This window comes from Typopeltis vanoorti, chromosome 11, assembly GCF_054136105.1.
Source record: "Typopeltis vanoorti isolate ZY-2024b chromosome 11, IOZ_Tvanoo_1.0, whole genome shotgun sequence".
NCBI classification, from domain to species: Eukaryota; Metazoa; Arthropoda; class Arachnida; order Uropygi; family Thelyphonidae; genus Typopeltis; species Typopeltis vanoorti.
The window spans coordinates 134,823,975-134,896,063 of NC_143559.1; the positions used below are offsets into that span (position 1 = coordinate 134,823,975).

The 72,089-nt window shown below is 35.7% G+C and overlaps 1 protein-coding gene across 1 annotated transcript; it reads right to left on the minus strand.

Moving 5' to 3' along the window:
• Positions 1-7,096: 7,096 nt before the first annotated feature.
• On the minus strand, positions 7,097-40,010 carry LOC150102077 (uncharacterized protein CG3556-like). Its single transcript, XM_090399965.1, has 7 exons — positions 39,706-40,010; positions 36,267-36,505; positions 32,652-32,917; positions 31,653-31,845; positions 18,125-18,305; positions 7,215-7,348; positions 7,097-7,131 (listed from the first exon to the last, which is right to left on the minus strand). The coding sequence occupies exons 1-7, from the start codon at positions 40,008-40,010 to the stop codon at positions 7,097-7,099; spliced, it is 1,353 nt and encodes a 450-aa protein (XP_090256091.1).
• Between the last annotated feature and the right edge of the window lie 32,079 nt (positions 40,011-72,089).

The following is a 72,089-nucleotide window of genomic DNA, read 5'->3' on the forward strand; positions in this document are numbered from 1 at the left end:
ACATATCACCATATGCCTAGCCATCTGGAAGTCCCAATCTGAAGCCGTTGGACTTATTGTCGTCAAAGCTTGAGAGAATAACCTGTGAAAAATGACATCCCAGTATCATCAGCCTGAAGGTGGTTTTGGAGCAAGCAGTTGCGTTTCCAATGGATGTTGTGCTTGCTACCATTGATATGTGGCCTCACAGGCTTCCGATGTTTATGATGGAGCAAAGGGTGAGGTGGGGGGCATTTCGAATATTGAGTGCTGCTATATGAATGCTATTCATGTCGATTGCATGTGATGAAAGCTGTAAATGATTTACTGATTAATTAACGGCTTATGTGCCATTCATGTTGTAACAGTATTTATGGGTAGACTAGGTGCTGTACATCTAACATTCAAAACAGTGATCCTTCAATTAACCAACCGTTGCATGCTATCCAACTTCTGGTACAGCACCATGTAATTGTACTTCAATTATCCAACCTTTCAGTTATCAGAATGGCAAATTGCCTCCCAGTGTGGTCAAATAAATGATAGATTACTGTAATTAGTTTATTCGAGTTGGCAGCAACAGTGCAGAATGTGATTTTTTCCTGTTATAACTTTCCATTGAATTTGATGAACTTACAATTCTATCCCAGTGGAGGAAAGTGATCTACAAAGTTAAATAAATGTTCGGTGATAATTAGGATGTGAGTTTTTTGTGTTTTGAATTGTTGGGGAATTAATAGTTCAAGAAATTATTTGAGCAAACATTTCAAGAAAACGTAAATTTCTTAAAAAGCATTTTGATTGATCTCCAAAGGAAGAGAAAGATGGAATGGGTATAAAAGTGGATGCGCACGTGTGTGTATATGCTTGATGTTATTCAGACTGTTAACCAGTCTAAGAGGATAAAGCAAAGTCTTCATTGACATTTATTTACTGTAGTGTTAGGAAATTTCGTACTGTGAAATTATAAATGAATCCTCGATGAATTTCTTTTTTTTTTCAGTAGATGGTAGCATTATGCTATATTTTAATGACATTTCTTTGTGTTCATGCTTGAAGAACAAATCATGCAGTTTTTGTTTTATTCCAGAATGCTACATCATGATATTTATCAGTAGAGGATATGTGCAGAGAAATTTATTGTGCTGGATGACAAATTCTGTGTGGTGCAGGAAGTTCAAACATGGATGGGTTGATGACCACATTGTTGAAAGGTCTGCACAGCTAAACTTCAATGCAGAGTGTCTCATGAATGCTATTCAAAACAGCCACATGAAAACTTTGGGCTTTGCTAGTGATCTTCACATTTTATAAAGAAGCTTTTGATAACATCAGAATTACAAGAAGATGGTAGCATGGTGAGTCATTTTCACAGCAGCCAGTCTTCTGAATATAAATCCACTAAATGCATCCCTTTAAGCTTTTCATCCATTCCCCAAATGGAGCACTTGAGGCCTTTTGCCACAGCCATTTAAGGAAACAAATGCTCATGGAAGGATGGGACAAATGTCTCAAGCTTTGGAGATACTTATAAAATAACATTATAGAATTTATTAAAGATAAATTATTCATAAAGAATATCTCTTTCATTTGTAGGTAGGTCCTAATATTCCTGATGATGTTAAAATAAAAATGTTGACACTTTTTGATTTGTCCTTGTTGATAACTAAATTTACCAAAGTCAACAATACCTACTGGATTTTATCTTAAACTCCAGTGCGTGTTGATAGTCATGATACTAGCAGTTAGTGTAACATAGTCATGATGTAATACTAGTTTGAATGTACATATGATTGGCTTTGTGTGGTGGTTATTAATCCCAATTCCATACAATTATTCCCAATGTGTAAACAACATGAAGAGAAGGGGGAAAAAAGGAAAGAAATATATAATTAATTTATATTGACCGTACTAATATTTTGCTGGTTTTCTATTCTGCATCATCAGAACACAAATTACAACTGTGAAAAACAGCACTCTCCTGAATAGTTGTAGAAAAAATTTAGATTAACTGTTAAAACACTAATAAGGCACCATCAATTGATAACCAAGAAATTAATTTGGAGACATCAGGCTATATTTTGTCTTAGAATGATTGTCTCCCAGATTTCAGCAAATTAATGTAGCCATATTAATGGTAATTGGACAATGCTTAATAGCCAAGGCTTACTCTAAAACTAGTCTTTCAGACCAGTAGCAATTCTGTGTAGCACAGATATCTTTTCCCATTTAATCCTGTGTGAGAATGGTCTGTCAGTCCCAACTTGCCATATAGATGATTGCAGATGCTATTTTTGCCTTCTTCAAAGCAGATCTACCAGTTCAAAGTAGGCACAGCTGCAGGCAAGAGGATGAAATTGATCTTTAGACGAACGGGTGAAGGTAGCCAGCTCAATGAGTGCTTTAAAAGTGGCAAGGATTAATTATATTATATTTGTGGATAACTTCAGCCATATTTTCTGATGTATCTGAATATAATGGGAATGGTTTTGTTGTGAACCTGTGTTTCGGTTGCAGGAAAAATGGTGGGCTTATGCAGTGTTTTAGTTATTTTATAAGGATTGTAGCTATTGGCTAAAAAATGTTTTAAAGGTACATAACTCAGTTTCAAGAGTTGTGTCATTTGAACAAATAGATCTGGCTCTGTGTGTGTAAGTGTTTTGAGGATGTCATGGTAATGTTGTGATGGGTTTGTGATCTAATTTCTTATGTAAAAACTATTTTCATATGGGTGAGTTTTCTATAATGAAAAGGATGATGAATTATCAGGTTGTGGTATCACCAGCCTGCCTAGAAAGGGAAGACAGTTGGTACTTTCGGTTTTCAATTGTGAAGTGTATTTTGGATGTAATTTAGATGTACCAAAAATGTACTAAAGGTGTCTGGGCCATGAGACTAAATAGCAAACACATGATCTGCATAGTGTAGCCAAACTATCAATTTATGTGTGTTGAATTTTCGTGGTTTTCAAAATGTTCCACATTGACTAGTGTGTTGGGGAAAGGAACCCACTGTAGTATATCCAACTGTTTATATATTTTCCTTTCCATGATATGGTGATAGTTGTCTTTCATATATTCCTCCCCAGATATCAATTAAAAGCACTGATATTCTTGGACCAGCTTTCTCTGATTGGCTAAAGGTGGGGATTGTCTGCCCACTATTTTTAATACATAGTACGTGTCCTCGTCGAGACTGTGGAAGAGGCGAGGCTATGTGGCCTTGCTTATTCCCTTTGGGGAGTAAAAGGCGTTAGCAAATTTATTTATGTGTCCAATACTAGTCTCCTATAAGGGGGCTTTGAAATGCTAATATAAGCTCAATTAAGACTGGATTTCTATTTTAATGCTTTTAGTATTTTCAAAACGTTTTTTGATATGCGCAAGGAATTCATATTAGAAAAAGATGAAGGTACAGTGCTGTGTATACCATGATAGCAATACATAATTAAGATAACATTCTGAGACTGGCTAATGAAAAAAGTATTTCGTGGACTTGATAGCTCAGAATGTTTAAAGCAGGCAGACCAATCTTTCGCGTTCCATGCGCCAATTTTTCACGTACGAGTTCAGATGCGCCATACAACTCTTGTATCCTTAAAACGTCCCTGTAAAAATGGTAATATAGACATATTATTATTAAGAGAGACCTCCAGGCAATCGGGGACTCGTCAAGGAAGGCCACATACTACACACGCCAGCTATCATACTTATTCTCGAATTCATTCACTTGCTTGCAATCACAATCCATTCCAATCATGCACCACCCAATGAGAAAAAATTCTAGCCCTCAACCTCTTCTTAGCAGAATTCATTCTCAGCTTCCAAGGATGCCCTCTTCTCTTCTCCTTTTTCATTCTGATGTGTTTTACAGTGTCTCTTAAGATCGCGTCTATTATTATGTGGGGATGTGTTTTCACAAGCAGGGAACAACGGTTTCCCTGACGTATTCGCTATCACTCATTTTCCCACCTTTCATTGAACTCATGCTTTCTATCACCTGTTTTTCTTTTGCATTCTGAATGGGTAACTGAATGTAAAAACAATGCTTAATTTTGAAAAAACGTACAAAGCTGCAAATGTTCACAAAGGATGAAATAAGCTCCGTAGCTCACGAGTATCACTTGTAAACTGGTTAATGCTTTTTGCATAAATAGGCTTACTTTTTATTATTATCAGTGGGATGCAATGTACCACTTTTAGCGCATGCGCCATAGGTTGATCACCCATAGTTTAAAGCATTAATAAAAATATGAACAAAACTTCAAATATTTTGAAATATTTGAAGTATTTTTTAGGTATATTTTGAAAGTACTTTTCGGACAAAAAAAATAATAAGCCAACGCCTTTCATTTCCTTAATGGGAGTAGGTGAGGTCTTTTAACCCTATCTAGCTTTTAGAGACCGAGTGGACAGTTCAATTTCCACCGGTAGCTCATCAGAGATTGCTGGTCCATGACTATCACTAATTATTGGCGGCCGCAGATGAAGAGACAGCTAACAAGTGCTGCAATCTTTCGGTACCTAGCCCTAACACGATATGTTACTGTCTGAAATGATGTAGGTTCTACGGTAGATTTTCTCGAGTTTATAGGGCGAAACACCCAAGTTTGAGGAAGAACAAACCCGTACCAGAGATCGACTAACTTGGGAACCGGTCGAAGGAAGGCTTTGAAAAGGTTTCTCCAGTCGGTGACTAGACTTGAACTATTAGTCTGTCAGCCTAGCGCAGAGGATACAAGCCCACTTCCACTGATCTACACAGGCCTTAGTACTTTTCGAGTATTTTTAAAATATTTGAAATATTTTGCCCACCTTCGAAAGCAGTCAATGTTTCAATCAGCGTGTATGTATTCAAAAATGAACCACATTCGTCAACACTTCATTTAAGTTGTTTATTAAAAATTATTTCTTCAAAATTCAAGGATTTTATTTCTTAATACTTCGAATTACACCACCAGTAATTTCATGACAGTCCGTTCAAATCCAAACAAACAGAATGAATTAAAGTGCTGCATTCCTGTACCACATTACGATTTGCTCATCGCTTTCCTGGATTCTCAACTCACGAGCTCCTGCAGTAAAGAGGAAATATTATAAAATTAGAGAATCCAACTGATTTATTTACTCGATTTATGTTATTGATAAGAATAAGTTAATAAGTTCTATTCAGGAGTAAGTTTTTTGTGACAAGCGAAATTTTGAAAGAAAGCATGTATTTATGGCAACAGAAAATAAGAGTTTGCAATGAATTTTAATGTTAATATTTCTTTCTTTTTCCAGCATCGATTCCTAGTACGCTGCTCTCAGTGGAGTAGCCATGGTCAAGCTGATCGTCAAGTCAACTGATTCGGCAAGGTGAAATACTTTGCTCATGTAATAAATGCAGTGGAAGCAATTGTAGGAAAAAAATTAACAAACACTTGCAAATAATTTCGGATTTATCCGCACATTGCGAGACAATATAGCATCCTTAAATCTATCTTTTATTCTAAGACGGGGAAACTTATTTTCCACGATACCAATATTCGATGAGAAAATGTATAGACAAGCGATAAATTAACAAAATGATTATAACGCTTTTTAAAACATTTTCGTACAGATAGCACGTAAATGCGTTTGACAGCACGCTTTTCCTTTGGTTTTGATTCTAGTACGATTTTCACCCTAAACGACCAGAGGGAGAAGAGAGGGGGGATGTAAAGAAATGGTTGCTTGACCACAACCAAGCGCGCATTTCTTTCTTTGTATACGTAACAGGTTTGGGACAAGAATTAGAATGATTTGGTCTCACATCTGCCGTATTCGCAACTATTTCTTACACGTTTTATGCCCAGCATTGAAATGCAACTCAAAGAATGAAATTTGCATGCATGCATGTATACGACGGTGGATGAAATACATCCTTAGCAGAATTTTGTTAGGGACACTTTCAACGATATCAAAGTAGAACAGCACCTGTCGAATAATTGGCATTATTTCTTGACACAACTTGCAAAGATCTGACCAAATTTGCGAGTAAGCTGTTCTCAAGCTAAAGTATATTTCTCCTCATCCCCATTTCTCTCAAAATCGAGGGAGAAAGGGTGGAGCAGTAAGTTCTACTGAAAACTTGATAAGCCCACCGCAGAAATCTTTGTACAAGCATTCGGAAAATAACAGCTCTGAGTGCAATACCATTCAAGATATTTGAATGATATTGCACTTTAAGAAAGACGATGACAGTGCTGATCGCCTTCTCTGACTTGGGCCATCCTGTGTATTGGGAATTTTCACAAGCATTTCCAAACAGTTCTATCCAGAGATGCAGCGAGCCATGGAAGAACGGCTGCGTGCGGTCAGGAAGGGAGGAGATCATAACTCAGCAGGTTGGTTTCCTATAAAATTCTTTCCTAGATATTTTTATCAAGAATTACTCAGTAGCCAGCCTGGTTAGCTAAGTGGATAGCGTATCCACTTTCCAGCGAGAGGCTGAGGTTCCATCCCACCATTGTCATGTTTCTGGATTTATCCTAGCATCGTATACTAGTTCTGTGTGGAAAGGGAAGGGAAGCTGTGACTCAACCACTACTTTTAGCAAAGATTTACTCCCAAAACTCTGAGGTATGGGAGTGACCAAACGGTATTCAGTAAAAGAAGTAATGTGTGAAATCTAACTCGCATAACGAAAACAAAGTCACTTGGCTTTATTTCAGCTCAGATAATAAAATCAAGTTATGAAAGTAATTTAAATGCAATTTCTGCAGTTATTTTTCAAGAGGCTTGGACATCTTCGTCCCAAGTATGTGAAGCCTTAGTTTAAATTTTATGGCTACAACAGCAACAACTGTACATATTTTATCTGGAACAGTAAACCGGTTATAGATGGGATTAATTGTAGTTATCTACTTATTAGGAATTCGAAATCTTTTTCTGTTGTTTATTCATCGATGAAGACTATATCAACAAGAGAATTAGCATATGCGATGGACTGCATTTATTTATATAGAAGATTCCACCATTTCTGCCTAATATGCTTAAATAGTAGAATTTCCCCGCATTTCTTGAGAACGGAGAATTTAAAAAAAAATGAACAAATATTAAAAACTAAAGTATCGTAGTTTGCAAAGGATTCGAAATTATTTTCTTCGAGTCACCAACTTTGGACAGAAACCTAGCAAGGAAAAGTGTTATAAATTACGTGCAACATGAATTAAATCGTGAAAGAAAGAACAAAAAAGGCGAAGAACGTCTTACCTCCTTTGTATAATTTTAAATTTCCACATTTTTGCTTTCGATAGAGGAGCCATGCCATGTTATGTTCGGGGTCATTAGATTTCCCTGAGACGGAGTAGATGTAAGGTTCTGATCCCTTATCCACATATTTGAAACTGAAAATAAGAAAAATAAACAAAATAAACATGTATTATTGCATGTCTGCAGTAGTGTTTAATTTATCCAATGTTAGTCCCTCCCTCACACACACACACACACACACACACACACACACACACGTACTAAACAGTGCATAAAATATTTTCTGACAGCTTTACGTTCTTCAAAGAAAACATTCAGCAATCATTTAGTAGTAACTACTTGTGAACTTCGATAGGCTGTCCAGTCTCTGTCTTTCACTAATGTTACAGTTGAATGCATATTTCTGATACAGGATAACCTCGCTTAAAGCGATTTTTAATCCATCAGTTAATGCGCGCTAAGCGAAATAGCGGTAAACGAATACAATAAGCAACAGGAATAATTATAATTCATCCATCGGTTAGCGTAAATTTGAAAAATAATTACAGTATAAGCTATATTAGATGATAAAATCATCAAAGTTAATAAAAATCAATTGCTTAATTTTTTTTTAATGTCTTAACATTTGATTGAGCTACTTTTTTGCAAAATAAATCAAGCAAAGATGTTTGAATCGTGCTCGTCCTTTTCATCTTGTCTTGCAATTTGCGATGGCTGGCGATCGCTTTATCAAGATTTCGGCAGACTTCGAACATTTGTTCCATATTAGGATCAGCATCAAACAAAATTTCCTGTGCTAAGAAAATTTTGTTTGATTGTTCGCACTTCTTATCTTCCTCTTCATATGCACGTTGTTCTAGATGAAGGAGATCATTCTCGCTTAATTGTTCTGAATGGGAATCGAGCAAGTTTCTCGCATCTTCATTTCCCAGTTCTTTAAATCTAAGTTCTTTTCCGATTGTGCTGATTTCTTCAATTTTGTTAGATCTTAGATTTTGCGCACAATAAACTAACATAGGCTTGAGTTTAAAGCTTATGCATTGTATCCTACCGGCTAGGACGTCTATAGACGTCCAACTAAATCTGGATAAGATTCAGCCCACCTGTTTAAAGAACCTGGATAAGAAGTGCAATTTGACTGCCATGTCCATTAGAAGGTGTGATAAACCCTCACGCTGAAGAGAAAGGTTAATCGGATTATCTCCCGTTCGTAGCTGCCTCTCAGTTGCCTGTAACAAGAAACGGACTTTCTTGTTCCATGCTGGTGAACTGGATTTTAGTTATATATGATAGACTAAAAATAGAGAAATTATTTATATTTTTGTTTTCTCTTTTTATTGTACAATACAATTTTAATTTCTGGACAAAATAAAGGTCTTGCATAATTTCTTCACTTAACCAATTTAATTTTTTATTTTTTTGAGCTAATTTTTTTCTAATCGCTACTAGACAAAAGATTTTTCTTTGTTCTCGAAGAAATTAATTCACGATAATTATTTGGAATATTCCTTTAAAAACGAAAAGAAAACCGGCTCCAGGTTATATTAATTTTATTTTTGTACAAAACCATCGAAATCGAATAATACTTAACAGATTTCCTTTGTGACACGCTTGAGCAACTTTGTTTTATAGAGAATAACATGAAATTCTTTAATCATATTACTAAATTTTTTCTTCATGTTGTATAGTAATCTGTACTTTCACTTTCTTGGTTTTCTTGTATAATTGGTCATTACAAAATGAAATTAACAGTTATGATTTAAATTTATATTTTCTGCATAATTCAGATATTTTATTCTCCAATTTTTAAAGTAAGCGATACATTTGCTTACTTTTATCATTCAAAATATGTATATCAAATGTGAAAGTTTATTTCCATATTTTTACAATAGAATTGAACTTTATTTCGCCTCTGATAGTTTAACCCCCCTCCCCGTTGCATTACTATCACACACCCGAAAACTGTTATGAAACATAGGTACAGTTTTTATTTAATTCGTTATTTTTCTCTAGTAATTGTTCCGCAACTTTAATTTTTCGATACTGAAACTATGTGGTGATTATTATAAATTAGCAAATTATTAATCAGACAATATACATATTTCGTGATTATTATGAATCAGGAAATTATGTGATATTCGGATACAGGTGAAATTAATATTTAAAATCACTGTCATCCTTCAAATGCAATATCAGAATAAAGAAAGTGAAAAACCCGAAGTTTCGAAATACATTTCGAAAGCCCGCTCTCGAAATGCATTGGTCTACAGACTGGATTCTGAACCCGCCAATGTTTCGTGATGTTATGACTGAAAAACAATTCAGTCTCATCATGAAGTATTTGCATTTTCAGAGTAATGAAGAATACGATCAGGCAACACATCCTTGCCCAGTCCTCAACAAAATTTATGATTTTCTGATGAAAATCCGTCAAAAATGTAGATCACTCTACATTCCTGAGAGAGACTTGAGTATCGATGAAAGCCTTATGCCATTCAAAGGTGGACTGAAATGTAAGCAGTATATTCCCAAAAGAAAGCGAAGTATGGAGTAAAATTTTTTATGCTTTGCGAATCGAAAAGTGGATATCCTTGGGATTTCAAACCTTATACGGGAAAGCAAACTGTAATCGAGCACGATAAATATTCGGATCTCCCCTTGTCGATGCGTGCAGTAATGCAGTTACTAGACCCTTTACTGGGGTCTAGTAACTACATTACTAGACCCTTTACTGCATTATAATGGATAATTACTATATATGTGTCCTGAACTCGCTGATTTGCTTTTACAGCATCTTACAGATAGTTATGGTACTGTAAATGCAAAAAGGCGAGATATGCCTCCAGATCTGGCTTCAGGAAAGCTATCGAAGGGGGAAATCCGAACTTATCAGCGAGGTAAAGTCTTTGCACTAGGTTGGAAAGACAAAAAAGATGTTTTTCTGCTATCTTCCCTGCACAATCCATCAGCGGAATCCGTGGAGAAGCATGGTTTGAAGAAAGAAAAACCCATTGCTGTGTGTGCATACAACGACACTATGGGTTGAGTCGACAGGTGCGATCAGCAGCTATCATTCTACTCTGTAATGAGGAAACAGCATAAAAAATATTACAAAAAAGTGTTTGGACATGTTATTTGAATTTTGAAGTGTTTGGATTTTGTTATTTGGAACAGTTTCCTCCTGTATAAGAAAAAATGTTTGTCTACCATAACATATCTAGAATACAGAATAGAAATTGCGAAAGCATTGCTGCATGCACATGCACCTTCTTCAGCAAGCAGAAAAACAGGAAATCCTGTCAGACATCCGAGGTTGAACGCTGCTAACTCCAACCATTATCCCGAAAATCTACCACCAACGGCTAATAAAAAAAAAACCTGCACGCAAATATTATGTATGTAATAAAAAAGATATCAGAAAGGAAACAAAAATCTGGTGCCCTGAGTGTAAAATTGTTTTGTGTGTTTACCCTTGCTTCATGGTGTTCCACGCTGTTCAAGAATTTTAAATTCTGAACAGTATGAAATAAAAAATGTTTGTTTTCAAGGCCATCAAACACAGTCCTTTTCAGGACTACAAATATTGATAGAGGGATACCCGAATGCACTGTTTCTTTTTCATCTTGAAGGCTAATTTTTCAGTTCTTTTTTGACACAGAGAAACTGGAAAGAGTATTCCAGGTAAAGTATTTCATCAAAAAAATAATGAAATAAAATCTACCCTATATATATATAAAATGATAAGCTTTTTTATGTCATGTTTATCGAAACGTTTTGAAACTCAGGGGCTACCCTGAGTGTCGAGTCTTCAAAATTCGAGTCATCAGAATTCAGTGGCTGAACCCCCTTTCGAGTTATCACAATTGAAGGAGAACTGGTTTACCATACCGGAACACGGGGGGTTGGGCATAGCCCCCTAGTTAATAAATGAAATATATAAATAATAACGGGAACATTTTCACCTTGCCAACACTGAACATTGATGTGATATGGGTTCCAAATTTCTTGTTTCGGAGATATATATATATATATTACAAAGTTTTGTAATAAAAATTTCTGCTACAATGAAGTTTGGCAGAATCAACAATATTATTACCACCTTATTTCTGTTTCTCGTGTGGGAGAAAAACGGTAAAATGTCACTCTTATAATTATATTATATGAGATGTTATAATGGCAAAAATAGTAAGAAAAAAGTCATTTGCAGTTTCTCTTCAAAACACAAAGAAAGAACATTGTAAATTCAGCCAGTGGAAAAGAAAATACTGCATATTTTTCTCCTGTTATCTGATTTTTTTTCTTATAGTTCAAAGAAGAAATCACTGCATATAACATGAAGTCTGCAGGAGGGAAAAAAATCTGGAAATTGGTTACATTATTACGAATAGAGAAATCATGTCAGAAAAATTATTCACGTATGATTCTAATCTCAGCAGACATAACATTTTCTTCTAGATTAGATATCTAAAGTAACTGAACCTTTGCTACTGTTTTACACTAAAATGAATGGGTATGTTCCCCAAGTGATTTACGTTTGTAACAGCTGTCTTGCGAACGATTTATGAAATAAATTATCTGAAATATCCGCAGATTGCTTAGGTCTATATCCCCCCCCCCAAAAAAAGAAGATTATGAAACGCATATGCACCTTTTCTTTGATAATAATTCAAATCCTCTTTTTCAAGATAATTGTATGATTTAATTTCTAACTTTTGATAATAAAAGTGAAACTGATCATTATAAATTAAGCAATTATTTTGGCATAAATAATGTATAAGCATGTAAACGAAATATCAGTATTTCTGTTAGAATATAGGTAATCAACAATCGAAAAGGAAACAAGACATTCTTGACATATTCTGCACTACAGCCTGGGGCACTTTAGTGTTCTCCCCTTTCTTCTCAATAGCACTGAGAGTAATAAGCCTTCAACGTTTCCTCCAGCTAAGAGGATATTACCAAGTACTTAGAAGACGTAGATTATTTCAGAAATAGCTTCCAGCAGCAGAAGTAATATTTAGATTTTTTTAAAGAAAAACAAACAAAAATAATACTACTGAACTTTCTTTTGTGTGGTATGCATATAAACAATTTTGCATGGTGAAAATATAGCATATTATTTCTAAAATTTCACATAATTTCAGCGGGCAGTAGAACAGCTGGTTTTAGGTTGCAAATAAATAGAACAGAATTAGAAGTTTCACAATACAATCTGATTGCCGTATATCTTTTGTAAAAATGGTAAAATTAAGTAATTGATTTTGAATGCTGTCTAGAAAAGCTTTCAAACCTGTGAGTTCTAGGAGAGGATAAGGAGTGGGGGAAGCATTAGAAAATCTTCAAAATGAAAAAGAATTTTGAATCATTCCGTATATGATATTTTTCCCATTATATTTTCAACATATCTATGAGGATGTGCACTAGATATTATCGTAATATGCATAATACAAATAAATAAATGACGAAGGCGAAGAATCACTGCTAAAATATCATTGGATATAAATTTTTGATACCAAAAAGACACAATCGGAAACCGAGTAATGCAATGTAGCATTTTAACATTTTTTTTTATTTTGTCTTTATGAATAACAAAAAATCGTTTCTAAAACTGAAATGTGATGATCCATATAATGCTATTTCGCTAGAAACGAAAGAAAAAGGACATATTTATTTCAATAAATATTGTTTAAAAATATAAATATTTGACATAATATTTTCAAAGCAAACATTTGAAAATTCTGAAATTCGAAAAAAAATTATTCAATTATTATACGTAAAGTGAAAGATCAATCAGTGCAACTCTTCCGGTGCACTGATTTGTAGAATTACCAGTATTTATAAGACGTAGATTATTTCAGAAATAGCTTCCAGCAGCAGAAGAAGTAATATTTAGATTTTTTTTAAAGAAAAACAAACACAAATAATATTAACAGAACTTTGAACTTTCTTTTGTGTGGTATGCATATAAACAATTTTGCATGGTGAAAATATAGCATATTATTTCTAAAATTTCACATAATTTCAGCGGGCAGTAGAACAGGTGGTTTTAGATTGCAAATAAATAGAACAGATTCAGAAGCTTCACGATACAATCTGATTGCCGTATATCTTTTGTCAAAATGGTAAAATTAAGTAATTGATTTTGAATGCTGCCTAGAAAAGCTTTCAAACCTGTATAGAAATTTAGAGTAGTTATGCAATTCAGTTCCAGGAGAGAATAAGGAGGGGGGGGGGAAGCATTAGAAAATCTTCAAAATGAGCAAAAATGTTGAATCATTCCGTATATGATATTTTTCACATTATATTTTCAACATATCTACGAGGTTATGCACTAGATATTATCGTAATATGCATAATACAAATAAATAAATAAATGACGAAGGGGAAGAATCACTGCTAAAATATCATTGGATATAAATTTTTGATACCAAAAAGACACAATCGGAAACCGAGTAAGGCAATTTAGCATTTTAACATTTTTTTTTTAATTTTGTCTTATGAATAACAAAAAATCGTTTCTAAATCTGAAATGTGATGATCCATATAATGCTATTTCGCTAGAAACGAAAGAAAAATGACATATTTATTTCAATAAATATTATTTAAAAATATAAATATTTGACATCATATTTTCAAAGCAAACATTTGAAAATTTTAAAATTCGAAAAAAAATTATTTAATTATTATACGTAAAGTGAAAGAACAATCAGTGCATCTCTTCCGGTGCACTGATTTGTAGAATAAAATACACCAAATTCACTATCACTAAATAGATTCATTGCAAAAGCTGATCAGTGGGCATTTCAGGATTGATTTTTTTTTCGCATATGTGAAATTGGTTTCAATTTTTGGGAAGAGACACAATAAATCATTTTAGAGGCAAGAAAGGTCAAATAACTTAGGACAGTAAATGAAATTCTAAGCAACACAATAGACGTAAAGACAGGAGGAGGGGACACAAAGGTCACTCAGCAACAGTTAATCCACTAATGCTATAGAATAGCCGTAACGAGATTAACGGCGGAGGAAGGTAATGGCATGATAAAAGGTAGAATGCCGACGAAGTTTTGATCCATGAAAAAAGCTAGGTAGTGTTGGATATTTCATCCACACTGGCCGGTTGGGAGGTTAAAAGCGTAAAAATAAAAATAAAAGACGATCTTTAAATACTTTGTATCCTGGTTGAGATGCTTCAGTTTTAGCGAGGAAAGTTTTTGTTGGCGCTGCCAAAAGAGGCCAATTTCGTCGACGTTGAATATTTGCCGATCGTCATAATCACCCTCCTGAATTATCCTTTGCAATTCTTAAGGAAACTTGGCGCAGAATCTTTATCTGAACCAGCAGATTCCCCAGTTGTTCTTACGTTATGCAGTCCAGCACGATTTTTAAAACGGTCAAACCATCCTAAACTCGCAGTAAAGCCTTCTCATTCCTCTTGAAATTTGGTCTTTTTCAATGAGATAAAAATATTCAGAGCTTTTGCCTGAATATTTCTTGTACTAAGAGGTATTCTTTTTTGTTTATAATCCTCAATCCAGAGTGATAGAAGACGTTCCATCTCGATCATTAATTACTTCTATTTCGGGTGATCTGAATGCTTAATGAACCAGTAGCAACTTCCCTTGTTCTTTGTATTATTTGCTCTTATTTAATATAGTCGGAACTGGAGACTCGCTGTATCCCAGGTCCTGCACAATCATTGTATTACTAACGCTACTTTCATGTCTCTTAATGACTTCCAGCTTTTCCGCTCGCTACAGATTAGCGACAAAAAATTTCGCGTTACGTAAAAAAATCGCGTTAACTGATTATTCACTCGCTTAAATTGGGAAACAGTATAATCTCACTCAATCACGCTAAGTGATTATCATGCATATCGAATTCGCTTTAAGTGAGGTTTCATGTATTGTGCTGAGTGCTGTTGAAAGAATACTACATATTTATTATCCTGCAGTTACTCTTCAAGTGATAAAATAGACATTGATAGTTTAAAGTAAAATACTTGGAAATAAAGAACAAGAAATGGAACTGGTGAATGGATCTTTTTTAGTATGTATATATATATAAAGGGAAGCGAATGTGGTCGAAATCGAAAGGACATTTGATAACAGTCCCAAGAAATCAGTGCCACGTGCTGCTGCTGCTGAGTTAAATGCACCAAAAACCACAGTGCACAGAACAGAATTCTAACCAGACCTCCATAAACATGCTTACAAAATTACGACTGTTGACATGCTATAAGAAGAGGATTATCATTCCAGGTTGGATTTCTGTCAACTGATGACGATACAAATGGAAAATGACACAGATGTTAGTGACATGTTTGAATTTTTCAGACGAAGAAACATTCCACACAAGTCGTAAAGTTAACCGTCACAATTGTCGCATTTCAAGAACAGAGAAGCCTCAGAAAATGCGGCAACACGACAGAGATTCACCAAACGTTAATGTGTGGTGCGGAGTTAGGAAGTGTTGCATTATTGGGCCATTCTTTTTCGATTAGCCCACTGGGTGAATCTTATTTAGCACTGCTTCAGAATTTTCTTACTCCCAAATTAAAGAGATTAAATCTTGTGAATAAAACAAATTTCTAACAGGATGGGGCGCCCTGTCAGTATGCGACAACACAGGTATGAAAGGTTCCGGATGGCACTTTCGCAGACAGGTGGATCGGTAGAGGAAGTGCTTTTGCGTGGTCACCTCGGTCACCTGACTTGACTCCGTTGGGCTTTTTCTTATGGGGTCACATCAAAACAGTCGTGTATGCTTCAAAACCTGCTTCTCTCAATGACATTAGGTCTAAAATTACAAACGGATCAATGCAGTCAGTGCTCAGCAACTACTAAACGTTTTCCGGAACAACAAAAATCGTCCAGTTATCTGCATCGCACAAGATGGCGGTCATGTTGAGCATTAACAAGAAACAAATCATTGTAGATAATTTGTAATTTGTAGATGATTTGTAAATTATTTGTCAAATCATTTTAGATGATTTGTAAATGATTTGAAATACTGAACATAGCAATTAGATAGCAATGTTACTTTAATAGGGAATAATTATAGAACAATATGGTTTCTTATTGTCTTTCTTGTCCGATAACTGTTTCATGTCTGTTCATGGGACTGATTTCTTTGTTTCCGGGAGGAATAGCCAAGCCTACGCAGATTCCATTATTATTATTGTTACTAGTAGTAATATGCGACTTCAATACAGTAATTATTATGGGATGAATTTTACTCAGATTTGCTATTTGAAACTTTTACAAGAAAATGTTCGAACCATTCCAGTTTTCATTGTATTCATTGTAGATGATATATATATATATATATATATATATATCTTGGTATGGAGGGGAAATAGATTCCAGTTTAGGACTTCCAGGGTAGTGGATAGCAATGCCGTAGCCAATGAAGTTTTAACTGAGGAAGTTTTAACTCGGCTATTGCCGCTACCCAGCCATGACTAGAGCTTTTAGCTCAATAACACTCCATCCACACAGATTCACTTCATTCAGATGACGGGATAAAGAGTCAAGGACTCAGTCCATCGCCCAGTTCTTTTAAGAACTTTAAGAAACCTTGGTATATATTTAGGGTCTAGCTACTCGCTGAGGAGACCTCAAAAAAAGGTTGAAACCGGTCTGGATAGTGACCCCCACCCATAATACATTGCAGTATGCATACTCTAGTGAGATGTGCTTTACATTATGGGAAAATACTAATAATAGTGATCAGAGTTTTACCCACCTTTACAATGAGTTGCCCTGGTGTTGTACCATCTTTGGACTTGAACTTTGTTTCAGGCGCAAACTTAATTGTTTGCATACTTGGGATTAGGAGTTAAAATAACCAAGTTTATAAAATTACTTGCTTATCCTAATATACAATATCCCCAAGTTAAAAAATTTATACATATATATATATATATATATATATATATTCATATTTATATATACTAACTATAACCGAGACTAGAATAACAATTAAATTTATTTCAAAACTCAGTTATAGTCAGTATATATAAGTATGAACATATCCCAGCGAGTTGTCGGTACTACCGACAACTTCTACTAGTTCCACTACGAAAACTGAACCGTGTTGTCAGCACGGTCCTGTTGTTGTTCGAAATGAATCACTTTTATAATAACATTTTCGAAAAAAAGTTTCGAAATGGTATTACCAATTCTGGCGGTGTGGCTGGATCAATTTAATGAAATTTTAGTTAAAAGTTTCGGTGAATTGTTTTTTCGATGAATTGCATTTTCAATGAATTGTTCATTCAATGAGTTGCCTTTTCGATGAAATGTCTTTCGATTAACTGTTTTTCGAGGCACTGTAATTACTACTATGGTCAAACAAAAATAAATTCACTACTTCTGAAGTCCTTTGTTGATAAAGGACGCATAGTGAGCTTTTCGATTGGTAAAGTCCTTAGTTCGAGTCTCATCAACATGAGAGGAATCTTTGCATGGGCATTTTCAATCGAAGACAAATTAACCTATGTTATATGGATTTTTCATCTCGCAGAAGATCAATTAACAGACAGAAATATTATTAGTGGATGGTAGATGGCGTAGTCTATAAATGGTGAATGGTGTAGTGTGTCGGTGGCATGGTGTGGTGTGGATTATATAAGGGTGAAAGTGGTAGAGTGACTTCCTGCAATGAGTCATCCTGGGGAGATGTCACGCAATAATGATAACTAAAACGAGTTTTAGGTTCAGCAACAGAAGATCAATCTTAGCTTCATTTTTAAGATGTTATTATTTCCCAAAACGAATTATATTGCAAATCTGACTCGAAATTTATTTTTACGTTTTTGCTATACGAGAGATAGGAAAAACTTCCGCTTTCCCCCACCGGTTGTTGGAAATGAAGAAATTATGCATGATCAGAAGTGAAATTCTTACCTGAATCGGGAATCCATTTCAGCAGCGGCCTTCATGATTTCGAAAAATGAAGTGTTGACAGGAAGACGGAATATTATGCTGAAAGCGAAATCCGCTTTATCGCCAATTTTTAGGACGTACTGCAAGTCGGTTTTGTTTCCCAACTTTCTCTCGAGAATTTCTAACGAATCGCCTTCTTCTCCTAAAAAAAAAAAAAAAAAAAATTGTCGAGAAACTAATTTGAATGTCACTAATTCTACTGCCATACTTAATTTTATAATCGAAAGTTTACGTTTTTAGTAAAACTAAACAAAAAGTTATGTTTAAAAAGAAATCCTCTTCTTATTCTTTATGGAATAAAAATTTCAAAGCCTTCTGTGAAAATGTCACAGCCTGCTATCTAAAAATATAAAATCCCTTTTGATGTTTGCGTTACATACATGCAATACGTTACGTATAAGCAAAAAATCTTTGATGTTGTACTGCTGGCAATTGCTTTTTTTTTTAAACTTTCCCCCTTAATAATGATGTAAAAATTAAATTAGTCTTCACCTTTTTTGTTATTATTCTCATGCTAGACACACACAGCGAGTATTAATGATTGTGTAATATTATGAAGTCCTTGACTTCATGATATATAACATGTAGTCCCTCCCACTAAATACCACCCTCACCTTCTCGTGGTAGAACCTGTTATCACAAACGATACTCTGGTGACCGGGTATCGGCGGTATAACTGAAACATCTCCACGAGAGTAAATGCTTGTGTATAAAATGCCTCTCTGGATACTGTGGTAGCAGCCAGAATAGGAACTCTGGGCTAAGCAAATCTCCGAAAATTTAAATACTGTTTTTAAGTCGGATAAATGCAGAAGTCGGACAATCTTCTTGGTATCGACTAAAGTTTGGGAAATTAGGACACAAATTGGCCAAAGGAATATTAAAAATTATTGTTAAACTGGAAAACTAGCACAACTAAGAAAAGGAGATGGAAAAAAATAAAGTTGAATTATTGGGCGTTAGCGAAGTAAGATGGAATGGTACTAATAGAATAAATGTTTCCAGTGGGAATGTGTTTCGTTATTCAGGGATGCCTAATATAATTGATTAGATCAATATGGAGTTGAAATCCTCATGAGCAAAAGATTTAGTCAAGCAATGATTGGGTGGGAACCACTTTAAGAATGAATAATAACAGTAAATCTTAAAACTAAATTTGGAAAACTAACAGTTGTTCAGTGCTATGCCCCAACTGAAAATGCATCCATTGAAGAAGAAGAAAGGATTTACAATCTGCTTGATAAAACCTTCATGATGACACATGGTAACGAGAGCATACTTCTCATGGGTGACTGCAACGCTAAAGTTGGTACAAATGAGGGGCTAAAGAATATAATGGGCAAGCATGCTTTGGGAGAGAGAAATGTAAATGGTGAACTGTTGGTGGAACTGCGTAGCAAATACAACTTAGTAATAGATAGTACAATCTTCCACCATAAGAGAATACATAAAGTAACCTGGGAGTCACCAGATGGTAAAACACAGAACCAAATCGATCATATTGCCATCAGCCAAAGGTGCAGGAAAATGTTATTAGATGTACGAAATAAAAGAAGTGCTGATTTCGGCTCAGATGTTACAAGATAAATAAAGATTGATTTCGACTGATATTAACAATTCTCACCGACAGGATGAAATTTGGTTTTTTAGGATTTCAATTGAAATTTATTGAGCACTTTACTTTCATATAAAAACTTTTAATGAGGAATTAGGCAATCATAATTCTGACTATAATACCCTCCATTTAATGATTTTTGCAGTTATTTCCTGATTTGTTTTGCGGGGATTATTTCAAATGTTCTTCACACTGTACTGCAGTTGATATTCAAGCTACCTTATCACCTGCTGTCCAACGGCTGGCTGAGTGCTGTGTTATTGTTTTTTTTTTTTTTTTGGTAATTCGGTTTACATTATCTGCAACTCCGGCAGTGGTTTCAATACGAAAATAAGTTCCAATTTGAGTAAAACCAACTTGTAATATATGATTATCAAAGAAAATGGCATAAGCTACGTGAGTAGTATGGGTGACGGCTATGAACAAGATTAAGATCAAGATAAGATAAGGAATCGTGACGTCATTGGTTGATAAGAAGATGACGACATTTTGGGCGTGACGTCATGAGATTGGAATGTTTGGAATTTCCCTGGTGGCATATGTGTGTGTTATGTAACGATGTTTGTTTTGTTCGCGTATGGAATTATGGGTGATTATTAGAGATAAGGAATCGTGTCGTGATTGGTGACGCACTTCTGACAAGATCAAGATAAGATAAGGAATCGTGACGTGTTAGTGTTTTGTTATGAGATGTAGATAAATGACGTCATTTGTTAGTTGTAAATAAGTAACATTATTGTTATAAATGGAAAGGAACATATACTAGTGGATAAGGAATCGTGTCGTGATTGGTGGGACACTTCTAACAAGATCAAGATCAAGATAAGATAAGGAATCGTGACTTGATTGGTTGATTATTTGATGACGTCATTGTGGGCATGACGCCATGAGATTGTAGTGTTCGGAATTTCCCTGGGACATATGTGTCAGTGATATGAGTTCTTGTATTTTGGTTCACGTATGGAATTATGGGTGATGGTAAAGATAAGGATGCGTGTTGTGATTCGTGGTGCACTTCTCACAAGATCAAGATAAGATAAGGAATCGTGACATGGGTGTGTGTTGTTATGAGATGTAGATAAGTGACGTCATTTGTTAGTTGTACATAAGTGACGTTATTGTTTTGAATGGAAAGGAAGATAATAATTCGTGTCATGATTAGTGGTACACTTCTGACAAGATTAACATAAGAAAAGGAATCGTGTCGTGAATGTTTGTTGTTATCAGATGGAGATAAGTGACGTCATTTGTTAGATGTAAATAAGCGACGTTATTGTTTTGAATGGAAAAGGGAGATATATTAGTGGATAAGGAATTGTCACGGGAATGTTTGAATTTAATTATATGTTGATGTCACTCAAACATGAAGTTTTTTTTCTTCTATAGATGGCTGTACTAATTTTCCAATACATTTTGGGGTATTTCTTTCCTGTTAAAGAGTGGTAATTCTTAGAGAAATTCGTGATGGCGGCAGTATTTCAACCTTTTTAAAGCTCAAAACACTGCCGAAAACTTTTTTCCGAATAATTTAATCAACACGAAAACTTTTTTCTCAATAATTTAATTAATACTGGTATCCCTTAAACACACACTTTTTTTTCATAGTTCATCCGTATTTTCATCATCTATATTCATATTCTAATTCAAGTTCATATTTTATTCATAATTCATCCGAATATTTCGATTTCTCTAAATTAAGAATTTAAAGTTCAATAAATAAATAAATAAACAAATCTTGTGTGAATTCACGGTGATTTCAAAAGTGATCTTACTTAAACATACATATCACATAAACGACACTGTTTGTTCTTTTAAGTTTACATGGCGACATTATTTCCAGCTTTTCTGAATAAATTAATTATATCATAATGTCTATATGGCATTCTAAAATAAATAAATTAAAATAAACGGACAGTTAAAAGGATTACAAACCTTTTCTATGTATTCTAGAAATTCTAGTGATAATTTAAAATTACTTACAGCTTTCCAGAATGGCTCTTCTAAATACGAATATTCCAAAAAAATATTCCAAAATAGTTGAAATTTATATCCACACCATAACACAAACACAAAAACCACAAAGAACAAATTTTCTCTAAATACTGTAACCTGAAATATTTGTGTACTTCTTCCTTTAGATTTCAGCCCAAAGGATCATGCTATGTTATCATCATGAGAAATATCCCGCCAGCGAGCAGTTACTACATATCGCGGTTTTCTTCAAAGGGTCTTTCATGCACATGACATGAGTCATATCCATAAATTGCGGTATTGTTCAAAAGGTTTCATTTTCCCAAGTTTGGATGTTTCTCAAGTACTTACATATGACTAAGTGATTAGCATTCACATGATTGTGATGATAGATATCCTAAAATTATTCATTCTTCGTTCCCGTGGGAAATTATTGCTGTAGTAAATTAATGCTGACATTTATTTTTTTTAAAACCCATATTGACTATTAATTTTACCTTTTGCTCTTAACCTATTTCTGTAACTGAAATTTATTTAGTTTATTTTTTTTTCTTCACCATTAGTAATTTTAAGTTTTTGACGTCACTGACACATATGCCCCCAGGGAAATTCCTAACATTCCAATCTCATTGCGGCATGCCCACAATGACGTCATCAAATAAACAACCAATCACATCACGATTCCTTATCTTATCTTGATCTTGTTAGAAGTGACCAGACTACTACTTACGTGAATCTGCAAATGTAGTATTGCTGCACAGTCGCAGTAGTTGTTTCAACTTAGGAAACCAATCGAAGTCTGCAGGAGTCATGTTACAATTATACAGCATTAAGGGGACGATCTTACCTTTGGATTATATCTTTCTTTTATGAGTAAGGGTCTGAAAGCTCACAGAGTTATCAGATAGCTCTGTTCACAACAAATGAGCTATTGGCTGTATAATATGAACGGGATATATTTCTGTTAATGTTTGTGAGTTTATGACGAATATCACTAGTTGTTGCAGTACAAAATTTGTAAACGTTATTACAGGTAGCATGGCGTGTATACTTGAAATTCATATACAGAAATAATCTGTAGTTCTGTGTATTATTTCTTCTGCCATGTTTGTAAATAATCGCAGTTTAAACTACTACTACTAATAATAATAATAATAAAGTGAGGAAAAATGGAATTTAAAGGATTCAATGACACTTTAAAAAAAGCTGGATTTCCAAAAAAACAATGTACAACAGAACAGATACATTGCATCAAAAGAATCATAGAAGGTTCACGTGATAAAAACCTACCACTCATTTTAACCTTCATAGACTTCAAAAAAGCCTTTGACTCCATTAATAGAGAAGCAATGTTTAAAATACTCAGCTTCTATGGTCTACCCTCAAAACTCATACAAGCAATCTCAACACCTTATAAGGATTACAATACTACAGTAATATTTAAAACAGAAACAACTGAATCATTTCCAGTGACAACAGGAGTCCTGCAAGGTGATGTACTTGCACCTTATTTGTTTTTACTATGCTTGGACTTCATCTTCCAGACCATCAACACAAAAGATCTTGGTTTTAACATTAAAACATCCACTCCCACCATGCAAATAAGTGATCTTAGCTGTTCTGACGACGTTGTATTTATTGGTACAGAACCAGCAAATGTACAAACACACCTCAGTCTATTAGCGGCACAGGCTAAACTTATTGGTCTGCAGATCAACATTCAAAAGTCCAAAGTATTCTCAGTAGGTTGTGAAAACTTTATACTTCATATCAACAATAAACCCTTAGAAAGAGTAAATGACTTTCAATACCTTGAGTCGTACATCATCGTACATAAAGAAAAAATTAAGACTATACCATGCAACCAGTAAATCCATCTTCTTGTATGGTTCTCAAACCTGGACAACAAGCACCAAAAACACTACAGATCTAATTAACTCCTTTGGAACTACATGTCTCAGACTGATACTTGGATACACCTGCATGGACCACATCACTGACTCTGCTGTGCTAAATCTGGAAGAACCACTTCTCAGTATAGTCAAAAAACTACAACTCCCTCATCCTGTACAAACCAGAAGATGGCAAAAGCAGTAGAGGAGGACCATGCAAATGATTTTGGCAATACATATGTGAAACCATCAGTAGACTGAACTGCAAAATTCCATCTGACATCTACCAGTTAGCTCAAGATAGAGAGACTTGGAACACCATAATTTGCGATATTTAATTTTTAATATAAATTTCTTTTTCCTTTTCACATCGTGTCATATTGTGAATAAACTATAACTCATGAGTTAAACTATAACTTTTTAACTCATGTTTTTAATTTAAAAGTGCTGCTACTTAATTGTACTAGTCACACTGAAGACAGGCACGTTTAAATCACCAACATCCGATAAGTAATATTCAAATTTTCAGTGGTGTCGAAAGGCATAAGGTGAACTGCAGTCACCAACCAACAAAGAACAAAGGACGTCGCCATTTTAAAAGTCACACTACAGTCGCTAACGGGAAGAAAGTCTAAATGTCACCGAGACAGCGACGGTCAAGCACAATGAGTTGTAACAAGTGCAATAAGCCATTAAGCGACGAAGGAAACGGGCCGCATTGTTTCGGATGTAACAAAAGACACCACTTCCACTCTTCGGGGATCGCAGAAAGCACGTGGAAAACAAAAGGATCCGCGAAACGGACCGAATGGTGCTGTGTGCAATGCCGTGAGAAAATGAAGAACAAAGAACAGACACCAAAGAAAAGTAACCAATCACATCAAGGTAAGCTTCCTGTTCCTAAAAGTACAGATAACTCTGATTCATTTAAACTCATGGTTAAAGAATTGCTAAATACACACATGGAACAAATAAACAAAAAATTTGAGGAGTATGAACATTACATACAGATCAATAACGAGACCTCTGACGAAATGTTAGGAACTGTGCGAGAAATAAAGACAAAATTAACGGTAGCGATAGAAACACAAGAAACACTCAAGAGCGAAAATAAAGAACTGCGGAAAGAGATAAGCACACTCAAGTGTCAAATCGAACATATGCTACAAAAAGAAAGAAAAACAAACTTCGAATTGAGGGAATAACAAAAGAAAATACCGAAGACTTAAGCAACATAATGCAACTGATCGGCAGCAAAATTGGCATTCAAATCGCAACCACAGACATCACCTCTATTAACCGACGCACACGAAAAAACAAATAGAGACTGCTAGTAGAAGTCTGAGAGACTCCATTCTTGCAGCAAGCAAGAGAACAAGGCCACCAACAGCGATCCTAAATGACAAGAAACTCCCAACACCAATCTATATAACAGAACACTGGACTCTATACTTCAAAAATCATTTATACCAAGCAAGGAAGACAAACACAGATAGAAACTACAAGTTCCTGTGGACTAAGGATTCGCAGATATTTATGAGAAAGAATGAAAACACTCGAATATACATAATTACAAGTGAATCCGACTTACACAGCCTACTAATATAATACACTAACTCTTCGCATCTTTAAGAACAAGATTAGAAATCACTTAAAAACTATATAATGGAGATCTCAAACATAGGCGAACATATCCAGTCAGACAATATAAACTTCAAGGTCTTTGACTCTTTGAAGAAATGGTCGGACAACATTTCCACCAATACCAACTTCACTATCATACACACAAACATAAGAAGTATAAAAAAACACTGGCTTACATTGATAACACAGCTCAACTACACCATGATAAACATAGATGCGCTAATACTGACCGAAGTTGCAATAAATGACAGAAATTTAACGCATACAACATAAAAAATTACCAAACCTACAACTTATGCGGACCAAACAAAAGAGGAGGTGGCATTGTGGCATTTATCAAAGAAAAATACAATGTGACAGAAAAACAAACTCACTTCGAATATGCGGAAAGACTAATTTTGGAAATCACAAATAGCCACAACAGTATCAAACACACAATAAACACAATATACATATCCCCAGATAATAATCCACTCAGCTTTCTTCATGAGTTAGAAGCATGGATAAGCGGCATCCAATCCCGTACAACACACAGGCTCATCCTAATAGCAGACATTAACATAAATACTCTTGACCTCGGTTCTTCAACCACTAACACATACGTTGATATACTAAGTCAGTACAACAAAAACCCTACCATTACCTCACAACAGGAGAAGAAATACTCACTAACACAATCATGCATTGAGAATATCAACATACAGGCTCCCATTCATACATATACTTCTTCAGTAATTAACGTCAAAATTGACGATCACTACTTTGTCTCAACTTCGTTTTATTACGATACCCCTCCTCCCCTCCACCACCACCACAAGTCTACAAAACTCGATCATACTAAAGAACATTGTCGATATCCATGTAAAAAATGCAGTCTGGAATTGCCTACTTAAAACAAATGATCCTGTAACTTTATATGAGAATTTTCAACTAAAGTACATAGAAATATATAAAAAAGCAACAAAGCCTACATAAACGGGGCGACAAACAGACAACAATCCATGGATAAATGACGACATACTAAATAGTATTACTGTAAAAGAAAATCTATGGAAAAAAATCAGAAAGTCACCCAGTAACACACATTTACAACCTTATACAAAAACACAAGAAATCAAATAACAACAATTATTCGTAGGGCAAAAAAGACGCTACTACTTCCAAAAATTCATGGAATGTGACGACAACATGAAGCAAACATGGGCTACACTCAAGGAATTACTAACTCGAAAAAAAGGAAACTTCAGCACAAGATTTTATTGCAAAAATGCTTCGATCAGGACACAAACCAAGTGGAACCAGCAATCTCATTCAACCATGCCTTCACAAACAATATAACACAACTCAAGAAAGACAAACTACCAACGATCAACAAAAAACTACCGACACAAAGTCAACAACAAACGATGTATTTTCCACCCATAACAAAACAGGAACTGAAAGAAGCACTCCTAAAACTAAAACCAAAGGCCACTCCAAGAATAGACAAACTAATACTCGCAGACATTATAGCAGACTTTAAACAAATACATCCAATATTTTGAGACTCATCAACATAATATTCGACACAGACATTATTCCGCAACAACTAAAAACTGCAATAATTAAGCCAATATACAAACACGGTAAAAGAAACGATATTCAAAACTTCAGACCAATAGCTACCCTACCAGTCATCTAAAAAATTCTAGGAAAAAAACGCACACCAGTCTACAGAACTATTTACTGAAGTACAACATCACCTGACAAAACCAATACGGCTTTCAGAAAACAAAAAGCACCATCACTTTATTAGAAGACATCACCGACACAATAAACAAAGCTCTCGACAAAAAAAAAGTACGCCATCCTTATACTGCTTGACTTAACCAAAGCGTTTGATACACTTGAACATGACATAGTACTCACCAAACTATACTCAATAGGTATAAGAGGAACACTGCATCCATGGTTTAGGAACTACATCTCAAACAGAACACAAGTAACAAAAATAGGTACATGTCGCAGTCAGAGTATACAAATAAAACACGGTGTACCTCAATGCGCCATATTATCACCCACTCTATTCAACATATTCATTAACGATGTTCATAACATGGCCATAAGAAGTCAAATATTTCAGTAAGCAGATGATACCGCACTACTAGCAATCCACACAGACATTACCATGGCTCTCTGCAAAGCACAACAAGACCTAAATGAAATCACAACATACTTCTACCAAAACGCAATTCTAATCAACGGCACCAAAACACAGATATTAATAATACACAACCCAAGAATCATGCGTTCAGCACCACTATAGATACACTGTGACACATACCGCTGCATCAACAACAAAAATGCTTGCAAATGTTCCGAAATGAAACCTGCAATACATGAAGAATACCTTAGTCTCTACATAGATTGCCTACATACCGAACTCCGTATCATCGCAGCAAAACTCTTTCAAGTAAAAGACATTATTCCATCCAACATAAAAAACTCCTATATCACGATATCTGCGAATCCCTACTCAGATACGGTATAACAGTCTATACAAACACATCAAACAGCCATCTAACAAAATTAGAAACATTATACAGGAAAACTGTATCAACAGTGATTTGGACACCTTACACGCAACAACCAATATCCGACCGTACATGGCGACACACAGAATCCTGAACATTAAAAACCTGAAATACTACATGACAATAACAAGGAATTACTTCAACATCAACTATCGAAACAACAGAGACACATATCGTATAACAGGAGCTACAACAACTCTCTACATCCCTATACCCTTCAACAACTCATATAGTTCTTTTGTGAGATCACATCAGATACCTACGCAACTCAACAACCTACCAAGAAATATAAAACACATAGATAACTACAGAACATTAAAAAACGAACTCTGGAAAATATACCAACAAAGTTAATATACCATTAACACTATTATACATATCACAAATCACCAGCATCCAATGCCAACATCCCACACATAAACAGTAACAACAACATAAATAGTGAAGGCTAAATCCCACTCTCTTCATAAAAGCTAACCAAAGCTTCGAAGTAAATGGGATTAAAACGCCCTACTCATCCACACGTAATCCTCATAATCAAAGAATTCAGATTATGTAGCAAAACAGTGGGTAAAGCATATAAAAATAAAGAAGATACTGATTATTATGTGATAATATCAGTAATATTACTATGTAACATGGAAAAAATAATGTAATAAATTATTCTTATTATTAAAAAATAATAATTATTAGAGAGACCTTCAGGGACTCATCGATAGAGGTCACATACTACCAGTACCAGGTGTCACTTATTTTTCAATCACATTGCTTGACACACGAAATTCAATGGCAATCCATTTCAATCAATAATCACTTTATGAGAAAAAAAAATCTAGACCTGACCCCATTTTGACTGTATTCATCCTCAACTTCTAAGGATACCCTCGCGTCCTTTTCATACCCTCCATAAATTGAAAAATTCAGTAAACTGCAATTCTGTATAACTCTTTAGCTTCATAAATCTCAATCATGCCATGCCTTTATCTCCTGTTTTTAGTGTCTACAGCTAACGATTCTCAGCCTTTCTTCATAATCAGTATTCCACAATCCTGATATCATTTTTAACACTTTCCGTTGTATTCTCTACAATATATCAGAATCACAACTGAAACCAGGAGACCAGACCAGCGCACATTTTCCAAGTAAGGTTTTATCTAGACCGTGTAAAGAGGGAAAATGACATTCTTATCTTTACAAGTAAGAGTTCATTACTTGTAACTCTGAATTATCTTTACACGTAAGAGTTAATTTCAGCATTGCAATTATCATCTGAATTGTATTTCCAATATTTTGAATGTAGCTTTGAAAACTTCAACTTCCTATCTACTCGATTCCAAGATCCCTAGCCTGATCAGTTTCTTCTATCATAATCCCATCAATATAATATGCTATTGGAGATCTCATCACAACAGATTACTCAACTTTAAATTTATAACATTGAACTGACATCCATTTTTCCATGCCTGAATGCTGCTGGATATCACCAGCATTCCTGATTATCCTACCCTACCTATCTTTGCATGATCAGCAAATAGCTGTATGTCGCTTGTTAAATTCATCCTAATATCATTAATGTACAGATTGAATAAAAATGGACCAAGCACTGATCCTTGTGGTACGCCACGGGTTACCTTAAATCTTGCTGACTGACAGATATCAAAATGTTACCACTTTTTGATATCTGTCAGGCAGCCATCCTCTTCACAAAGCTAATATTTTATAATCGAAACTCATATTTGTCAATTTATACAACAGACTCTCATGCTATATTCTATTAAAAGCCTTAGCAAAATCCAAAAGTATCGTGTTGTATCCATTCCCCTTATCTTGCTCAATGGTAAAATTGTTATAGAATGTGAGTTCTATAACAATGCCGTTCATTGCAAAGTAGAGATTCACTGTAAATCTATTTCTGAATATGAGCCCTAGCTAATTTTTCCGAAATCTTCATCACCACTCCTGAGATACTGATTGCTCGATAGTAGTTGGACACATCACTCTTTGATAAATCTTGTGCAATGGGATTACCATGCATTCTCTGCGGAATTTTCCCTCTTTTGAGACTCAAAACAAATAGCGTGGTCAAAGGAACAGCCATCTCAGCTGAACACTCTTTTGGCATACATGTTGACGTCCCATTGATGAATTCCTATTCAGTTTGTACAACAGCTTTAATACCTCCTCCTCCTCATACACCTGCGTTTCTTCATCCAGTGAAGAGGTAGCAGTGAGCTCAATGTCTCATACACCAGACTGATAGCTTTTAGCAAAATGAGCACGCATTACTTGAACAATTTCCTCTACATCTGCCACTCTCACGCCATTTGCATTCAGAAGAGTTATTCTTTCATGTTCATTCTTTCTTTTACTTGCAGCATATCTATAGAATTCTCGTGGGGTGTCTTTAGCATGCAGAGCCAGTTTCTTTTCATATTCAGACTTTGCTTTCCGTAAAACAGTTGTGACTACTCTAGTCTGTTGCTTATAACTTTCATAACGGACGTTATGAAATCCTTGTTCTTCTTGTGGATCTCTTGCTTAATAAAGTTGCACATCGATTTCATTCTAGTGTTCGAAGAAAATGTGTCCCTATTGTTCGAAGAAAAACATAGGTTTTCAACCTATGTTTTTCTTCGAACACTAGGGACACATTCAGATACCGCCTCATTTAAGTACTTTTTCAAAGATTCCCATGCATTGCTGACATTTTTCCATTCAATAACTGATAATATGGGATGATACCATCATCATATACTTACGATTTATACTTTCTCACTCCTCACTGTCGCTTTTATCAACTCTTTGATATCCTCTCTCATACTGAACTTATTTAGTTAAATTTATTTAATTATTTAAATCGATGAATTTGAATTAACTCAAATTCGAAATTACTTCATCCAATAGTAGCGGGCAAAATAAGTTCCAGTTTCAGCAAACTACATCTTGAATCCGACAGGGCTGTTTGAGCAAAAGTTTGACTTCAAAGAGACCGTCGTCAGTTTAAATTGAAACAACAGCGAAGTCTGATAATTTTGGTTACTTATTGGAAATGAAACTTCTAAACTTAATCGAATTTTTACAATTAAGAATCACTTCAAATCACACAGAGCTCAACTGAGTAATTTTCTCATTGACTTCAGTACAGTAGTTAGTACGTAACTAATTTAACTAGCAAGTATCAAATTTTTCCAGTAAGGTACTGAATTACTGATCAGTTAGCGAGATGCAGTCTCGATAGTCACGTGACTTTCTGCATTTAGATCCAGTACTCTCCCATAACTCACCTCGGGGACGTTCTGTTGAGCCGCGTTCATAAATTTCAAATCATAATGGGTGTTTTAATTACTGGATCTAACTTAATGTAAAGTAAAAATGTACAATCATGACAGTTTCTGGGACGTAAGTTTCATGGAGCTCCTATTTTAACATCAAAGTGCCATAGTGGAAATGGAGAGATGTGTAGAGATGCCAACCTCGTTGCATTGGAGGATATTTATATTTAAATTTAGATATTTAAATATAAAATAAAAATAAAAAAATCCTGAATATTGTTGAAAGGAAAGATTTATCATTCTGTAAAAACTTCAAAAATTAGTTACGTGAAGGATTTTTTTTATCGAGATATCTATGAACGGGTGAATTTTTATACATCAGAAACACAAACTGTCTAGAATCTAATATAATAAAATTTTAAAATTTGATTTCAAGATGAATATTAAAATACGCAAAAACAGATTAAGAAGAAAACATGACGAATGCATGAAAAAAATACTCTTGGCTTAAATGCCATTTACCTTTTTTAATTTGACGGTCTGAACAGTTAACGTCAGCTAAGTCCAGGAGACACATTTCGTTAAGAACAGGAAGTGCGAAATAAGTGGCCAAGAAAGATCCAAAGGAACCGTCTCTTTCTTGGAAAGACCGAAGATAATTTGCGGCTCCGTCAACGTCCCATTCGTATCCAATTTCTCCTGCAGCGAACAGGGTCTGCAAAAATATGCAACGTTCTTTAAAAAAAAAAAGTTATTTTTTAATGAATTAACTTTTATAATGACTGATTTAAGATTTCCAAGGAAATGGTAATCAGTTGTAGTTTTAATTATCAAATAGTTAGGTAGCTTTGGATTTATTTTTATTTTATTTTATTTTATTTTATTTTATTTTATTTTTAATATTCCAATCGTACTGTAAACGTGAGCGTTTACAATACGAAATTTGAGAGATTTCCTTCAAAAATACTTTTAAACCAAGATATTTACCAGTACGACACCACATCGAAGTTTTACATATTGAAGCCTACTTGGTTTGTTGTTTGAAATTCTACGAGTGGCTTCCTTTTCATCTTAAAAAAATTTTAAATTTAAGTTAGATCTTCTTCAAATGACATGCAGTGTCAACGAGAAAGAGACAAATTTCACACTACTTTGACTTTTCCAGAGAAGAAAGTGATGGCGAAATATTAATACAATCTTCTATTGTGAGGTAAGATCGTTCTCAGTGACAAGTCAAGTTTCCTCTAGACCTGTTGCGCTAAGAGTAACGTCGCAGTCTGCTGAAATTCATCTTGGTGGTGATATTCATATGCCGAACACATCGGAAGATTATCGGAATTAAAGTTATAGCATTTAAATTTCTCGAAATTCAGTTTAATTATGCTAATCATGGAAACCTGCACAGGAATGTATTAAGCTGAGAGAAAAATCTTGAGTTTCTAGGAGCAGAAATATAGATAAGAATAATTAGTTTGAGACAAATTCTTTCATTCTATTTAACTGTGAAATTGGTTTGGTTACCTGCATCGCCAAAGCCGTCGTGTGCACCTGACCAAATCCTCCGTCAGATTCTTGCTGCTTAATGAGGTTTCGAACACCTTCCACTGCTACGTCGACCAATTCCTTGCTGCTATTCAATAACTCGTTCTCTTGTTCAGAGTAAGATGGAGTTGGAGTGTCGTAGTTGCGCGAATTGGCCGTTATTTGAATATCTTTTTTGACAGCTTCCCTTCCTGCCGCACATATTAACGCCATCAAAGACAGAATCTTCTTGTCATTTTGACTGACTATAGGAGAAAGAGAAAAATGCATAAAGGTATCAAGACATTCATACTACACAATCGTTACTGAAGATGTTTGTATTATGTTTCTGTAGGTATCCAAGACTTTAGCGTGATTGGTAAGCTCTTCCCTTATTAAACTCACAGAGAACAAGAAATAGGACAGCATCCCATACTCGTTCATTAAAAAAAAACTATTTTTAAATAAAAATAAATATTTCAACATATTTCCTTTCTCCTTTATTATTTCGCAATGTAATTTTCAATTTTGGTTAGCGTTCGTTAAAATTGGGGCCACTTTCTGATTTCTGGTGAATGGTAATCTTTTGCTCATTTTAGGAAAAGTAAATCACAGCCATTAATGAAAAACCTACAAAACCGTGGCATGCAAACAACGGATATGAACTTTGAGATGCATAAAAACACCACTGGATAATGCCTATTACCCCTCATGGTTTTATAGCATACCAGGAAAATGTCTCCAGTAATGGGGACATTCCTACCACACTATAGATAATGGAGCTCTCATAATTGTCTGGGAGGAGAATTGCCCGACAAGAAAAGTTCTATTGGTTGTCACTGAACCTAAATTCTTATACAAATCATCCAGGGCGAATTTCATCTTCTTGTTAAAGATATTTAAAGTCTTACACAGTCTATATAGCGTTCTTCTGTCTTTTGTATTTTTCTGGCCCTCTCCAGTGATTCCAATACAGATGGGGGTGGGGGTGTTGGATTTTGCTTGCAATTCGTGACCACTCTTAGATCATTAACTATGAAAGAATCAGCTGAATATTCGGTTGATCACAGCATAACTCATGTTGGAGGTTTAATGGAATATTATCAGCACTGAGAAAGGATTAAAACTAATTTTAATGCTTACAATAATAATGCTTACAAATAACTTTTTGTAACTACACACACAAACACAATACAATGAGAAGTAAAACAATTGAGTGAAACTAAAGACTCAAGAGTTATTTTTAACTGTGTTAGACTTAATGTCAAATTTCAATTAAAAAAAAAGCCCTCCGTATATATAAACGTGCTAGCTGGCACTATTACGAGAGCAGATTGCTGCAACTCGCGCCAGCCTCGCTACGACAAACGCCACCATTAGCTCGTTACGATCAGAGCTCTTCGCTATACTCAATCCTGAACTTACGTCCATTCTCTTTGACATCTCAGAAGCTTCCGTACAGAAAGAATTCCAAAAAATAAAAAATAAGCACATCAAAAAGTTTAATAACCTTTGTAATTCTAAACCGCTACTTCAAGTTCAACCGCTCCATACAGTAGTTAACCTATCGTCAAAAAGACTCAGCGAAGATGCCATCAGGGCTCTAAGCCTCGGCCACAGTTTTGCCGTCGCACCTACAGAAGTTCAGGTACTAGATATTATGTACAACATCGGACGCGGAATCTGTCACTTAGCTCAGGAAACAGCCAATAACATCAGACTTGACGTAGACATCCTTTCCCAGTGGTCACCTCAATAAGTAATTTATCTTCCACTCTGTGCTCAGAAAATTACAGAAAGAAAAAAGTATCGTCATCAGCAGAGCTGATAAGGGTAATGCCGCAGTCGTCCTTACGCCTCAGAATATAATCGGAAAATGGATATTATTCTCCGGGATCGCGCTACCTACATACCACTTGAACATGATCCCACAAAAACTCAAGTTAAAAAATTAAAAAATCTACTTTAAAAAGAGTCTTCCTGACATTACAAAAAAACTCAAACCTTTCAGTTCTATTCTCCCCACGCCCCCGGATATACGGTTTACCTAAATTCCACAACCCTAATTCTCCCCTGAGATCTATAGCAGATGACACTTATGCACCTTGCTACAAATTGTCAAAGCAGCTAGCTAACTCTCTAACCCCCCCCCCTTCACTGGTCTTGCCACTTCTTATGTAAATTATGTAAAAAAAACTCTACCCACTTTAAAAATTTAATTGAAAATTTTACTTTAAATAATACAGATTTATTGGTCAGCTTTCATATCATCTCATTGTTTACAAATATTCTCCTAATTAACACCTTAACACTCTTAAAAAACATTTTTCCTTCGGATATCTTAGAGCTCTTTTCCTATGCCCTTCAATTCTGGTTATTTTTCTTGGAAGAACAAAATCTACAAACAAATAGATGGAACTGCCATGGGTTCCCCCCTCTCTTACCCCCCTCTTGCCAATTTTTACGTGAAAATTTTGAAACACGAGCCATAGACTCTTGCCCTCTTAAACCTTCTATCTGGCTAAGATATGTAGATGATGTGTTCTCTATTTGGCCTTATGGCCCAGACACATTAGACTCCTTCCTCAGTCATCTCAATAGTCTAACATCCAAGAATCCAGTTTACGATGGAAAAGGAAAATATCAATAGTTTACCCTTCCTAGACACCTTAGTAACACGCCTTCCTAATGGTAACCTTTCTTTCTCTGTATATAGAAAACCTACTCATACAGGCAGATACATTCACAAACTCTTCCACCACACCCCTCTCAACAATATGACGTTATTAAAACGCTAACCAATAGATCCCGCAATCTTTGTTCCGATGAAACCGCCCTTTCAACCGAACTCAAACACATAAACACGTACACAGCACCTCCCTTTCTAATGGCTACAGTGATTACAGAATTTAAAAAATAATCAATTCCTTCCCAGACCATCTCTTCAGAAGGACTTCAGAAATGCCATCGCCATACCTTACATCCGTGGCACATCAGAAAAAATAGCCAGGTCGTTCAAAAAGTACAACCCCCATACAGCGTTTAAGCCCCACTGTAAACTTACTACCCTTATCCGTTTCACCAAAGATCAGCTCCCTCCTCTCTCAGTGCCTGGAGTATATAGAGTATCTTGTTCCTGTAAACTGGCTTACTTCGGACAGACAGGCAGATCAGCAAACCTCCGGTTAGAACACAAGTCATACATCTGCAATCAAGATTATGGTTAACCTGGCCTTGCAGACCATGTTTTGGATACAACCCACAGGATCTCCTGGGAAAAAACCACCATTCTCCACCATAGTAAATTCAAAAAAGAAAGACTGTTTTTTGAATCTGCATCTGCACTCAGGATTCAACCTAATTTAAACAAATACGGTTGCATAAAACTTCCCAAAATTTGAGAAACATTAATTATCAGAGATCCCTCTTTACATCCTAGGCTACCTGCAAACGCCCATAGCGGGTGCACTAGGTAGATAGAACTTTAGTTTCACTCACTTGTTTTATTTCTCTTTTAGAGGTTCGAGTGTGCTAGATCGAATAGAGAAGGATTAGAAAAGGAGAAATATTAGATGTATTCGGGCATTGCAATGCCACTGTCATGCTGATACTTACCACCCCAAGAAGGCTGTGACCAATTGGAACGAAGAGTTTCGATGAGACCATCGGTGTGATTCTTAGTTAGAGTTTCTCCACTTAGGCAAAGACTGAGAGATACAGTGGGATAATCGGAATTTGCGTGACCTTTCAACATGTCCACGAGATTGAATCCGTGGAAATTTCGCGGGTCAAGGCATACTGCTAGCATGGCGTTGATGTAGTTAGCCAGCTCTGTAGGGCGAACCTCTTTCTTCCTGCAAAGAGAAAATAACTACGATATTGGGTGATTAGTAATGTAATTCTTTATTTTAGTGTAAATAGACGAGATGAGTAGAATCTTATCTTTTGCAAAGAAATAATCTCTTTTACCAAATGCAAAATACAATGTTCGCTCCTTGGGATTTTTTTTTATTACTTAATATACTTCATTTCTCTCCGTGTCTCTGCAAATATTACATGCTGCAAACATTTAGGGAAAGGAGAAATATTACATGTATACGAGCATTGCAATGCCACTTTCATACTGATACTTACCACCCCAAGAAGGCTGTGACCAATTGGAAAGAAGAGTTTCAGTGAGACCATCGGTGTGATTCTCAGTTAAAGTTTCTCGTTGATCGGAACAGAGATCAGAACTCAATTCGGTTCGCCAACAAGACTCTGTGGAAAGTGGAAATGGAAAAAATAAAAAAAAAGAAAATAAACGGGAAAAAAAACTTTTTGTTGAAAAAACTATTTCTTCATCAAAATGTATTAGAATCAATATGAAGTTATGTTCGTAGAATAGTAAAAAGAGTATTGAGGACTCATTTCAGCTGTTACGAGTTTAATTTAATCCCATGAAATGAAATGAAAATAAGAGAAACCTCGAACTGTTCAGTAATTTATATGTAAATTGGACCCGAATTCAAACTAAGTCCAATTTCCATCTCACTATTAAATAAAAATTCATAAATAACTCTTCTCACTGGTCTATTATTTCTCAAAAAGAAGTAGGTGGAGCTCTTTTAGCTGTTTTTAACATTTGGAAGTTGGTAAGCAACCAGTCTCAACTTCCTAATGATCATTGAACGCCTCCGTAGCTCGGTCAGTTCGCCGATTCTCCTTAGTTGGAAAGACCTGGGTCCGAATCTAGGTCTGAAGATTCGGACGCGAAGTCCTAATTCGTATTTCAGGTGAAGGTGAGTTAGCCGGTCTCATATAGAGAAGGCAGGGTTTATTATCGGACATTCGGATGTTTTCGTTCCTCAGAACAGACAAACCGACTATTAGAACACACGCAGTTAACATGCATAATGCACTGCCTAGGTAGGAAATGACACATCCTCTGCGGAGGGGGGTAAAACCAAGCTAGAAACTAATAGACAAAATTGTCTAGTTGCACCCACTGCAGTGTACTGGCTAAGGGGCTCCCCCCCCCCAGGCACCAGCAGAGGGATAAAAAAAATTGTGACTGGTAACTGAGATTTCAACGATTTAGAGAGTTGAGAAGAGGAAGAGAATCTACCAAAATGAAACAATATTGTAATCCTAAGTTGTAAGACTACTTTCTACGTGTGAGTTGTACCCCTTATTTTTTATTAATTTCACGGTTAAAAATCACAGTTTCTGAGAGGTAAAAGCCTGCAGAAAACAGGTTTTCCCCTATAGAATCTGACTTATAAACATTAACTTGGAACATGTTTGATTATTACGAAACAAATATGGTCTGTGATTGAACTCGAAACTTTTAATGAAAGAAAATGAGCAAGTTAATATACACATAGGAGCTTCAGAAGAGGAAATAAAAGATGAATCCCATGAAAAACGATCCTTCGAAAATTTCTACGAAAGGATATTCTATTAATTTATTTCAACGCAAAACTTAGAAAGGAACCAAACTTATTGGAACGCAAAGCTTCAGGAAGACCCAAATTTAACGCGAAAGATAGATTTATTTGCCGGCATGTTGAAATTGAATAATATATCTATGATTTTTGAGGAAGAATATACGCCAAATGTGGAAATCTGCTGGACATAGATTTAACCAAATACGTCCTATCTTAATAAAATAAACAGGAGATGCGTTTAGAATATCCGGAGTTTCAGAGGAGCTACGTGTGACATTTTTTAATTGTCGTCAAATTCTTGGGGTCAAAATAAATAGGAAATATTTTTCGACACATTCTAATCAACTGAAATACAATATTAACAAAGTAGATAAAACAGAGGAAAAAAGAAAATGCGAGACTGAATTAAAACAAAAAATTGAAAAACGTGCCACTGAAAGAGATGCAAACATTGAACACATCCGATTAAGGAAAGCACAAAAGTTTCAGCAGAAAACTCAGTTGACATTCGGAGTAAAATGCAACGAAAAAAATGAAGAATGCGATTGACGCTAAAGAGAAGGAAATAAAGATAGAAATAATTAGCGTCATGAGCCACCTAATATTCATGTTTCTCATAGATACAAAGAGATTGAATTTAAAGCTCTTGTTAAAGAAATATCATCAGTAAGAAATATCACATAAAATAATAAATTTAATCATCACTGACTTCAGGAGCATGACGGGAGTATGAACCTTTAGAAGCAGCTTTTTCACTCATTCTATTTTACTGATCCTTAGAAAAATATTTGGAAAACTTTAAATATCACAAATAGAACAATACTATTAGTATATGCAGTTCTAATATTGCTTCAGTTCTAATAATTATGAAATATAATTATGATTAAGAATATGCAGTTCTAATAATTCTGCACATTAAAATGTGCAGAATTTTCTCCACCGAATGAGATATCGTTCGTTGGAAAAATTTCTGAAGACAGCATAAGAACAGCCAAAACTTGTGTTGAAGAAGCTAGGATTACAAATCGCCCAGGATAAGACCGAATTTTAAAATTACGTAGAAACGACACAACCATCGTCATCCTAAAATTCAAAAATGAGACTTTCTTTAAATATGATGGATTACTCGAGGTAATAAATTTGTAGAGAAATAGTAGCTAGAATACATGGTTCCACGGAGCATTTGAAAATAGCAATCTTTAGAAAAATCTTTGGACCTCTAAGAAATAACACAAAAGGCGAATCAGAGAAGACGAGACAGTCAAGAACTACCTGCGCACTCGATCGCCACTAACAGAGGAAATCGGAGACTGAGATAGCTTTCGGAAAGAGTGGTTAAAAGAAAATGGCCAAACAAGCATTTAAGATGAGTCCTGATGGTAAGCGAGCAAGAGTAAGATGACGGCAAAGTTGGGAGTAACATCCCAAAAGACTAAGTTGAGACGGGAATCTTGAACTGAACCAGAAGAGCTCAATACAGAAGAGTAGAAGAAATTGATGCAGAAAAGAGACGTTCAATAAGCTGGAATAAAGAGCATCAGAAAATCATGTTCTTCTTAACCCACTCACCAAAGTACTTTAAAAGTGTGGCAGATTTACTTTAAAAGTGTGATAGATTTACTTACTTTAGCAATCCGAAAGCCACGTCCACTTCCAGGGTTTTGATCATGGCGTAATGTTCTACTTCTCTGGAAACGCGACGATCTTTACTGGCCAAGTAGAGAGCTACAATTGCACGTGGTGTGTCTGCTCCCCATCCCAAATAAGGATGTTTTTGATAGATAATCCACCTTTTTGCCCGCTCTCGAGCTGCTCGAATGTACTCCCAGAGATATTCCGATATTAGTGCTGCAGAAAGATGAATATGATTTGAATATAATCCTTGGTTAAGCAGATGAATCAAATTTTTATTTTCACAATGAACAAACATAAATATGATTTAATAGATTCGGCATTTTAAGCTTCAGGTCTTTTGCCTTTGTTTTCAGCAACTACATGTTTTAAAAAGATTCAATTGTTCTTTGGTGGCCTTTTTTTTTCTTTGATATCCAGTTGAACATTTTTGAAACTATCATTTACACTGTAATTTTTATAATTGCTGTTTTCATGACTTAATCTGATTTTAATCTGACCAGTTTATACAAGCATTTGGCATTCTTGTAAAATTCGCTTATGGTAAAACGAGAACCCATAAATTAATTTAGAAGAATTTTCTCATCCATTTCTAGTTGATAAAATGTTTTTTATGTTTCCTAACCCATTGCCAATGGTGCGTTTTTTAACGTTAAAAAAAGAAGACAGCGTAAATCAGGATTAGCTTTCTACACCGGCCTGGTTGGCCGAGTGGTTAGAGTATCCGCTCTCTAGTCAAAAGGCTGCGGGCTCGAATCCTGCTGTGGGAATGGATGTTTATGATTGTGAAAATACTAGTGGTGGTGGTCGGCTGTAGATACCATTAGTATAGATGAGGAAGGTAGTTGCGATTTCTTATAATTGGTTAACTGAGTGGTCATTCATTCATTTCGTGTGGTGATTCAACGGCCGTGAGTCCCTTTTACAGGGAGTTACAGCATCAGTTCAATCCCCCCTTATTTTTATCCAGGCTCGGGACCAGCATAGCTGACAATTCAGACCTATGGCTGGAGGGATTGCTTTAAGTGTTCCTGACTGTATCCGGGTGTGTGTTCACGAGGCCGGTTTGCCTGCTTGCGGGAGGAAAATGCTCAGATAAAGTGGGGGGAAACCCTGCTGTCCACTCCCAAGACCGGCTAACTTGGCTATGGCTGAGGAAAATCCTTAAGCTTCTCACGTCGTCGACGGGAATCGAACCTAGGACACTCTTTCCCCAGGCATAGGGTTGCAAAGCGCATCACCACTAGGCTAACCGCGGGGACAGTTGAATGGTGCAGACAGAGTTGTAGAGTAGGTACCACCTATGAGCCTTTGGACTCCCTGGAGGTGTCATGGAATAATAATAAATGCAGCAAACACGATCCAGCAAGTAGTTGGGCAAGATACAGAAATGCCATTTGTTTTCCCACGGCTTTTGTTTAGTTACTTTTACTGTATACTCATGGTGTTGTTAAACTTTTGGGGCGTCCTTCACGTGGATCATTTTCAAGGCTGGTACTGTCACGTTTAAAGTTGGCAGCCCATTTCTTAATTGTCAAAAACGAAGGAGAAGAGTGACCATAAACTTTTACGAACTTCGAAGGAATTGCTTTTGGCGTTAGACCTTCTTTTACAAATAATTTTATACCCTCACGATACTCACTTTTATCCATTTCAAGGAATACAGACAAGGAATATCAAGGAATGCTTGATAGAATGACTTGCAATTTCACATGGATGCTAATGACAGATGTACAACTTAAAAAACAAAATCGTACCGATAGTGTTACCATCTATGGTCGAGGCTGAGAACTTGTCAGATCACCCAAGTAGTTCAGCTGATGTTTGACTCGTTTTGCTGGGTGTGGATTCCTCTCTAAGTGGAAATTCAGGGACTGAATGGGAAAGAATCTCTTTTCACCTGTCAATCCACGAGAAGAATTCCTTTCGGCTATTACAGTGTACAGCTTTTGAGATCGTGGGAAGAGCAGAATTAATATTTGAATTGATGGATTTCTGAAATGCAACTTTCATGGAATTCTTGCTATTGCTCTGTCAGGTTAACGATGAAAGACATTCGATTGTTGCCCTTGTGTGCTTCTGATGACAGTGGCTGCTTTTGATGCGATTTTCTTTGTCCATATGTGCCACTGCTCCTCAGCCTTTTCTTTAAAATAAACGGTTAGGTGTTCTTATTTATACTTTCGTTCTCAACTTCACTGGCAAATTGTAACGACCATAAACCTACCTGTCTTTGTTTAAATTCTTGATAAGTTTGTTGTAAATATTATACAAGAGACTATATTTGCATAACCGAACACTTTGCTATGGGATACTGTATGTGAGTCTTTTGCTCTTCGACGGGCATTATTTCTTAAATTTCATAGTTTGTACAAAAAAATATTATCTTAATAAAATGAGAAAACTTCATTAATTAAATGCGATAAAAAATTAAAAAAAGGGACATTAAATTAAAAGTGAAAAAAATTAAATGAAAAAAATTTTAAACCGCTTATTCTAACTTGAAAAGGGTAATCACTAGGTATCCGGAGAGTTCATCGAAAAACAGTTTACCGAAAGACAATTCATCGAAGCCAATTCATCGAACAACAATTCATCGAAAAAGCAATTCACCGAATAAACAATTCATCGAAAATCAGTTTATCGAACAACAATTAATCGAAAAAGCAATTCATCGAAAGACAATTCCCCAAAAAAGCAATTCACCGATGAGCAGTTAATCGAAAAGACAATTCATCGAAACGCAATTGATCGAAAAACAACAATTCATCGAAAAATCACAATTCATCGAATATACAGTTCACCGAAAAATGAATTATAAGGCGTGTGGGGGCAAAGATGTGTGTGCAATTTTTTTTTTTTTTTTTTTTTTTTTTGTTTTGGATTATTTTGAGAGGTATTTTATATTATTTGAGAGGTATATATATCTTTTTATTATCCTACTATTTATAACTGTTATTTATCCTACTTCGTTCGGAAAGCGAATTTTTGGCGGGGCATACTGGTTGCAGTGAATGATATCCACTGAGGCGGGTATAGTTGAGATGTTAAAAGAACATTTCATAAAGGGATTTCATCTTCGTGAAATTTTTTAGCTCATATTCTAACCGTTGATGAAACATGGCTTCGTCACTGTGACCCAGAGAACAAACAACAGTCAATGGAGTGGAGACACCAAGATTCTCCATGGCCAAAGAAGTTTCGAACCAAACAGTCAGCAGGGAAAGTTCTTGCCATTGTCTTTTAGGATATGGATGGTGTAATCCTTACCTTACCTCAAGAAAGGTGAAACTGTTACAGCAGCTCTGAAGGAATTGAAGGAGGTACTGAAGGAAAATCGGTTCGAGAAACTAAGCAGAGGCGTGTTGCTTTTGCAGGATAATGCACCTGCTTATGAAATCCAACAGACAATATACGACTTGGGATATCAATATCTACCTCAAACACCATATTCACCAGGACTGGCCTCAGGGCCAACCCTAGAAATTTTGTCGCCACGTGCAGTAGCATATTTTTCCGCCCCTTCCCCTTAAAAAAAACTATTTTAATGACGTCTTAAAAGCCATGATATTAATCTAGGCTTCAACATCTCTGATCATAAATTCTAAATAGCAGCATTAGCTAATAAAAATTCATACGTTAATGAAAAAGGATCATAAACTATATTTTTTACAGAGAGAGAGAGAGAGAGATTTGCTCTTAATGTGCAGTATAATAAAATGATTCGAAACGTGTTATTGTACTTCGGGATCTTTTAATTTTTAAAGGGGGGGGGACACAAAAATTTTGCACTCAGGCGGCGCAAACCCACGGAACGGCCCTGAAGATCAGTCACTAAGAGTTGTGTAGATTCTAGTTAATTGTTAAGAAAAGTTAATTGCTCTCCACATGTTTACTTGTGGCACCAAATAATGAATGAATGATTCCAGGAAAAACAAAAGTTTCTTTTCCAGGCATTAAAAAATACACAGCCTATATATTTACAAATAAATGAATTGTAAGAATAAATTGCTGGTAGACAGTTTCATTTCCTGATCATGTTATCAGGAAATGAACGTTTATGCTAAGAAAGAAGATATATATATATATATATATATATATTCAAGATACCAAGTAATTTTATATTAACTTTGTTTTAATCCTATTTCCCAAGTAAGCAAACAGACAAGAAAGTCAAGTTTGCGCCTGTAAGTAGTGCAAGTCCAAGGCAACTCTTGGTAGTGCCAGTCGAGGCATAATATATATATATTAGTTAATTAGTTATTAGTATTATACACACTAAGAAAAGTGATCAGAACTTTATCCACCTTTACCAAGAGTTGCCTCGATTGGCACTACCAAGAGTTGTCTTGGACTTGCACTACTTGCAGGCGCAAACTTGACTTTCTTGTCCGTTTGCTTACTTGGGAAATAGGATTAAAACTAAGTTTATATAAAATTATTTGGTATCTTGAATACATAATATACCCAAGTTAAAAAACGTTATATATATATAGTTCTGTAGTACGCAAGTTTACATTACTGAAATACATGAACTTAATTAAGAAAGGAATATTAGCCACATTTTTTTACATAGAGAAAGCAAAGCATTCATTATGAAATTTCTTCACGTACCATGATGCACGGATGTCAAAAATAGACTGGACGTATAAATGCTTGTAATCTTTTTTTTTTTTTTACTAAATTTAAAAAATTAAAATAAACATCGATATTTCTTAGGCAACCAAAACGAAACGAGAGAGAGTGTTCGCTATGAAATAGTAAATTGACGGAAAGAAGAATAAACATCGATATCGCCCTATCTAAGTAAACTCAAAGAGACCACACATAAAAATCAGAATTACATTAGTTGGGATGTCTTTCTAAATATAAAAAATGAATTCATTTACGGCGCCATACCATTTTTGCGGAAAATGTTGTGATATTTTCAGCTATTTTGCCTAGTTAAAGTTATGTTTGCAGCTTAGCATCATTCTACATGTCTAGAAAGAGTGATATCTAGTGTTAAGGGAAAAAACAATAAATTGATAATTTCGAATGACTGCACAGGAGCCCTCAACTATCGCGAGAAAGTGCAGTTTCTGTGGACATCTGACCTATGATTCAAATCTTTGAACGATAGTTGTTTCAGATGTCGAATAAACTGTAGATTATTAAGTGTGTGTGGTGTTTTCGTTTTCTTCCCAACAGTAACCCTACCGGGAGGTTATTTATTGTTTATCGTATGACAATCTACATAAAGTTATAAAAGTACATTTACAAAAATGGGTACAGATATGTAAAAAGTAAAATAAAAAAAAAGTGTAAATGATAAATAATTACAATAAAACAGGCAGTTACACGTTTGACGGACAACGCACTTATGAGTTAAGATCATGTTCTCTGATCCAGTCTATAGAAGGCGGTGTCGCCTCTAGGAAGTCGCTCCTTTGACCTGTATATGCGCGAAGACTGCACTCAATGCAAATATGATGGATTGATTGGTTCGGGTGTCCATAGTCACACTCCGGTGAGGGAATTTTCCTCCACTTGTACAGAAAGCTTGCACATCTTCTATTGCGTACGAATCCTGTTCACTGTTATCCATGTCTTTCCAATTCCAAACCCGGGATACAGGGGCACGCCGGCCATATGTGCAATGTGTGCGACGCACACAGGCGCCAGGATAGTAAAGGCGCCAAAGAGGAGGAAATACTTTTAAAAAAAACGTTTTTTTTAAGTGATTTTTTTATTGGAGGGGAGGATAGGAGCGCCAATTAAAGTTTTGCACACAGGCGCCAGACACTACTGGCGCGCCCCTGCCGGGATGTTGAGGCAGCAACTATCAAACTAAATTTTGAGTTGGGCATTAGTATTTATGCTCCACACTCGTTTCCATTAATTTTTAGTATTTTAATTAATCATTCTCAGATGTTTATCTTCACGAAGAGTGAGCTTTCTTGATTTCAATCTGTTAAGCTATAGTTCTGATATGTCATTATGTATAGGCAATACAGTATTTCTGAGTACTTTGTCATGTTCTCGTGAACAAGCATCACTTCTTAGATTTGGTGGTATTATGTTGCTTAGCATTGTAAGCCAATAAATAGGAGTTGTTTTAATGGTTCCAGATATAAGTCGCATGGTGCTGTTAAGCTGACCGTCAATTATCAATGGTAGTATAGCTCCTGTATATATTGTTTTCAGGGCTCATTGGCCTAATCCCTCAATCTCAATTTTCAATCTCTTGTTATCCTAGGTATTTTAGCTGACTGGCTACCTCGAGAACTTCGACCTTTGGAAAGACCGTTATGGGTTGTTTTGATTATTTGAGACAGATGTGGAGTATTTTAGTCTAGCGCTTCCCAAACTGTGGGCGCGGCCCCCGGAGCCGTTAGTTTTGTTGAGAAGTCTCAGATATAAGTTGCATTGTGCTGTTAAGCTGACCGTCAATTATAATTGACGGTCAGCTTAATTGTTTATTTATGAATAATTGTTTATATATGAATAATTATTCACTTAAAAGTGAATAATTATTCATGTTGCGGAAAAGGTAGATAATAGATAATATATTATTCATAAACTGTTATTTGTGTTTCTTTCTGGTTTATCTTTTAAAAGTTCTTATATTATCACATTTTTGAAATCAATGGCTGAAATCAACAGTTTCACCATTGAATATAAAGTTGCATCGTAAACGAAGAATTTAAAGAATTTTTGTAGAACGCACTTAGAACTTTTACTAGATAGCTCCAAGCATCACAGTTTTCCATAGTGTCAATAGCAATGGGAAACCTAGGGCATGCCGCCTTTTCGCAATTAAGAAAGAAATGTAATCAAAAATTATGAAATTAGCTCAGATTGAGATTTTAATGAGATACAACTACATATCCTATTCTGTGCAGTTAAAAGAAATCGTAAGGAGAACGCTGAAGTTATCATTTATTTCATAAATATCAGATATTTAATATTTAATATATTTAACATTTAATTTCATTTCCATCTCCTAATGGGGTATTAGGGTTGAAGTTATTTCCATTGTCGAAGTTCCTTCAGAATTCAGAATTTTTGTAGAATACACTTAGAGCTTTCACTAGAAAGCTACAAGCATCACAGATTCCATAGTGTGGCCCATATATTTATTTATTTATTTATTTATTATATTAAAAGCAAGCAGGCCAGAAGAACATATTTAATATTCACTTAGACATTACACAGTCATCGAAGGCTTAGTCCATTCGGCCGAAGCATATTTATGCCGCATATGTTTGCATATGGAAAGACATTAGTGTGAAACCCATAAAATTCAAATGAAGAAACTACACATATGGCATCCTCGAAAACATTTAGTTGTTTAGGAATATACCCTAAGATAGCAGTTTGAGAGCGATCAACCACAAACAAAACAAGAAACCAAAAAAAGTCGCATCACGAAGCTGCAGACAAAAACTCAAAATAATTAACACAAACAGAAATCTTGAATGTTTAATTTAATGCGACGGATTTCACGCCCGTTTGTATCTTATAGCTTGATTTGATTTTTAATAATTTGTAAAATTATTAAAACTACACTTTCAACTTGTGAACTACACTTTCCAGTTGTCATGGCGGATAATCAACAGCTTAAAATATAATATATATAATATAGTATAATTATATGTAATATAATATAATAATATATATGTAAAAAGTTTTTTTAACTTGGGTATATACTATGTTAAAGATACCAAGCAATTTTCTAAACTGGGTTTTAATCCTTTTTCGCAAGTAAGCATACAGACAGATTAGTGAAGTTTGCGCCTGAGGTATTTTCAGGTTTGAGGCAGCTCGTCGTAAAGGTGAAGTAAGCTCTGATCACTTTCCCTTAGTATCTCCCCTAATGATAATAATCCTCTAATGATCACATGTAATAATCCAAAACAGGAAAGAGAATTGGTATACAAATGCATTGTTTAAAATGAGTAAATTAAAATGAATAAATAAATAAGGATGCACTAACAAAGATTATCGGGAACTAGAAGACTAGATTTCAGAAAAATAGATAATAAAAAGAAGTATAGAAAACAACAAAAACGACTGTCTTCAGTTTACAATGTAGAGTAATACTGCTTAAGAAACTTGCGGTGTTATGTTTTGAATAGTATTCTAAAATAAATGCACATTATTGCAAAAATTGAAATGTAACATAATGTATAATATAATACGTATAATAATATATATAATATATGTCACTGAATAATTGTATTTCCTTACTAATTCTCATATGATTAATTTATTATCAGTATACGAAAGTTGCTGGTAATTGCAATTACATATGGAAAATAACGGGAATATAAAAGTAGGGCAAGTTTATTACATTATACATATTATAAAAGCAAGAGAAAATGCATCACTACCAGCCTAAGTGTAAATAAGTCACTTAAACTGAATGAAAATGGAAAAGTTATTTGGAAAAAAAAAGTTCAGCAAAATCAGATAACATACATATAAACTATATGATTCATTTACAGTGTAATATCATATCACTGAAAATCAATCCGCGCGGTTAGCCTAGTGGCTATGCGCTTCGCAACCGTACTCCTGGGGAAGGAGTGTCCTAGGTTCGATTCTCGTCAATGACGTGAGGAGCTTAAGGAAATATCCAATTGTCTAGTAAATTTTCTGGAAAGCTCCATTGAGGGATCTTGGGCGTGGACAGCAGGGTTTTTTCCACCAGTTTATCTGGTAGTTTTCATCCCGCAAGCAGGCAAACCGGTCCAGTGAACATACACGGATTACAGTCAGGAATACTGACCCAGCCATAGGTCTGATTCCTCATCTGTTCCGGAGCCCGGATAAAATTTTGGGGGGAATGAGATGGTACCGTACCTCCTCATAAAGGGGACTCACGGCCGTGTATCATCATACGATTATTATTATTACTGAAAATCGATTAGTTTCAATACTTGGTAAATAAATTTGTTGACAAAAATGATAAATTTGTTGGTAATAGGAATTTTTATCTACAATATTGATCTTAGCATAAAGATGATAACTAAAATATTTAAATAATATAAAAAATATTTAAGATGCGCATGCAAATATCTTGTCTAATTTTAGTTCTTGGCTAATTCTCTACAAATGATATGTGTATGTATACTTGTAAATTAATAGAAAACAGTTATGTAAATTGCATAAAAATGAAAAAAAAAAAATAGAACAATTTCGGCTTACAGTAGAGGTCAATTTTTTTTTTTTTTTTTTTTTTTTTTTTTGCATATTCTTAAATAGTTTAAACTTCCACATTGGGCAGGAATGAAGTCTGCTGACTTGGAAGGTAAGATACAAATTGAAGTACAGGTAACTCTCGTATAACGCGGATGTTAGGTTCCACAAAAATACCGCGCTGTATAAATCGCGTTATGCGAGACTCAAATCACATAGAAAAAGTAGGTTTAGGTTCCCAAATCGTTTTTTTCTTTTTTTTTAAGATTATAAACAATGACATATTCAGGTAATTCATGTAAGTTAAGAAAACATAAACTATGCAACAAATACATAGTAAAAAATTATAAAAATTATAAATTGTATGTATACTTCATAGATGTTCTTTATTTATATATGCAATAGTTCTTATTGCATACTTCGGCTGGTTTAGTTATGAATTCAAGAAGTCAGTAATAAGACCTTGCTTACCACTATGCTACAATTTTTTATTAAGTTCATAATACGGAACTAAACAAATGTCCAATTGTCTCGTAAATTTTCTGGAAAGCTCCATTGAGAGATCATTATCCATAAAATAACTTTCTTGCCAAATCTAATCCTATTGCTAATTTCTTTAAACTGAATTCTTTAACGGACTCATCACAATCATAATCTTTGGCAGAACTTTCGACGTCATCTATTAATTGTACCAGTTCCTCCTCGTTTAACCCCCCCCCCTCAACCGGTCAGGACGTCTATAGACGTCCAGATAAATCTGGATACGATGAATGCTATCTGTTGAAGTTATAAGAAGTGCAATTCGGCCAGCATGTCCATTAGAAGGTGTGATAAACCCTCCCGCTGAAGAGAACAGTTAATGGGATTATCTCACGCTCATAGCTGCATCTCAGTTGTCTATAACAAGGAATGCAGTTCCTCGTTCTATGCTGGGTAACTGAATCCTAGTTATATTGGATAAACTAAAAATATAGAAATTATTTTTATTTTCTCTTTTTCTTGTACAAAGCAATTTTAATGCCTGGACAAAATAAAGGTTCTTGCATAGTTTCTTCATTTAAATATTGCCTTACCTTGGAACACTAATTTCATTTTTATTTATTTTTATTTTTTTGCTAATTTTTTTCTAATCGCTTACTCCACAAAACATTTTCTTTGTTCTCGAAAAAAAATAATTCACGATAGTTATTTGATATATTTGAATTATTTTTGAAAAAAACAGGCTGCGGAGGTTCAAGATTATGTTATATTTTTGTTCAAAATCATCTTTCGAAGATTTCCTGAAGGACGTGCTTGAGCGACTCTGCTTTATAGAGAATAAAATGAAATTCTTTAATCATATCACTAATTTTTTTCTTTATATTGTGATCTTTTTGGTTTCCCTGTATAATTGGTCATTACAAAATGAAATTAAAGGTTATGATTTAAATTGATATGTATGTATTTTCTGCTAGTTCAGATATACTAATTGTATCAGATGTTATAATGGCAAAAATAGTAAGAAAATAATCATTTACACTTTCCTTCCAAAACACAAAGAAAGGACATTGTAAATTCACCCAATGAAAAAGAAAATATTACATATTTTTCTTGTTGACTGATTTTTTTTTTTTTTTTTTTTGTAGTACAAAGAAGAAATTACTGCCCATAAGATGGTAGAATACAAGAGGGCAAAAATCTGTAGATTGATTACATTATAACTAATAGAGATATGTCAGAAAAAAATTATTTATGAAAGAGTTCTAGCATCAGCAGATTTATTAGACGTTATTACTCTTGTATAAATATTTTTTTCTTCCAGTTTAGATACATGGCATTGTTGTATTTACATTAAAATGATTGGACATGTTTCCCCAAGTGATTTACGTTTGTAACAGTTGTTTTGCGAACGATTTATAAAATAAATTCTCTGAAATATCTGCAGATTGAATAAGTCTATAACCCCCCGCCCCACCAAAAAATAAGATTATGCATATGTTCCTTTTCTTTCAAAAACAATTCAAATCTTCTTTTTCAAGATAATTGAAAGAAATAATTTATAATTTTTCGATAATAAAAATGAAACTGATCATTATAAATTAAGAACTTATTTTAGATAAATACTGTATCAGCCTGTGAAAGAAATGTCTATATTTATTTCTATGTTAGGATGTCTACTAATCAACAATTGAAAACAAAACACGACATTCTTGATGTAATTCGCACTACAGCTTGAGGCACTTTAGTGTCCCTTCTGGCTAAGTGTCCTCTCTTTTCTTTCTCAGTAGCACCCAGAGTAATCTAAGCCTTTACCCTTTTCCTCCAGCTAAGAGGATTACTATCAAATATTTCTAAGACGTAGTATTTCTAAGACGTATTTTACTTCAGAAATAGCAACCAGCATCTGAAGTAGAAGTAAAAATATTTAGATTATTTTAAGAAAAAGAAACAAAAATCTGAACTTTCTACTGAACTTTCTTTTGTGGTATGCATATAAGCAGTTTTACACGTTGAAAAAATAGCATAGTGTTTCTAAAATTTCAAATAATTTCAGCAGACAGTAGAACAGCTGATTTTAGATGGCAAAGAAAGAGTACAGAATTAGAATCTGCACGGTACAACAATATTATTCTCTTATTTCTTTTGTCAAAATGGTAAAATGAAGTAAGAGATTTTGAATACTATCTGGAAACTTTTAAAACCTGTAGAAATTTAGAGTGGTTATGTAATCGAATTGCAGGAGAGAATAAGGAGGGGAGAGGGGCGTAAGCATTAGAAATTCTTCAAAATAAGCATACATTTTGAATCATTCTGTATATGATATCCTTCATATTATATTTTCAACATATCTACAATGGTTACGCACTGGATATTATCGTAATATGCATCCTACAAGAAAAAAAAAAAAATATATATATATATATACTCTCATATAAATCCAGTATAAGTCTGCTTGCCTAAATAAACTGAATAAATGCTGTATTAAATTTGGTATAACAATCAACAATAAAAAGACGAAATGTGAACTGCATCCTGAATGGAGAACTTACAGAAGAAGCATAATATTTCAGCTATTCAGGCACAATTTTTAGTAAAGTTGACAAATTTAAAATTTTAAATATGGAAATAGACAACAGAATTAGCAAAACTGGTATGGTAGGAAGGAAAAAGAACAAAGTTTCATGGAATTAGAGAAATTATTCAAAACACTAAAACTAGCTGTATACAAGACAGTGTTCGAACCAGTTTTAAAAAATTATGGATCTGAAAGCTGGTTTAGAAAAAAAAAACACTATCAGTCTAGAGACCGCAGATATTAGAGAGAAAGATTAGAAGCGTGAATAGAGGGCATCAATGGCAATATCATATTAAAAACAATGATATGAGGAAAGAACTCAACATTGCTAGCATTGAACAATTTGTTAATCTCAATACATTAGGTTTTTTTTATTTTATTTATTTATTTTTTTGCTGTCAGCAGCGCTTATGTCTTATCAATAATAGAAGATCTCAAAAATAAAAAAATGCTAATATTTTGTTGTAAATCAACTTCTTATAACACAGAGAAGTATTCATTTTTACTCAGGAATTGATAAATTTTTACTACTTCTGTTTTGTCCGATGAAAATGTCCATGTACCATTAAAGAAACTTTCACTTCAACAGATGCTATAATGCAGAAGCCAGAAAACAGGTGGCTTTGTTTAACACTGAATACGGTAAAAAGACATTTATGTATTGCGATGGCAAATAAGTTTGTTCAGTTTATGCGTTAGTAAAAGTTTACGCCTTTACGAAATTTATCTTCACTGCATTTACTTTTCATATCGGTATCAATGCAATATCATTTCAATTTTCTAGCGAATAACATTTTCAGCGAATTTTTTCTGCAATCAATAGTTCGCGAGATGAATTTTTCTGATTTTTCCTCGCGATGAATTGTTCGGACACGAACATAGCCATATGTAAAAATCGGAAAAAGTAATCATTTGGGAAAATAACTCTTTTACTTAATTATTTATACACAAATATAAATATACGCAAAAGAAGAAATCCATCGGAATCAAATCGGGACTGCGCGGTGGCCACAAGCAGTGGGATACGCGCAGTCACCATAATGTGGAGTTGCTCCATCATGTTGGAAAATGAGGCCCTACACATTCTCAATCTGGGGAAACACAAATTTCTCTAGCATATTTAGGTATGCCACTCTCGTAATCGTCTCCTCATGGAAAAAATGGCTCAACAATGCGATCATGCATGATCGCATTGTTGAGCCATTTTTTCGAACCAACTCGAAAATTCCAAATCAGAAAACTCAACTTTAAGAAACATCTCATCTCTGGAAAATGGAAGACCACAAAAAAACTTGGCGTGAATGTATAAAAAAAGTTCTCCATCCTAAACTTATTTTCATCAAAACTGCAGAAACCGAGAAGAGAAAAATTCTACAGCTCATTTAATGAAATTGCTGAAAAGGACTTCAGCATCCTACGTTTATCAAGGATGTCAAGTGCAAAATTTGGTAGAACGAATTTCTTAGCCTATTCCTCCCCTTATTAACTGCAATTACATGTTTTCGAGGTTATTCGGGAGATAAGTGCATGCGGTACTCCTGTCTTCCCTACAGATAAATCGCTAACTGTACAATGAAGCAGGATGTACACTTACATTAAATGCTCTAAAATGCAAGAAAATAATTATTACGTTTCAATGACCGCTTCCATATGATGTCTGTATCATGAGTAACGTTCCACATTGTTACTGAACATTTTCTAAACAATAGTTTGCAAGAAAAATGACTTTTCGATGAATTCTTTCATAATTCATCGAAAATTTTTCGGTGAATTGTTTTTTCGATGAATTGCATTTTCGACGAATTGTCGTTCGATGAATTGTCATTCGAGGAATTGGTCATTCGATGAATTGCCTTTTCGACGAATTGCCATTCGTTAAATTGCCGTTCGGCGAATTGTTTATTCGGCGAATTGCTTTTTCGATGAATTGCTGTTCGATGAATTGCATTCGGTGAATTGTCTTTCGATTAACTGTTTTTCGATGAATTTGCCGGTAACCAATCACTAAAAGTGTTATTATTATCACTGAGAAGCCATCCATGTACTAATCGTATTAATATATATGGTGCCAGCCTGTTGGCCAAGTGCGTCATGTACCAGCGAGATTCGAACCAACCTGTGGTTCCAATCCCGCCGTGAGGCATATTCGTGGCTGTTTTTAATAATAACTGTTTGTGACTATATGACCCAGTAATGCTATTTCACTGCCTCCGCTTATTGGAGGCATAAAGTGACTTGAAAAGTCACTTTATCTGCAACACGTTTCTCGGACCATAAAAATACCAAAAATAACTAAAAATAAAAGATGATAAAAATTAATTATCCTCACCATAGTATTATTATACTCTAAATTTACAACCATTCTTGAGTGTGAAATACGTAATATATATCGGTGAAGGGATATACATCTGCTGGACATATCATGTAATTTTAACCCTTAGTTCATGATGGCTTGAAGGGGATCGCTCCTGGTGGAATACCCATTCCTTCAACATATCCGAAACGAAGGCATCAAATGATTTGAGAACGTGAAGGCTTAGGGAATTCTGTGAATCTCGAAATTAGCCCCTTCCTCGGGAAGTATTCTGATAAATAGACTCTAGAACCAAGTGATGTGTGACAGGTTACTCAAGTCCTATTGGAATACTGTGCCTACATCCTATGAAGGGAACTAACACATTCTTCATGTAGCTTTTGCTATTCAAGGTCATGGTTACATCACCCTCTTGAAGCAGGGCCCAATTACGCCAGGGCCAGAAATCGCATACAATGTAGTGATCTTCTCGCTCTGAAGAGGTTTATCTTGGACGAATTCAGGTCTCGAAAAACAAGAAATCTGTAGGTTCATCTGTTTGCATGACTGCTTAGATGGAAATGCGCTTCTTCCGAGAACCAGACATTATGGAGGAAGGACACTAATGCTTGGGGCACGTTTACGGAAACGACGAACTGCTCGGAAACATGTCGTAGGCATTGACCATTTGCTCGACCAACTTCGTATGAACGAAAATAACGCTCAGCTATAAACGTCTTTCTTCCAATTTTGTAATTAGTTGGTTTAATTAACTTTTCAGTATTAATAAAAATTTAAATCCTGTTTATTAAAATATGATGATAAAATTTTAAAATGAAGTAATCAAAATGAATTTAAATTAAAACGTATTCGTGGAAATTTAGTTGTTTAATTGTGTGAAGCTAATTATTCTATATCTGATTAATATTAAAAATGAATAATTGAATGTGGGAAACGCACAGTCTAAAGAACAAGTGTGTGCCTTTGTGTACTTTTATAAAATCCATTACTTTATAGAGAACATATTTGACAAGGGGCATGGAAACACCATGTTACTTTTCAATTTTGCTAAGGCTTTGGACAGAATACAGTGGACGACTGTTGCATAAATTACATAATATTGAGTTTGGATTATAAAATATTAACATGGATATGAGGGATGACTTACTGACAGATCTCGAAAAGTGGTATACAGGGGAAGTGAGTCTGCAAGATTCTAGGTGACTAGTGGTGTATCACAAAACATGAGGAAGTATATGACAGGAGACATGCAGCTATTTGCTGATGATGCAAAGAGAGGTAGGGTGGTTAGGAATGCTGCTGATATGCAATACTTGAAACAATCATTTGAATAAACTGCAATTGTGAGCTTGGAAAAATGGATGTCAGATCAATGTCAGTAAATGTAAAGTCATGCACTTTGGCGTCATTATATATGCAATGTCGTATTATATTGGGAGGATTATGTTAGATAAAACTGATCAGGCTAGGTGGAGTATTAGTAGATGGAAAGTTGAAGTTCAGGGGCCATGTAGCAAAGACTACAAATACAACTTAAAATATAATTGAAATTCTTAAGCGAACGTTAGCATTTAAAGATAAGGATGTCAGTTTGCGTCTTTACAAAGCCTTCATAAGGTCTCAGTTGGACTATTCTGCACAGCTCCGGTCTCCTGGTGTCCTTGACGATTCATATACAGTGGAGACAGTGCAAAGGAGAGATTGGAATGATATCAGGGTTGTGGAATACTGATTATGAGGAGAGATTGAGAATTTGTAGACTACACACACTAGCAAACAGGAGAAAGAGGGGTGATACGATCGAGACTTACAAACTTCTAAAAGGATCATACACGATTTCTGTTGATGAAATGTTTCATTATATGGAGGGTGGGGAAAGGACGCCAAGGCATCCTTGGAAGCTGAGAATGAATGCCGCTAAGAAGGGGGGGGGGATAGATTTATTTCTCATATGGTGGTGCGAGTTTGGATTGGATTGCCATTGGCCACATACAAAACGCTGGTGCTTGTAGTATGTTGCCTCCCCTTAATGAATCCCTGACTCCCTGGAGATCTCTCTTAATAATAATAATAATAATAATAATAATAATAATAATAATAATAATAATAATATTTTTGTAAACTTACTGTTTTTTTTATTCCAAGGTCTCCTTGTGGTCAGCCACTGTCCCTCTGTTGTTTGCCATCTAGGTCGTTCTGTGGTTCGCCACCACGGCCATTCTGTTGTTTGCCACCAAGGTCGTTCTGTGGTTCGCCACCATGGCCCTTCTGTCGTTTGCCACCAAGGTCGTTCTGTCGTTTGCCACCATGGCCGTTCTGTGGTTCGCCACCATGGCCCTTCTGTAGTTTGCCACCAAGGTCGTTCTGTTGTTTGCCACCAAGGTCGTTCTGTCGTTCGCAACCAAGGGCGTTCTGTTGTTTGCCACCATGGCCGTTCTGTGGTTCGCACCAAGGGCGTTCTGTGGTTCGCCACCAAGGTCGTTCTGTCGTTCGCCACCAAGGGCGTTCTGTGGTTCGCCACCAAGGTCGTTCTGTCGTTCGCCACCAAGGGAGTTCTGTGGTTCGCCACCATGACCGTTCTGTGGTTCGCCACCAAGGTCGTTCTGTCGTTTGCCAGAAGTTGCTATCTGTAGTTCTACCTGTAAAAGGGTTAATGGAATTACTTCAAATATAATACAAGCTAATTAAAAGAAACGTTATTTGCAGATAACCTTATGATCACCCAAAGTTCAGTGTTAAAGTGGAATTTTTAAAAAATTTAGCCCAACATGAATCATACAACTTTCAGTGGATTTTTTCTATCTGTATACATGCTGAGCGAATGGCTGTCAGGTCAAAATATATGTATAGTTGCATGGGGTTGGAAATCGAAGTTTTGAACTGAGATAGCTTTAGATATACGACCAACAAAAAAATCCTAAAAGAGAAACGTTTTAGCTTAAATGGCTTAATATGTTTATGAATTTTCCCAAACAATTTCTTTGCTTCAAAACGGTCCAAGATATTTACGCTTTTCTTTATTGTACAGGGAATAAAACGAATATATCTCCTCCTGAAATGCTATTCTGTCTTTTAGAGTTACCGATAAAGTTTGAGGCGAAATAATTTGGCTTTCAGTTTTTCAGACATTCTTTGCAGTCTTCTGCTAGAAGTAATTGCATTTGCAGAGTTTTATATTCCCTGTGAAAAAAAAGGAATTAATAACATAGATTACTATTATTATTATTTTATTCACATAATTGATACGCAGTCGAAACAAGGTATCATATAAATTTGACTGGTGATACAGAACAATTCAGATTCTACCCAAGAATCTAAGAACAGTCCGTCAGGTAGCGTCGTAAAATATGGACTGTTGCAAGTAATGCGGTTTTTTTGTAGGTCATATGGGGTCACTTCATTGGTGTTTAATTGCTGTAAATAGTTGGACAGCTTCTTTGAAGTTGCACCAGTTGCACCGATAACTATTGGGATGACGTTGGTGTGTTTAAGCCACATAACAACATTGTTGATGTTGTTATCACTGGGTGCTGCGATATCAATAATCCAAACTTGTCTATGTTCCATAATTGTAATGTCAGGTCTATTGTGTTCCGAATGCCGATCACTTTATATTCCAAAGTCCCAGAGAATTTTGCTGTTTCGTTTCCCAATACAGTCTCAATTTTATGTTGCCACCAGTTATCAGAAGTAGGGAAGCCATATTTTTTGCATACATGCCATTATTATTATTATTATTATAATATTTACCAAACATAAACTAGAAGTAACAGAAATAAACTATAAATTAGAATACGCAGAAAACATATGCATCGAAATTAAAAACATCAAACAAGAAAACTCCGTGATATTAAACGCAATATACAGACCACCCAACTTAAGCACCACAAAATTCCTAGAAGAACTAAACAGATGGCTTTCAGCCACGAAATTAGGCATCTCAAAATATTTGATAATAATAGGAGACATTAATATAAACATTAGGAACATAAATAACAACACAGAACAATACCTAGACCTATTATCGGCATACAACATAACCCCATCCATACAGTCGTATACACGAGAAGAGATAGTCGGAAACACAACAACCTCAACCTGCATTGATCATATAAATATAAGGGCCCCTCCAAACAGCCACACAGCAGCCGTCATAACATGCAAACTAGCAGACCATTATTTCACAGCATTGCAGTTACACACTGAACCAGAACCCATAAAAATCACTGAGACTACAAAACAGTATCATAGCATTGTAAACGAAGCAATAGTGAACGATGAAATCAGAAAAACAGACCCCCCCCCACCCCCCCCCCCCCCCACCCCCCCCCCCCCCCACCCCCCCCCCCCCCCACCCCCCCCCCCCCCCACCCCCCCCCCCCCCCACCCCCCCCCCCCCCCACCCCCCCCCCCCCCCACCCCCCCCCCCCCCCACCCCCCCCCCCCCCCACCCCCCCCCCCCCCCACCCCCCCCCCCCCCCACCCCCCCCCCCCCCCACCCCCCCCCCCCCCCACCCCCCCCCCCCCCCACCCCCCCCCCCCCCCACCCCCCCCCCCCCCCACCCCCCCCCCCCCCCACCCCCCCCCCCCCCCACCCCCCCCCCCCCCCACCCCCCCCCCCCCCCACCCCCCCCCCCCCCCACCCCCCCCCCCCCCCACCCCCCCCCCCCCCCACCCCCCCCCCCCCCCACCCCCCCCCCCCCCCACCCCCCCCCCCCCCCACCCCCCCCCCCCCCCACCCCCCCCCCCCCCCACCCCCCCCCCCCCCCACCCCCCCCCCCCCCCACCCCCCCCCCATAGCGAAGATGTTTTACTTAACCCTTCCCAGTAACGCCAGTATGAAAATGTTTCCTACTAACACGCAAACAAAATTTTAAGTGGAATTACCACACGACAACAGATTTAAAGGTAAATGGGAAGATGCTCTTGCCGAAATTCATCTTCCGGGAGAATTTAATAAAATCGATTCCGATTACGATGAATTTCATATGATACGTGGAGTAGGAGGAGGAGGACTCAACACTATTGACAACAACAACATCACACAGGAAATAAAGTTTTCGAAAAGTCTAAAGATGGATTTTACAGAGTGTACAAGATTCCCCATAGCAGTTACAATTCACCCTCTGCACTTCTTCAAGCAGTTTGATGTGAGTTCTGTGATTACTGGAAAAAAGAACCCAAACAACACCATTTCTCTGAGTCCCAAAAGATTACAACCTGTTGTTTCCCAATGAGGATTCGGGTTTGGGCCTTCTACTGGGTTTTAAACAGATTGGTATTAAACTGAAAGGTACAATCACTAGGAACTATCCAGTTGATATAAAGAGGAGTGTAGCCTTATATTTTGTTTATTCTGATTTAATCCAAGAACAGATAGTTGGTGATACATCTGCACCGTTGTTTCGAGTTGTTCAGTGCAGCACTAGGTATTCCTTCGTTTTTGCTCATCCTGATTATTATCCGTTACGAAAACATACATTTCAGTCAATTAGCATTTAAATTCGTTCTGACAGCGGCGAGTTGTTCCACTTTCGTGGCGGCAAGACAATAGTTAAATTACAGTTCCGACAATTGAAGGATCACTGATTATTTCAGATGTCCCACAATACTGGCAGGTGGGACTCAAATGTTTACGGGGGCCCAAATACAGCGTGGGTTATGGATTAGGTAGCATATTCAGAAGTGCCTTCTGCATTCTAAGTCCACTTTTAACACGTTCATTGCCAATCACGCGATGCGAGTTCTCACCAAACGGCCGATCACGCGTTATCACGTGGACGTCGCTAACTAAATAAAAAAGTAAAAAAAAATGGCCACCACACGAAATTCCAATTTTCAGCTTGGCAATGAAAGTGTTAAAACCTGCAGCTCAATTTGTCGGTCGTCAAGCCTTAAACGCCGGTCAGCATATGATAGGAGATGTATTGGAAGAAGTACTTGTACGTCGAGCCTTTATAAACAGAGCATCAGAAGCTGGGAAAACCATTGCTGAAAAGGCTCAGAGTCGATTACTTCAGAGAAGTCAAGGAAGCAAGAAGAAAAAACGAACACTAAAAAGCGCAAGCGAGATGACATCTTTTGCTGAGGATATGATGTCAGAGTTAGATCTTTCTTCCCACCCTCGTGTCGACATGTGTGTGGAAAGAAGTTCTTATGTCACCTACCAACCAATATCCAGTACTGACAGTGGAGGTCCTGTGGAATTTTGCATACCAGGTACATCTGAAGAATACTTGGATTTGGGAAAATCATACTCAGTAGTTCGTAATGAGCATTCGTAAATCGGCAAACCTTTACTGAAAGATTAGAATTCAAACTGTCAAAACATTACATGCGCAAATTGTTTCATATTATTTCTCTTTTATTTAGTATTATTATATCTATGGTGACAATTCATCTTTTTAATTTGTAATGGGATACACTAAGTATTCATTAGTTATAATAGCATACACAAAGTATTCATTAGTTATATGAAAATACAGTAGAGAACATTTCATCCCAAAATGAATCTTCTACATGGCACATTGAACTGCATATGCATATGCAAATGCAAAGACAAATGTTTTGTTTCGGATTACAGTATTCTTATAAAATTAGTATTTAAATATCCTAATAACTTTATTATTTTTTAAATTTTTCATATAATATTAAAAATGCAATATTATTTTATAAGAATCTGTTTGATAACTGAAGATATAAACTGTTCATAAATTAAAATTTGAAAAGTACCGCTGTCTCCCTGAAGTTTGATTTATGGCAGTGACAATGAGAACCGAATTGTTTGCAGTTGCCTATGACTGATGCAACTATAGCTGCAAAGTCAGTAGCACTTTGTTAATTGTATGTATTCCACCGGCCTGATTGTTCGTTTTGCACAATAAACACATTAAGAGAGAGAGAGTTAGAGAAAGAAAGAGAAGAATGTAGTCGGTTATAACGAGGTGTAAAGGGACAGAACAAACTCCCTCTTTATCGTACCTAATCCGATATGTACAGGAAACGTCACACTGCTGTTTCCGGTGAGTTTCGTTTTTACTTCAGGTAGCGTGAAGTATTTTGCTGGAAACTACAGAAAACCGTGGAGTGACGTACGCGTTTAGGTGTCTAAATAATATATGAATGAGATATTTGAATGAATCTAAGAGGAAATCGGACAATGAGATTACATTGAATACGAATGACAGCCTGCAAGAGTGAGAAGGATTAAAATGCGGCAGGGTCACGTTTACTGACGTATTCGTACTTCCTTACAAATCTGTTTCTCGTTCGGAGATCTTTAATAATCCTAAAATTAAAAAAAAATGCAATTTTAATAATGAACGGAGTCACTGTGACTTATCCCATTATCCTGGATTACTTCAACTCTCCATGGGCACAGAAGCTTATGAGCCAAGAATCCCATAAAGTGAATCCTGCATTGTCATAATACACAACCCCCCCCCCCCACACACACACATCAGGTGAGGGTTTGAGAATACTTTACAAAGTATTCTCATCCTGAAATTAAGAAAAAATATGCAGAGCCTACATAGATATTAGACACAGGGGCGACCCGTGCATAGGCACTGCTGAATTGCAGCACCCCCAATTTTTCTCGATATATAAATATATTTATTTATATTTGCTTGTAATATTTAATTTTGTCATCAGCAATCCTATACAATTCTATTTTGTATAAAAAATAATAAAAATCCATCTTATAACACTTAGGAGAGCGGAGAACGCTAGCAGCACTGTGTTTACCACAATGGTAAACGGTACTTCTTATTGTGCTATCTTCTATCGAAGGTCAGCGACCATCTTGGCGAACAAACTGCGCTCTTGTGCTAATCTGAGCAGTTGTGCACTGCTCTTTCTTGTCCACGTCTTGATGTTGTTAAATCATGATATTCTTTTTCTTCCTCTAGTTCCTTTGCCATCAATTCTTCCTACCAAAATAGTTTGTAGAAGTTGGTATTTGCTGTTTCTCATGATGTGGCCAAGATATGATGTTTTTCGTTTCTTGATTATTTGTACAAGATGTTTGGCTTTGCCAATGGATTTTAAGACATCTTCATTGGTAATTTTTTCTGTCCTTGATACGGTACAAAACTGTAAACGGTACAAATATGGTAAAAAATAAATTTTTACAAAGATTTATTTTTACATCATTTTGAATTATACTGAACTGTATAATTTTATCGATAATAAACAATATTTTTTCATGTTTCATTTTTTTAAAAATTTTTACCATAATTTCGATATTTTATCCAAACACGTATCCACTGTACTTACAATGTGTGTGTATATTTCGAAAGTTGCAGCACCTCCACGATTTCAAGCCACGAGCCGCCACTGATCAGACCTACAAAGGGCCAAATATATATATTGAATCTACAAAAGTAAATCCAATATCTTTCAACAGAAAGGGGGGGGGAAATATCTATTGCTGTGATTCGTAAGAAAGCAGGAACGATCTTCTTTTACCTGTAGCAGAATTAGAGAGACTAAAGGTAATAATGAATAATTATCCTTATAAGATTGGCTTAAAGGGGCGAAGCAAGAATGCTTTTCATCTTCCCCGTTATCTGTAGAGGACAGTGTAGGGATGAGGTGTTATTGAGCTATTAAAGCTCTGATCATGGCAGAAGGGTAACAGCAATAGCCAAGCCTCAGTTAGAACTTCATTGTACTACAGCATTGTCATCCATTACCCTCCAAGGATATTCGACTTCTCTCCACCACCCCAAAATAATTAGTTCTTAAAAGAACTGGGAGATGGACTGAGTCCTTGACTCTTTATCCCGTCATCTGAATGACGGGATAAAGTGTCATTTCTTTATATTTTTTTGTCAAAAAATTATCAATAACATCACAAAAAACATCAATAACATCGATGGGATGTTATTGAGCTAATTGCTCTAGTAGTAATGGCTGGGTAACGGCAATATCCGAGCCTCAGTTAAAACTTCCTTGGCTACAGCATTGCCATTCGTTACCCTGGAAGTAATAAAAATGGCTGTTTTCAATCCAATAACTTCTTCTTCTTATTGTGCTATCTTCTATCGAAGGTCAGCGACCATCTTGGCGAACAAACTGCGATCTTGTGTTAATCTGAGCAGTTGTGCACTGCTCTTTCCTGTCCACGTCTTGATGTTGTCAAACCATGATATTCTTTTTCTTCCTCTAGTTCCTTTGCCATCAATTCTTCCTACCAAAATAGTTTGTAGAAGTTGGTATTTGCTGTTTCTCATGATGTGGCCAAGATATGATGTTTTTCGTTTCTTGATTATTTGTACAAGATGTTTAGCTTTACCAATGGATTTTAAGACATCTTCATTGGTAATTTTTTCTGTCCATGATATCTTTAGCATTCTTCTGTATAGCCACATCTCAAAGGCTTCGATTTTCTTGATGATTGTCGCCTTCAATGTCCATGTTTCAACTCCATAGAGCAGAATAGACCACACGTAGCATTTCAGCATTCGGCATCTGACTTCCATGTTTAGGTCTTTATTGCAGAATAGTGTTCTCATTTTCATGAAGGACTGCCGTGCAACTTCAATCCTTGTCTTTATATCTATTTCTGGATCCCACCGTTCATTAAGCCAGCAACCAAGATATTTATATCTTGACACTTGATCAATATTTTTCCCATTGAGTGTCAGTTTCATTGATGAGGCTGGATGTTTGCTGATGATCATGTATTTTGTCTTGTTGATGTTTATATTTATTCCCATTCTTTGGCTTTCTATGTATACTCTGTCAACGAGTTTTTGGAGATCCATAATGTTATCTGCAATTAGCACGGTGTCATCTGCATATCGTAGGTTGTTAACAATCTTTCCATTTATTGTGATTCCCTCTGGACATTCTTCCAATGCTTTTTTAAAGATTACCTCTGCATATATGTTGAACAGGAGTGGTGAGAGCACACATCCTTGTCTCACTCCTCTTTTGATGTTAATATCACTGGTGGTAATGTTGTCTAATTGAACGGTAGCTGACTGATTCCAATACAGATTTGTTATTAGTCTTCTTGTTCGTCTAGCCTTATTTGTTGAAGGATTTCTATTAAGTTGGTGTGTCTGACTTTGTCGAATGCTTTTTCAAAATCTATGAAACACATAAAGACAGATTTCTGTTTTTCTATGCATTTTTGTATCAATATTTGGGTACAGAAAAGGGCCTCTCTAGTACCAAAACCATTCCGAAAGCCGAATTGTGTTTCACTTAGAGTTTCTTCACTTTTTCCATGAATGCGATTCTGAATTACTTTCAAAAATATTTTTAATGTTTCGCTCATTAGACTAATAAGTCTGAAGTCACCACAGGAATTCGCTTTGGGTTTCTTTGGGACAGTGATAAATGTAGATTTGAGCCAATCTGATGGAAATTTATCACTTTCATATATTTTATTAAATAGTTTTTCAAGAAGTTTGATGTTATCTGGTTCGATTAATTTTAAAAATTCTGTTTGCACAACATCTGGTCCACTGGCTTTTCCTGTTTTACTTGTTTGTATATCATTCTCTATTTCACATTTCATGATTGCTGGTCCTTGAATGTTATCTTTTATATTTATAGGCTTCTGTCTAGTATCATTGAAAAGTTCTGTTACATATTTTATCCAAATCTGTGCTTTATTTTCTTCTTCTAGAACTATTTTTCCATTTTCGTCTCTTAGAGACACTATTTGCTTTTTCCTCAGTTTTCCGGAAATTTCGTTGATTTTCTTATACAGATTGAAATTATCATGTTGTTTCTGAAGCAGTTCAATTTCAGTACATAAATTTTTCATCCAATTTTCCTTGGCTTCTTTTATTTTTTTCTTGATGATGTTATGTGTTTCTGTATACCTGGCTAGGTCTTTGTTTTTATACATTCTTCTTGTATCAATAAGAGAAAGAAACTCATCTGTCATCCATTCCTGTTGTTTTATATTATTCACATAACCTACTTCTTCAATACTTGTTGTTACGATGGCATTCTTTAAGCTATTCCAAAGAGATTCCACACTTTTATTTTCTTCTATGTTAATCTGTTGTAATCGCAGGTTAAGCTGTGTCTTGGCATTTTTATTTATGTTCGGGTCTTTCAGTTTTTCTACATCAATTTTCTTTTTCTTCTTTTGTGATTTTTTAGCTGATTTTAATCTAAGACGTATTTCTGCAACTATGGGATTGTGGTCTGATGAGATATCTGCTCCAGGATAAGTCTTTGCACTCTTTATACTACTGTGGAATCTTTTATTTATCAGTATATAATCAATTTGATTTCTGACAATATTATGTTGGTTATCTTGAGGCGATTTCCAAGTGTATAGTCTTCTGGAAGTTTAAACCAGGTATTTGCTATTGTTAGATCTTCTTCCTGACAGAATTGGACTAGGCGATCTCCTCTGTCATTTCTGGTGCCTAAGCCATGTTCGCCAACAATTTCTCCATCACCCACTCTTCCCACTTTTGCATTGAAGTCACCCATCACTATGTTTATATCATGTTTCTTTGTTAGGTTTTTAATCTCTTTTAGGTGTTCATAAAACTCTTCAACATCTTCTTCACTTTTGTCAGCTGTGGGTGCATAAGCTTGGATGATATTTATGTTAACGGGGTTTCCCTTAAGTTGTAACAGCATTATCCTTTCAGAAAATGGAATCCAATTTATTACTGATTTATTGATTTCTTCATCTACTATTACAGCTACACCATGTCGATGTTTGTTCTCATCATTCCCAGAGTAATACATTGTCATATTATCTTGTTGACACTTTCCAGATTCTGGCCATCTTGTCTCGCAAATTCCCAAAATCCGGATGCCCAGCCTCTTCATTTCTCTTGTGGCATTTCTTAATTTGCCAGCTTCATACAGAGTTCTGACATTCCAAGTTGCAATTTTAAAAGTGGACACCATTTTCAGCCCGGAGATTCTTCGCACCCCTGTCCCATTTAAGGGACGCCGGGAACTTGGGGCCAATTGTAAGGGTTTGCTCGCCATGGTGGTTGTTCTGGAGATAAGGTAGAGCAGTAGTTTCTCCATTTGCTTTCTGCTCCGCATTATTACAGACGTACACAATATAATCATATTGCCATCTGCAAATCTCTGATCACAAGCTTTTCCGTCATCATTTGGCTTCAACCTTGTGTCAGTACTGATAATGCTGCTTCCCAATGTCAGGGGCGGTGACCCCAGTAGGTACTTATTTAATGGCGGCACTACTCGGCATGTCACCGAGTTGTCATTGGGCTTTGTGAGGTTTTAAGTGAGACAGAGTTACCACTTCTGCTCTCCCACGCCCTGATAGCTCAGTCGCTGTTGGTCCACGGCTGCTTATTCGCCAGATTGCTCTGCTTATATCGCAGCTAACCTCCATATCTGAAGGCTGTTCCCCGATCCGCCACCTGGGGACGCACCCGGTAGTAGTCAGCTCTGCCGCGGGAATCCAATAACTATTATTATTATTATTTTTTAATAGTCCTTATAAGGACTGACTTAAAGGGGCGAAGCAAGAATGCTTTTCATCAACCCCGTTATCTGTAGAGGACAGTGTAGGGATAAGGTGTTATTAAGCTATTAAAGCTCTGATCATGACAGGAGGGTAACAGCAATAGCCGAGCCTCAGTTAGAACTTCATTGGCTACAGAATTCCAATCCATTACCCTCCAGTGTTATAATAATTTCAGGAAGTTACTAACATCAATCCAATAATTAAAATTCCTTATAGTCCTTATAAGGACTGGCTTAAAGGGGCGAAGCAAGAATGCTTTTCATATTCCCCGTTATCTGTAGTGGACAGTGTAGGATAAGGTTATTGAGCTATTATTAAAGCTCTAATCATGGCAGGAGGGTAACAGCAATAATTAAAATTAAAATCCCAAGTAATTTATGAATGAAATTTATCACTAAATAATAAAGGTGTGTTAATATTTTGGTCAATTTAATAATAATATTTAATAACATAAAATATTAATCAATTTAAAAATATTACTTTTATATTTTAATATGTATTTTATACGCTGAGTAAATTAGCATTGAAAATTAAAAATCCATCTTTATTTAAACGGTTTTTGTGCTAAAGTGTTAACCATCTGACGAAAAAAAAAAAACGTACACTCGTAAAAGATTTCTGAAAAAGGTTAATTTATTTAGAATGAAACGTAAATTTTCTGTACGATATTTTCAGTTTTGATTACAAATGACGGCAACATGACACTGCAAATTTTCCAACCCTGCTTTGACACTCTCAGAAAAAAAAAAAAAAAAAAAAAAACCAATTTTCATCTCTTGGATGATAATATGCACTAATTATGTAGTTTGCACCGATCTTGATGTTATGGTTTTAGAACAGAAAACGTAATTTTAATGCAGATGGCAATGATGAACCCGAGAGTGGGGACTGTGAAAGTTGAGATGAACTTTCCGAATATAATTGTTGAGAAATTTAAAATCCGTGAATACGAAAATCAGTATTGGGAGCTTGTAGATCTAATGAAACATTAATCATATTTTTGAATTAGGATGAGGATTTGGAAAACCCCTCTGCAGAGCAGCCTGTAGCAATCGCTCCCTTGAGTGGAAAGAAATGGATTGGATTCGATTGATTTCAGTGGAGTTTAGGATCGAATTCTATCTAGCAACATTTCGAAGAAGGTTTTCTCAGCAAAAGATGAAATGTCTTCTTCTCTCAAAAGAAGGTGATTCAGTTTTTCTTTTAATTTTGGGTTAAATAAAGCGAGGTTATAGAACCTGAAAGAAACATCTAGTCTAAGTACCTTAAGGAGAAAAAAGTAATGAAGAGAATGTTCGCAATAAAGATCTACAACAGCAGGAGGAAGTTTTTGCTTTATTACGAAGAAAAAACTTTCTTTCAGAAATTCACCTTCAGATGAAAAGTCCAATGAATGTGCTCCAGGAATCCTAAACGGTTTTCAAACGGGAGTTAAACAAAGCAAGGAGGTTTGTGAAATGTTTCCATTTTATTATTATTCACCACAGTCTTTGAACAGACTTCTTATGAGTCGGACTGTAATCTGGAAATTGCTGTACGGCAATAGCACCTAATCTTAAGAACTTTCTCCGAAGGAATCGTGGAATGAAAACTCGTTCCTGTTCTCTAGAGATTGTTTCAAACTCTAGATTATTCCAACTATTTCACTGAAACTGAAGTTTCGCATCATTCCGTGGATTTGATAAGCAGAACTGTGAAATCCATATTTGCAATTCCAACAGTTTTGTTTTTAAAAATTACTTTCAATTTTCCATTTTGATGAAAAAAAAGCTTTCATTAAATACATTTTGAGAGAGTTTAGATTGTTTATTTGTTATTTATTAATTATTATTCAAATTTACGAACCAGTAAACTCGAGGGGACGTCTTTATTTGGAATTTCAATCTCTTTGATAATACATATCAACGGGAGTGATTTTGTTCGGAAATAATAATAATAATAAACCCGGAGAGGTGATTTTCGTAAAATGGTGTTACGAGAAGAACCTTTTTCGGAACAGAAATTTGATTATCTACGCTGGATTATTACCCCCCACCCTGAAATTATTATTATATTGATACCTCCAGGAAGTACAAAGCCTCATCGAGGGCACCTGCTCTACTGGTCTGTTTCCACCACTCAATCCACCAAAGAACTGCAACTACAACAACGCCTTCTACCGCCTTTCACTTCTGTTTTCACAATCACAAACGTCCATGCCCATAGCGGGATTCGAACACGCAGCCTTTTGACTGGAGAGCGGATGCGCTAACCACTCAGCCAGCCAGGACGGCTTTCATCTTTCTTTGATTCATCCTTCTTCAATATAATATTCCGATTACAGTTTCTCTTTATACAATATACAGTAAGAATTTATCTTTTAACAAGGTAAATCTTATTGCATACTGTAATTACATTTCGCAGCTTATATTTTTCCAAGTGTAGCTCAGTGGAAGTGGAATGGAATGTTATGTATTTTTACCACCATCGAGAGGCTAAGTACATATTGTAAATTCCAGCTTTGTCTCTCACAGAAAGTGACACGAATTTATTTCGTTCAATGCTATCACTCTCTTTTTCTGCGAATACAACTATAAAGTGTTTGTGAAACACCTGCAGCAAGTCTGCATCTTCTTGTAATATTTCTCCTTCACAATGCAGCACATTTATCCTTCTTTTTCTTCTTTCGTTGCTGTCTCTTTCGAACAGCCAGGCAGTGGATGTTTCGCCTTCATCATTTTCTACAGCTTTTAAGCGCGCCCGTAGCCATGCACCTTCCATTTCCTTGTATTGTAATTATTTTATTTTTTTTTTCAATCGATTTATTCTGCTTTTACTTGTCTGTTGGTTCAGACTGAGTAGTTTTGACTAGATAACTTTTTAAGATCTTCTTGCAGTTCTCTCTTTTTGTGGTTCTTTATTCTACTTCCTCTTCCAATAGCTGCCATTTTGATATTCAATTTAAATGATTCCCACGCACTGATTGCATTTTCATGTTTTTCGGCTTCTACTGTTATATTTTCTACTTCCGTATTAAGTTCACTTTCTTTTGTTAGCTTTTCATTGAATTTCCATAAAGGAAAGTTCCGATTAATAAATTGCGATTCAATGATCACCACTGAATACGACTGGAGTACGCTTAACGCTGCTTACAGTTATTCCTGGATGGACTTGAAGGTATATTCGGTCTATTCCAGATGCATTACCTAGAGCGAAGTGGGTGAATTCTTTTTTCATCGGATATAAAAACTTGAATCCATCTATAAGTCCAGACTCTTCAAAGATGTCAGTATATTCCTTTTGTGGTACTTTAGTTATTTTTTCTTGGTCTTTTAGCTTCTTTTCTAGAAAATTGATGTCCAGTGCTACTATGGTAATGCATGTTTTGCAATAGATGGTGTTTCATTTATTTCCAAAATATATTTTTTCTGCAGGTTTCGTTGGTCCATATACATTAATAAATTAACTTACTTTGTTTTCTACTGCTCTATCCGTTTCTAAAACTTTACGCCTTATGGGTAAAACTAAAAACCTTTATGCCTGATGAGAAAGATAACTTAATGATTGGATTTCATTTGTTTAGAGTTATCAGTCCATAACTATTACTATTATTTGCAATTTCCTTGATTAAGATATAATGGGTAGTTATTCGTTTTTCAAAATTTTGAATGGGTTCTATAGAGCAAACGTTTTGTTTCTTGTAGTATTTTATTTCTGGAAAAGATTTAAATATTTGGTTCTAGTAAATGTTTGGTACCCTTATGAGTTAGACGAATACAATTTAACCTCATAAATTTCATGCTGTGTGTTATTTATGTTATTATTCGTACGGATTTCTTTTTTCACTGCCTTTTTTATTTCTTACTCTTGTGATATTTGGAGTGACCTTTATTTTCATCCTTCTTTGTTTTGGGTTACAAAGGCCACTCGTTATCACCGGGGATATATACTTTATTCCTCTTTGCATTTTAGTATTAGCAGTGGTTTCAGGAACATCCTTTGTTTCTTCATTTTTCTCAATTTGAATTATTTGAATTTCATGTTTCTGTCCAGATTCTGTTTCCAGTGTATTTATACATTTTCTGCATTGTTGTTTAATACTTTCGCCTGTGTTTCTAATTTTTTCAATCTGTTTTTCAGATTCTGTTTCCAAGTAACATTTATTTGTTTTTTTTTTTAATACTTTCTTCATTTTTCTTGATTGGTTCAGGTTCTTATGGGGCATCAGCTTCTGGTCTGCCTGGACAGGTTTAATCATCTTCTGCTTCACTTTTCTCTTCAGTATTTTCAGAAATTTTCTCGAAGAGGATGGGAATTGGTCCGAATTCCTTCCTTTGACATGACCTTCTTCTCCTGAACCATTCCTTCTCGGGTTTGTGACTTTATTGCTGTTTTCGTATCTTGCACATCATATTCCAATTCTTCTACTTCATTCATTTCCTGATAATCCATTTTCCTCCTTAAAACAGAGGCATATGTACCTCCGGTTCAATACTCAGCCATTGGTCCAATGCGAAGGCAATTTTTGCATTTTCGTTCCCCACATTGCCTTCTCAGATGACCTATTTTCTTACACCTGAAACAGGAATATGGTTTTTCTGAAATCACCACAGTTCCGATTATTTTCTTTACACGGATAACATGCGGAATTTCCTCACTTTTTCCTTCTTCTTTTAATTCTAGAATCATTTTCTTTTTATTGCCGAGAAAATGTGTCCAATCATCATTTTTAATCGTAGCGATATTGTTATAAACTCCTTTTTACCATATTTTTCAAAATGTAATGCAACCAATTTGTTTGGCACGTGTGGTGACATCCAGTGCACGACGATTGTTAATAGTTTCGCACGTTCCGTTTCTCACTTTAATGTTACCCATATTCGTGTACTCTTCCTTAACGGCCAATTGTTTAACATGTTCATTGCAAATCAAGCGACATCGCGTGACGCGAGCCCTCACCAAAAAGCCGATCACGCGTTATCGCGTGGACGTCGCTAACTAAATAAAAAAATTTTAAAAATTTGGCCACCACACGAAGTTCCAATTTTCAGCATGGCAATGAAAGTGTTAAAGGACAGAAGAAATAAATAATTATACCAAGCGACCAAGGTGCCATACGTCACTTCCTTTTATTTCGTTTCAGGCCTTTTATTATATCTTCCTCTGTGTAAGGACCATACTTGGGGTGACATTTCAAAATAATTGTCTTTGACCAGTCTATGTCCTAGGGTAGGTTTAATGACTTCAAAAGGTCTAAATTACTAACTGCAGATTTTACCGATTTCGTTCCACTGACCGTCGCTAAATTCTCATGGCCATTACTGTTGGCTGATTGGGTTCGCTGAATGTTATTGTG

Excerpts from the sequence above, each read along its gene's own strand:
- LOC150102077 (XM_090399965.1), bottom strand. The coding sequence starts at position 40,010 with ATGTTTGTTCATTGTGAAAATAAAAATTTGATTCATCTGCTTAACCAA. Across the intron at positions 18,306-31,652 it reads AGACCGTCAAATTAAAAAAG|GAGAAGAAGGCGATTCGTTA; the intron begins GTAAATGGCATT and ends TTTTTTTTTTAG. Across the intron at positions 7,349-18,124 it reads GAAATGGATTCCCGATTCAG|TTTCAAATATGTGGATAAGG; the intron begins GTAAGAATTTCA and ends TCTTATTTTCAG.